Source organism: Cynocephalus volans, chromosome 17 (assembly GCF_027409185.1).
Source record: "Cynocephalus volans isolate mCynVol1 chromosome 17, mCynVol1.pri, whole genome shotgun sequence".
Lineage (NCBI taxonomy): Eukaryota > Metazoa > Chordata > Mammalia > Dermoptera > Cynocephalidae > Cynocephalus > Cynocephalus volans.
Window position 1 is genome coordinate 42,010,256 of NC_084476.1, and position 72,089 is coordinate 42,082,344.

General features: G+C 41.6%; 1 protein-coding gene and 1 pseudogene across 4 annotated transcripts; both read right to left on the reverse strand.

The window, feature by feature from the left end:
- Positions 1–910: 910 nt before the first annotated feature.
- On the reverse strand, positions 911–28,301 carry PHF24 (PHD finger protein 24). 4 transcript variants are annotated; one of them, XM_063082623.1, is made up of 9 exons: positions 28,195–28,301; positions 16,198–16,579; positions 15,335–15,520; positions 12,175–12,253; positions 11,662–11,867; positions 11,153–11,313; positions 10,751–10,843; positions 9,132–9,311; positions 911–978 (listed from the first exon to the last, which is right to left on the reverse strand). In XM_063082623.1, the coding sequence occupies exons 2-9, from the start codon at positions 16,573–16,575 to the stop codon at positions 951–953; spliced, it is 1,311 nt and encodes a 436-aa protein (XP_062938693.1). In that variant the 5' UTR covers positions 16,576–16,579; positions 28,195–28,301; the 3' UTR covers positions 911–950. The 4 variants fall into 4 exon arrangements, with proteins under 4 accessions (XP_062938693.1, XP_062938692.1, XP_062938694.1 ...); XM_063082622.1 differs by lacking the exon at positions 911–978 and having other exon boundaries at positions 5,938–9,311; XM_063082624.1 differs by lacking the exon at positions 911–978 and having other exon boundaries at positions 9,228–10,427.
- A 28,430-nt stretch (positions 28,302–56,731) lies between these two features.
- On the reverse strand, positions 56,732–57,255 carry LOC134365457 (large ribosomal subunit protein uL18m-like; annotated as a pseudogene).
- Between the last annotated feature and the right edge of the window lie 14,834 nt (positions 57,256–72,089).

Below are 72,089 nucleotides of genomic sequence, written 5' to 3' on the forward strand. Positions count from 1 at the left end.
TTCTTATTTGTCTTCCACCGAACCGTGAAGCAACCTCAACTTGACCTGATTTAGCTTTACCTTACCTTGACCCAGAGTTGACCTGACATGACCTAACTGAATCTCGACAGACCTTGCTAGACATGCAGTTTAAGTGACCTCTGACCTCTCCTTTGGCTCTCCCCAGGTGTACCACCTCCATGATTCTCTTTTCCAGTCCCCTTTCCATCCTCCATATAATCCCCTCATCCTAGCTCCCTCATGAGCAGCCCCTTCTCAGCAACACCCAGAGTCCCCATTCCAGCCCCCCTTTCATCCTAATCCCCCCCCCCGAGTTCCTGTATTTTAGCCCCCTTTACTAACCCCTCTTCTTGGCCCACTATGATCTCCTGTCTTCACATGATCTTCTGTCTTGTCCTAATCTTAATTCTTTCTCTACATCTGTTATTTTCCCTATGCCTGCTGCCCCCTTTAACCCTTCATCTCAGCTCCTCATGATCCCCTTTCTTAACACCCTCAGAATCTCTCATCTCAGTCTTCCCCACCCCCCGTTAAATCATTAAATCTCAGCCCTGGTGTCCCCGTTGCTCAGAGCAGGCGGGGTTGCGGAGGCGTAGCCAGCGGAAGCCGCCGCTCCAGCAGACACGGTGCCTGGCGCCCACGTCACTGTCTCCCAGGCCCATCTGTGCTTGAGGGAGTGGGGGTGGGAAGGGGGTAATCTGGGGGTGAAGAGGGGGAAGGGGGTTCTTGGGGGGTTTGATGACAAAGGAAGGACTTGGGCAGAAACTTTCACTTACCTTTTCTTTGCTGATTCCCACAGACAGGGTTTGAACACCCATGAGATCATGCAAACTGGATAGAGCTGGAAACTGAGGCTTGGAGTATTTAGTCCGCAGAGCAGAGCAGGAGAGGGTCCTGGGGTCCTGGGGTCAGGTCTGCATGTTCTTCACTACCTGCCTTCTTTCCAGTACTCACTGTAGGGCTCCCAGGTGTAAAGGGCTATGAGGTGTGGAGGAAGAAAGGGAATGGGTGAGAGGAGGATGGAGAAGAAGCGGGCTTAGGGGGATGAGGAGGGAGGAGAGATGGGGTGAGGGGGACAGGGAGAGGAGGGGGGACAGAGGGAGTAAGGAAGGGAGAGGAAATGAGACGAGGAGGGAATGGGAGGTGGGGTGGGGGCCGAGGAATAGAAGGGAGGGAAGATGGGGTGAGCAGCAAAAGAATGGGACAGAGAGATGGGGTGAGGAGAGATGAGGAAGGGAGGTGAGGTGGGGTGATCAGGGAGTGGAATAGTGTGATATGGAGGTGGCACAGGTGGCATGAGGGGGCCCAGGACCCGTGCTGGCTTCTCAGATCTGGGGGCTCTCACTCCCCCACCTCCGGACTCATGGGGGCCAGGGCTGTGGGTAGCTCTGCTTCTTCCTATTCCAGTTCTGTCTCTTTTGCATCCTCCAGCCCTGCCTGTGCCAAGACAGAGGCAGAGAGTTTAGTCACCAGCCCTTACCTGGCCCCTGCTAATGCTAAAGTGTAGGCTTGACCTTTGAGGGTGCCTTCAGGTGTTGGTGGTGGCACAGACTCTGTTGTCTGCCTGGCTTGCTATGCTACCCTCTGTCCTATTGCCCTGGGCATTAGGTGTGATTACAAGGAAACAGGGTGCACAGTGCGGTGCAGGGTGTGAGAATGTGGGCCCTGGAGTTGGACCGTTAACCTTGTGAGGTTACTTGGCACATTCATGCTCATTTCCTCCTTTTTAAATGGGGACAGACAACAGCAGGTCTTCACAGGGTGGTAGTGAGGGTTAATTAAGGTAAAACATGTAATGTACTCAGCTCTGAGCTGGGCATGTAGTTAATGCTCAAACAAGTTAACCATTACTCTGTGTGTTCACAGATACCAACTGTGTGAGTGCGCCTAAAATGTGTGGGTCTGATCGGGGGTTATGTGTACTGTGTCAGTAATGTGGTTCCTGAGCGAGAGCGTAGCTGTTTACTTACTTTTGTGTGGTACTGTGCCTGATTCTGTTATTGTCTGTGTGTATGTGATTTTGTGTCTGTGTACATGTGTGATTAAATGACTGTGTAGGCATGTATCCACATGACAGAGTGGATGAAATATGTGACACGCTGATGCCATGTCTGCCAGTGTATGCATGCATCTGTGATCTTGTCAGTTCCAAACACCCCCTCTTGCCCTCCCTTCCCATGGAGACGTACGTCATAACCCTAGGTGTCCCTTATTTCCTCACCCTGAGGGAACCGGAACCTGGGGGTGGAGGTGGGGGTGGGTGCCAGTGAGGAGGTGTTTAGATAAGAGCACACGCTCCCTCCCAGACCGTGTATGGGAGGGGAAGCCCCCTATCTTGCACACATACCAAAGGCTCCAGAGGAAGTGTCCCCCCACCAGCCTGTTCTCAGTTCTCTGTCTTGTCACCATGGCAGCAGTTGCCAGGGGCTCCCATGGTTGCTAAGATCAGGGTGTGGGAGGCTGCCAGGTTCTGTTGCCAGTAGAAACAGAGAACTCTGGGTGGGGGGAAAGATTACCCCAACAGCTGCCACCTGTCTGCAGCAACAAGACTGGCCCTTGGGCCTCTCCTCTCCCTAAATTGTACCTGAGATTTGTATGTGGTAGCACTAGAGTGGGGGTGGAGGCTTTAACAGGAAGCTGGAACTAGGATACTGGGATCCACTTTCTGAGGAGAAAGGGGGCTCCTCAGTCTGTCCATTAACATTTTTAAAGTTAGGAGGTCCTTAGAGAACAGTGACTACCTCATTCTGTCCACCATCCCTCATACCTCTCCCCTGGGCAGTATCCCTGATTGAGCTCTCCAGTGACTGGGTGCTTATTATCTGATGATTTCATCTGCTACATTGACCCATTACCTTGGATACAGGCTGACTCCTTCTTGTAGTCAGACTCTTAGCATCTCACCTGATACATGCTTCATGCTGACATTCGAGCCAAGACTTCGGTCCCACCCAGTCTCAGTTTTGGCCTCAGCCTGAGACACCGAACCTGATCCTAGTTGTGGATGAAAAAGTTCCCCAAATCTAGCCTCAGCCTAAGTTTTCCTCCTAGACATGGCTGAGCGCTAATTTTGACACCATATACTTGAACTCATCCTAAGATTTGGCTCTGATGCAATACACTGACTGAGCACTCTCTGGTACTCTCAGGTAGCTCCTGCATGTTCAGAACCTACTACACCGACCATCAAGGTTTAAAGGGGTTTCCTGCTTTGGGGAGAGAGGACAGTACTAGGCATGACCAGCAGAGGGCGTGCAACATCACGTTCTCAAGGCAAACTTCCAAAAAACCTCCTGTGAACTAAAGAAATGAAAGTTCCCGAGTTTTGATGCTAAAACTTTGGGGTCATGTGGGTCCTTAAAGTAATGATCTTCTCCCTCCGACTTAGCAAGACTTATGGCTGGGCATGCAGCAGAAGGTGCTTGACTGTTTACTGCCATCTCAGGTCTCAAAAGGACTTGATATCTGGTAAAGTATCCTGCCCCCAACTCAACAGTTCTGTCACATGCTTATACAGCTTCACTGCCTTCCCCGGTATCCAGTTATCTTGTGGTTCTAGCGAGCAGAAATTTGCGTTTCTGTAGTGTCCACCTTTCATCTTAGCTCTATCTTTGAGACCACATTGACCTCATCAGCCCCATTCTGCCAAACGTCACCATCTGCATCATTCAGGTCTGCTCCTCTCTCGGACTCGTGCCTTCCTTCATGGGTGCCTCCCCTGCCTTGTTCAATTCCAGCTGCTAAGACCACATCCTCCTGAATGTGTTTCAGTTTGTGGTGCCTGGCTCTGATTAGCTTCTTCTAATCAGAGAGTGCTGGTGCAGCGTATGGTATTACAAGCCAGCCTGTCTCCCTCCTTTGACTCTGAACCTCTTTCCACGTAACCTCAAATCTCATCAGTTTGCCTTTTGGCATACCTCATACTGTTCACCCACACCAAGTTAAGACCACAAACTTTTTCTCCCTGAGCTGCTAAATCACCTCTTGCCCATTTGTACCTGTTATGATTTTGAAAAGAGTATTATATTTATTTTTAAAAACAAAGACATTTGAAATTTAAAAAAATTAGCAACACTTTCTGAATTTTAGGGCGATCCTTGGGTTTGGAAATTTCTGAACTTGATGTTTACTTACAGGTGAGACAAAGGAGGACCGAAGGTCCCCAGCTTGCTTAGCTGTGACTTCAGCACTGTGGACAGAGGCCACTGGCGGTACAACAGCTATGCCTGGGACTGTGGGAGGATGGAAGATGATACACTCACAGCCTTCAGATACAGCAGAAACCCTTGCTGCTCACTCCATGCCCTTCAGTGTATAATGCTCTCTCCTCTTACCAGACTCACTGTGTTCTCACTTAACTACCAGCCCAGTGGGCAGGGAGGACAGGGACTGTTTTCTGGATTTTTACAGATGAGGAAACTGAGGTTCAGCAAGGTCAGACTCCAAGCAATCCCTGGAAAGGGTGGAGCAGGAGAGAGAATACTAATTACTCCATGTTTAGCAAATTTAGCGGCCACTGTTTTCCTTTGGGGAATGACTTTCCCTAGGGATAAAAAGTGAGTGCACTTGAGCCAGAGCAGGACAGGTTGGGTGGAGGTTTGTGTGAAACTGAGGCTCCAGCCAGCCCTTGGAGCAAGTGTCAGTTGATGGGAGGAATAGTCCTAGGAGGGTCTAAAGTTCCATCCAGGACTGCTGGACTGAGGGTGGGGAAAACTTGCTTATCATTAAGGTCCACATAGACCCAGCCTTTATGCCTCTTGTTCTGTTCCAATGCTTAGCTTCACTGAGTCTGAAGACAAGAAGGGGCTGGTGGGATGTCATTAAGCTGCTTCAGTCTGATGGACCCCCATAGGGAAACACCAGGGAGGAGAGGTATGGGAGTCCGGTGAAGGAGTGGGGTGAGTTGTGCAGTGGGTGTAAGAAATCTATGACATGGCTATAGGCCTGGTTACCTGTGTCTACTGCTGGGGGTGAAAAGGGGAGGCTCCCTTGAGGTGTACTTTGACAGGCAGTGCAATAAAGTGGCTAAGAACGTGGGGGCTGAAGGTACACCAATTGGTTCCCCCACTGCCTAGCTGGGTGACTGTGTAACCATGAGAAATTTAGCCTCTCTGTTCTTCACTTTTTTCACCTATAATACAAATCTCATAAGATTGTTTTGAAAATTAATTACTTTATGCAGACCACTTAGAACTGCCCACTGCATAGTAAGTGTTCAAAAATGTTAGTAATTATTTGTATTTGGGACCTGCTATGGTTTTGGAGGTAGAGTATCTGCCTCTGACCCACAGCCTAGATACGCCCTCACACCTACAGGTACTGGTCTGTTCTCACCAGGTAAAAGGGATGAATGGGGATTCCACAGTCCTCTAAATGCTTCTCCAGACCTAATTTTTCCCAACCCTATCATATCACATTAAAATAATTTCTAAAGATGGGGAGGAAACTCTCAGATCAGGGAGGGCCCACAAAACCAGGAGAACACAGCCAACTAGTTTCCCTACTTTGTAACTCAGAAGAAACTGAGAAAAATGTCTAAAGCCTGCCCTTGGTGGGTAATGGGGACAATACACAGCAGGCAGGCTCAGAGGCCAATTTACTACCTTTTCCTCAATTTCTTCAAAAGCTCTGGCTCTTTCCTTTAGTGCTCCTGTTTCCCCTTTGTATCTGTGGCGGATAATCTGTATCTGTATGTGTGGTGCCCGTACCCCCACCCATCACTTGATTCTTGGGAGGGTGAGGGGCTAGGAAAGCTGTAGAAGAGAGCCACAGTGCATTGCATTCTTCCTGGAGGCCACAGCTGCCCCTGTTTTATGATAGGAAACCACACAGAAATAGCAGTTTCCCCAAACAGAAACAGGAAGCCAAATTAACATCACAACCTCTTTATTATGATTTCCACTGTGCCCGGCCTCTGGGAGTCAGCTCCTTCTGGAGTGCCTCTGCAGGCTGAGCCACAGGCAGGAGCATGCAGCTGTAGCGATGGGAAGACAGGGCTTGGGGTGTTTCCCTCAGTTTATTGTCAGTAACCTTCCTCAGAAAAGCACATGGGAAGGGCATGAGGGAACAAAGGGCACTGGATCCTCCATTGTTACTCAAGTGCTCTCAGAGCTCCCCTCACAAGCCTGGGTCTGGCTGGGAGACAGATCATAGCCCATCCTCAATGGCTGGAGACTAAGCTTGAAGCCCTCAGTTTCACCATGGACACAGAAAGACCTTAGTACTCATGCATTGCTATTCTCATCTATGGTCATGCCAACCCAGTGCTATACAAACTGCAATGTGATTGGGCTTCTTAGCTACTGGCCCAGACCAGACCTGACCACTTCTCTGTGCTCTGGGGCACTGGGGCACGTGAATCAGAGGGAAAGGGCTTTTCCTTTGTGCTAGTTGGGTCTAACGGAAATTCTGTAACCTGTTCATTTTCTTTTCCATTCAAGGTTGCCAAAAACAGTGGCAGCAAAAAAGCAACAACAGAGAAAATGCCCAGCCCCACCCTACTACAGGGCCGAGCTGTCGAGAACTAGCAAGATACATTAATATCCCTCACTCAAGGAGATCTCTGTTGTCTGGGCTGCAGCCAGGGGCCCAGAGAGGTATCCTGGGCAAGTTCAAACAATGCGGCATGGAGAAAGTAGCAATTTTAGTTCACTGTAAAGGGGCGTGGGGGCGGGTAAGAAGGGACTACAGGTTCTGCTGTTAGGATGTCCTGAAGTTCTGGCATCAGGTTGTTCTGTATTTTAGTGCCAAGTATATATCTTCCTTTACTATGCTGGGTTGAAGAGGACGAGTTTGCAGGACTGCTAGAGCCTGCTACCAGTTCTCAGTTCCGCCTGGAGGTTCCTCTTGGCTCTGGGGTGGACGTGGCTGGCTTGGGGCTCTGCTAGACAGCTTCTGCAGAGCTTCCCTCTTGGTTTTAGGGCTTCCTGGCACCATTCTTACTGAAGCCATGATACCTGCAATGGCTGAGGTTGTGCTTTGGGCTAAGAGGCCTGGGCACAACCCTGGGGATCACTCCCAGGTCAGGTGCCCTCTTCACAGGCAGTTGGATTCTGTGCTTTCCATACTGGTGAGAGGAATTGGGGAGTCCCAAGACCTGGCCACTTAAACAAGACCAAGGTGACATCCCTGTAGGGAGCACCAGGGCCAGAAAAGCTGGGGTCTGCCCTGCCAGCCCCAGTCACTTGGGCTGAGGGCAGAAAGAGGCAATGTACTCATGGCTTTGGCTGTGGCTGTCCTCAAAGGAAGAAGAGCACTTGAGAGTGAGATCAGTACCTAGGGGTGAGGGAGCTGCTCCACTGCTGGGATACCACAGTGGCCACTGCTCATTGTTCTGTTGGGGAAGGCTGGCCTCAGGAGAGGAAGCCAAGGAGCAGATCTGCAGAGGTTACATGGCCATAGCCACTCCCTCAGCTGCCCCTCTGTCCCTGCAGCTCCTCCATGTCATCTAGCTTCCCCTTTAAATCTGAGCATGGGGAAGAGGACTGTTGGGTGAAAAGCACGCATAGGGCGAGTGGTCTTCAGAGGCGCATATAAGTAACCCAAACCTCCCTTTGTTGACAGGTAGTGTGGGGTGGGTGGTGCTTGGGAAAAGCACTGAATTTTTGGCAGTCAAGAAGAGAAGACTGAAACATCTTCTCATACACTTATTAGAGCCAGACACTAATTTTTGTACTTGGCAGAATTTTGGACAGCCGCAGTGATGGAAGGGCTTGAAAAGGAAAGAGAATGGGCCTCACTTGGTTTATAAAAGCTTGAACATCTCTATACATACTGCAGAGGGGTTCCAGGGTTTAGGACACGCAAAGGGAGATTCTGGATGGGGGCTTGGGGCGGGACTTCTGAAACTCTGGACTGGAACCTCCCCTTTGGTAAAAAGCTAGATGTCTATGGAGAGGAAGCCTGCTGTTCCTCTGTGCTTTTCTGCTTCCTAGGACTCTTGTGGACTAGGAAATCTATTCTTTGCTGGAGCACTGTCCCCTGGGCCCCCTGCAGCATGCCCCCACCAAGGAAGCTTGCTTTGCTGGAATAGGGAGAGGAGTGATCCCAAATGAGCCTGCTCCTGTTGTGGAAGAACTCTGGCGCCTACTTTGCCAGGCCTTGGGATACAGCAGGCCCAATCTGGCCCACAGTCTCTCACCACTCACACACAGAGAGCTAGAAGCAGCAGATCCAGAGCGGTAGGCATACCTTGATCTGTGAAGGATCAGGGAACAAGAAAATGTACTTCCAGTCCTTGATTAGGAGGCAGGAGAAAAACCTGTTCAGCTATCAAAGCCCAGAACTTGTCTCTACTCAAAATGCGCTGTGAGATTAAGCAGCCCAAGGCCACTGGCACAGAGGGTGATTCACCAGGAGAGTAAGCAAGAGCCCCTGTGCTTAATTTGCTTTAATCTTCTCAGTGCAAAACCCCAGGCCTGGCTGCTTCAGATGCAGTCCTTGGGCCTGAGTCATGTGCTTACTTTTTTTTTTTTTTTTTTTTTTTGACTAGACTGAGTAATGGCTCCTCCTACTTATCATTCCTGGGAATGAGGCTGAGGAGTATTTATAAAACGCTGTGGGTTTTGAAATGTTCAGGGCCATACATATGAACCCAGATTTGACTCCTGTCTGCTTCATTTTGGCTCTAAATAATCCAACCCCAGCAACTTATCACCTTGCTTTTAGGTCAGGCAGTTCCTACAGGAGGAGACCATACAGGGCTCTTACCAAGCCCCTGGTTGCAGCTCCCCACTTTCCTCTGAGCACTTCAACACTGAGTGTTATGCTCCTTCTTCTATAAGCACCCAACTTAGTACAAGTGTCCTGAGCAATGGAGACATGTTAGGTTCTGCATGACTGAGCTCAAACACATCTTGAATAACTCTTGGTAGTCATACCTGGCAAGAATCTGGACCCCAGGGCCAGGACTGACCCACAACATGCACTGACTTGAGAACTTGAAGAGAATGTAGGAAGGGAGTAGGGCCTTTGAGGCCTGGGTGGTGCCCTTGTGACAGCCTCCACTTGTCCCCAAAGTCTTCCCATGCTAGGCCCAGACCCTAGCCTAGTAGGTAAGGACATGTTGTGAGCAGTGGGCCACGTCTTACTGACAGGGAGAAGGGGAAATCTTCTGTGAGGCTTTACCAGACCTTTTGTTTGAGAGAGCTGAGATGCAAATTCCCCTCTTAAGCCCCAGTCTCCTATCCTCATTGCCAGGATGGCTGAAAGGAGTCTTGCTCAGGGCTTCTGTGGAGCTGCTTTCTTGAGCTGTGGAAGAGACTGGCTCTGTCCTCCACACGATGGCAGACTTTTGTAGGTCTGCAGTTGAGCTGAAGTGGAACAATGGAAAAGCATGAGTCCTTTCCTCTCCTCTTCCATCCAGACCTTGTCTCCTCATTGGTTTCTATGGTAGGTGATTTGAGTGAAGCATCTAACACAGAGAGCTGTGACTCTTGCCAGTGTATTTGTTCTATTTAGGCCCCTTGGGCATTGGGCTGTGAGCTACCATCTGAAAAACAGGGACCAGGAGGGCTCACTCTAGGTTATGACTGTTCTGCTAAAGACTTTTGGACCTAGGTGACTTGGCTGACAGGTGCCTACATTTCTGGGTCTCTGGGAGGGGCTTCTTTCCACTTTTCCAATTAGGATCCGATAGGCTAGTTGCCTTCTCCGTCACCAGGAATTGGAATTTAAATAGATAACAGGCTTAACTGCAGTGGTGGTTTTCAACTACTTTCCCACCCTAACACAGCCAGGGGACGTAGTATACAACTACTAGTAAAGTGGTTCACCACAGAGGGGATTATCAATGAGGCAGAGGGGGACTGTCAGCATTTCCAGGAAGGCATGTGAGTCTGATATGCCCCCTTATTAAGAATCACTTGGCCAGAGACTTATATACTGGAAATCAGAACTGGCCAATAGAAGGCATTCTTTGGGCATTAGAGACCCCCTCACCTACACCAGGGGCTTCACAAAGGGACTTTGGTCCTTTTTCTACCAAAAAGAACCAGGCTTCTGCAGGTGCGCGTGAGTGTGTGTGTGCATGTGTGTGCATGTATGCATATATACATCTGGTGGCAGGTCCAGTCTATGATGTGAGGGCAGGGGGATCCAGGAGTGTATGCTGCCCCAGCTCCCAGGGCATCTCCCCGTGGCAGTGCACTTACTACTGCCACTGTTAGGAGGGGGACCAATGATTTCATAGCCATAAAGCTTAGTGACAAATTAAGATTCTGGAAAAGCCCCATCCCCATGAGTCTCAGAGCCAGAGGTTGGTGAGGGAAAGGGAGAAAGGAAAGGAGGGAGAGGATGCCACTGTCCCCAAACTGAGCTTCTTTGCTTCATGCTATCCTGGGGGTTTCAGGTGAATGGCTGCACTGTTGGGGCGAGCAGCCAAGATGTAGATGACATTCTCTTGCAGGAAGGTGGGCCAGTCCACAAATCTGGAGTAGAAGCAAAGAACAGGTTTGTGAGGCTGGCTGCGGTACCTGAAGGCTCATCAGACCTGATTCCAGTGGCAGCCTGGCTTGGCTAGGAAAAACTCAGGGAAGCCTTGGCTCATGCCTGACATGGTTGCCAAGCCAACAGACAAGCTGGGTGGCCCTGAGGATATGGCAACATTTTAAAACGTGCATTCTTGAAACCTGGTTTCTGGGTTGGGTACTTGCTGTTTTGGGGTGGCAGTGTATGGTAATGCCCTCTTTTACTTGTGTGTGTGTGTTGGGGGTGGGGGATACAGACAGCCAGCTGAAGAGGTCCCTCTCACCTGGACTCTTGCTCTGTGGGCAGCAGGGCCTTGTCCTGACTCTTGCTGCTCCCACTGGCTGGGCTGCTGTCTATGGGACCCACATGGCTGATGCTGTTGAGTACAAGGACATGTGGTTAGGAATTGGATAGTGAAAGGCCTGGCGGTTTGCAAATGCTGGTGAACCCATGGCTCTTGATGTGCATGTCCAGGCTTTTATGACATGGGGCAACATGGAGTTGGGAGTGGCGGCTGCCCCATACTCTGGACAACAGGAATCACCATCCTCTGCCTAATGCACGGGAGGATACTCTCCTGACTATTGGCAGGAGAAGCAAGGAGAAACCTCCCACACCAAGGGCCACTGGCATGGAAAAAGGAGGAGAGGAGGCTGAGTGGGACAGGGCCTGGCAAGGAGCGGACCTGATACTACAGGAAGGAACCTCTGCAAGGCCTTTGCAGAACCAAGAGTGCTGGGCACGGCGGCACTCTGTCTCGCTGATGGTGTTCCCACTGCCCCGTGCCAGAAAGGTGGCTCGGGCTCGTTCCCGTTCCTTGACTGTCAGAAGCCTCAACAGAGAGTTCTGGGGAAGAAGAAACAAGTTAAGATCTTGGAGCTGAAAATATTTTGTAAACTGTCCAGCTATAGAGAATCCTACCTCCATTATCATCTTTGCCACCTCCCTTAGAAGTTACCCAGAGACTTTCTGGTAGAACCAACATTTTCAGTGTGGTGCAGTGCAAATCCATTTTCTTTGGGCATTTTCCCCAGCCTGGGCACTAGATCACCTGTCACTGGATGAAACCTGAGCCCGTTCCTAATACTGGCCCCTGCTCAGACAGTATCCAGTGCTTCCCCCAACGTGCCCTGCATGCTTCCCAGGCCTTGGTCACCCACTATCCCATGGACATTCACCCCAGCTGACCCTCACCTGGGGACGCAATTGCTGCAGAAGTAGGAGGGACTCATGGGACAAGAAGTCAGGCCACTCTATGTGGCCTCGATGTTCAGGGTCCAGAGCTGCAAACTGGCGGGCTGCCTGCTCCTCCTGCTCCTCGCTCAGGGCCCTGTCACTGTCCCCCCGCTTTGCTGCTTGGTGGCGGTAGCGCAGAAAGTCCTCCAGCGTCAGGGAGCAATCTGTGGGAGGCACCCCATGCTGGCCATGCTGACCCTTCCTCAGCCTTGGGGCACCTCCACTCACCTCCAGGGCACCCTCAGTGCCCCCGTGTTCACAGTGCTTGTTGAGTCTTTGCCTCCCATAGCCAGGGTAACTCAGGCTGTGACAGGGGGTGGGGGCCTCTGCTAGCCAACAACTCGGGAGTAAGAACTCACTTACCCCCTACCTCCCAAATCCCAAAATACTCCTTTCACGGTTCATCCTAGAAAGTATGAAGGAGAAATCTGCCCAGCCCATCTCCATCCTGGCAGCACTGTCCAGCCTTACCAGGGATGACTTTACACTGCTGAAAGGTCTCTGTGAGGCTGTACATTTCCTCCTCAGTAAGGAGCAAGTTGAGGTTGTCCTGAAAAAAAAGGAAGAGCTGAATCAGTTGCCATACAGGCCAGTAAGAAAGGCAGGCCAAGGATCAATAGGAACAGAAATAGTATTTCAACTAAAAGGCAATTCTCAGACCATCTAATCCCAACGTCTCATTCATCATCAAGATTGAAGACCCCCAAAAGGGAAAGGACTTGCTCAGAGTTGCCTTAACTTTGGGGCAGGATCTTCCCTAGAATTCAGATATACTTACTCCAGCCTTGAGTCCATTTTACTGGAAAAGTGGGTTTCAAATTATCCTCTGAGCTAACCCAGGGACTTTTTGGAATTGCCTTAGGAAACTGCTGCAGGGGAGAAGGGGGCTAGTGGGTGGGTAGGGTTGTGAGTCCCTACCTCCATCAACAGAGCAGTTCCATCTTTATCCACTTTATGTATTTGGCTTCTGTGTTAGGCTGTGCTCAAAGAGTACTCTAGTTTAAAAAAAAAGTTTAATTCTAGCTCTGTTCCTAGTGGGTTACCACTTTAAACAACTACAGAATGGTTCTGAAAGAGATGTCATCATACAAGATTCCCAACACCAAATGAGTTTTTCATGATGCCATGGAAGTTTTAGTTCTAAATGAGTAGTGATATCTTATTTTGTTAACATTAGAGATTCTTTCTAGTAGGTTAATTTTTTCCCTAAAATACCAGCAAAGAATGGGTGCAGATATTTCATGAGTATTCATTTGTGAATTTCATAAAGAAATCAAACCATTCTTTCACTAAATACCTACTGAGCATCTAGTATATGCTGGGCACCATAATGGTGTGTAATATTGTGACATGTTCAGTGTGGCTGAAGTGTACAGTACATATGAGTGTGTGTGGAGGAGGGTAGAGAGGAATGATTTAAGATAAGAGAGGAGAGGTAGGCAGAAGCCTAACTGTGAAGCACCGCAAACGTCCTTTATTGAGCCCCTCAAATTAGGCCTTTATTTTGAAGGCAAAAAAACTGAAGGGTTTTTATGTGGAAAGTGCCATGGTCAGATCTCTGAATGCCGTGTGGAAAATGGATTAGAGGGGCAAAGTCTGGAGGCATGGAGAGCAGTTAGGTGCTTGTTGTAATAGTACAGGTAAGAAAAGATAAGTGGCTAAACTAAGACATGAGAATGGACAAGGAGAGAGATGGGAGAGATACTAGAGGTAGCATCAACAGGACCTGTTCACTTACTGGATGTGAGGGACGAGGGAGAGAAATGAGCTGGGATTGGTAACCAGGGGGATGGTATTACTATTCACAGAGATACGGAATGGAAGAAGAACAGGTTTTGGGAGAAGTATGAGTCCATTTTGGGGCATGTTGAGAGTGAAGTACCTGTGAGACATTAAGAGGAATAAGTTCAAGACACAGGAAATTTAAGTCTGGACACACATATATGAGAATCATCAGTGTTTAGATGGGGCCTGTAGGATGAAGTCACCCAAAGAGAGAGCATATAGTGAGAAAGGAAGAGTGTTAACAACAGAACCCTGAGAAACACCAGCACTTAGGACTGAGACAAGAAACGAAGGGAACTGAGAAAGAATGGTCAGAGAAGAAGGCTGGAGGGGAATTAGTAGAGAAAGGCACAATGTGGGAGGTAATGTGAACAGTGGTTACACAAGTGTGGTGGGATTTTTATTGCTTTTTAATATTCTTTAGTCTCCATATCTTGTGTAATAATTCTCATAAAAAATACTCAGACCCTAAAAAATGAGGGAGGAATGAGGAAGTGCTAAATACTTCAGAGAGGTCAAGTAAGAGAGGCCTGAGAAAAGGTCACTGGACTTGACAATTGGGAGGTAAATGGTGACCTTAGGAAGAGTCAATTCAGCAGGACAATAGAAACAGAAGTTCGAATATAGGTAGTTGAGGAGCCACAAGGAGATGATGAAGTTCTTTTAAGAAGCCTGGCTATGAAGAGAAGGGAAGGAGATGGAGGAGCTCAGAAGAAGTCCTTGTGAAAGGCCAGGTGGAGAATGGAGGTGTCGGTGGTAGGACTATGACAAAAGAAAGCCAGGAAGCGGGCAGCGTATTCCTGGTGGTTAGGAGAGAGACACCTTCAACCCAGTCCCACATCAGCAGAGTTGCTGTAAATGAAAAGGCTGGCATCTGGAGGGGTGGAGGTCATGTGTACAGCAGAGTCTGCTGTGGCATGCTCCAGGGGGAAAGGTCTTTAAGTGGCTGAAATCACCGTTGTGTACTTCATTTTATGGAAAAGCCACAGAGAAAGAGTTATCTGGTAGAAAGTAGTACATCTCTGATTTCTTCTAGGCAGTAGGAAGAAAAGTGGGATCAGCAGATTCTCCTTGCTTTGAAATCAGTGAATAATAAAGATATCTGTAGGAAAATAGATCAATAAGGCAAGACTTGAACTCTATTCAGGTGTGGTAAGAAATGGATATAAAATTGACTTTCATGGAAACCTTATATCTGTCCTTCATTAAAAGTTGGAAGGCATTTATATATAATTTGCAATGTTCTGAATCAATAGAGCTTTGCTATTTAATTCCCAGAATGACCACTTCAGAGATGAACAATAAATTCTTCTAAGAGTCTGGTAGTAGGCTAAGTGAGGATTTCAGGACTAAGAAGTTTTCCTGTGATAGAATCTATCCCTATTGGAAGCAAGCAGGTTTTTCAGACGAGTAGAATGAATGACAACTATAGACTAGTCCAAGCAGAATTGCTTTTGTGTAATTAGGCCTCCTCATTCTATCCTGTCAATCCTCCATGTCAGTGGTTCTCAACTGGGGGTGATTTTGCTCCCTCCAGGACACATTTGGTAATGTCTGGAGACGTTTTTGGTTGTTACAACTCAGGTGTATGCTACTGGTATCTAGTAGAGGCCAGGGATGCTGCTAAACATCCTACAATGCACCCAGCCCCCATACAAAGAATTATCCAGCCCCAAATGTCAATACTGCTGAGGTTGAGAAACCCCATCCTAGCTCTAGGACCTTTGTGTGTACTATCAGAAAACTCTTTAGGTCACTGCCTAGAAACAAGTGTTCTTGGGCCTCCAGGCAAATTGCCAAGTCCTGTGCTATACAGCAGCCCACTGTCCCTGTAGTCCAGGCTCACACAGTAGTGGCAGCTCCAGCCTGTTTCTGTGTGGGCCATCTTAGTCACCGCTGCTGCACTGTCTCCTTGGATGTAGCCCATGCGGTGCAGGCAGCCATCATGGAAAACCCTGGTGCAGACCCTGCATGGGAAGAGGCTCTCAGCTGTCCAGACCTCACAGACATCACACATCTCATCGTTGACAACCTGGGGAAAGATGGCAGAAGTGAACACAACGTGTAAGGATGTGTAAGCACAAACAGAAAGATCCTATAGCCACTAAGCACAGAGCTACCTGAGTGGGGCTGAGTCCCTAGAGCAGCCCAGAGGAACGGCTCCAACTGAAGCCAGTGTTAAGGCAATAGAACTTTCTTTCTGGAGGACAAGAACCTAGGAGGCTCTTCCAGCTGCTCAGGCCTTTGTGACCATGTTTCTGAACAGGGATGCTATTGGTATTTTTGGAAAGAACAATCTGTTGTGAAAGATTGTCCCAGGATATTTAGCATCCCTGGTTTTCTTGGCACCAAACACCAGTAGCAACCCCCAGTCATTGTTACCTCCCCAAACTCCCCCATCCCAAATTTCCACATGGCTCATACAGGGGGTAGTATTATCTGTGGTTGAAAAACCATGGGTGGGAGCCTTGGCAGAAGACCTGCCATGCCGTCATTGCTTATCACCCCCTGCCCCAAGTCTTTCACGAAGACTAATCCAGGATGCAACTAACATTTTTATACTTGTAGAAGAAATTCAAAGATTGTTCTGGACTCAGCTCCATCTTTGTGTTTTTCAGTCTCATCTCAATCATACTCAGGCCTCCTTGTCCTGCTCCCTGAACCTCAGGAGGGCTAGACGTGAGGATCCTGCCCTAACCGGAAACTTACAGGCTCTCTGGGATCCAAGCAGATATCTGGAGACTTGTCATCATCCAGCTTCCGGGTGGGGCGGATGAAGGCCGGGGGTGTGAAATGACTGGTTCTATCAAACTCCTCAGGCTCCACTCCACGCCCATCTCGGAGCCGCTCCCAGGCTGCACGGTTGACACTGCTCTCTTCCTGCACCACTGGGGTGCCTGCCTCTGCTTCTTTCTCCTCCTGTACCTCCTGGACAGAGCCCTCTACAGTGCCACGGCGGGACCCTGGTAGCTCACCCGTGCGTCGGATGGAAGGCCTGTCCCGCAGCCCATCCTTGAAGGCAGACACAGCCAGACTCACCTTCTGCACCTGCTCCACTGTCTGCCGCTTGGACATCAACACTCCCATGGTTCTGTGGACAAAAAGCAGAGGGGCACAGACTTAGCCAATGGCTGAGCATGTTGGGCCAATTGGTTTCAGTCCTTCACCTAAGTGGCAATTAGTGGAAACTATTAAATAGTTTCTCTGTCTTCCAAAACTCAGTAGCATGGTGGGTAGAGAGAGAACATGTTAAGAAGTTAGAAGACCTTGGTTCTACATCTCACTGGTCCTGTAACTTTGGTTTTCCTATCTATGGAATGAGGGATATCTGCCCAGCCCACTTCACAGGCCTGCCGTAAGGATAACGTCCAGGGGTCCCAGGCCTCTGACACTTGGAAATAGTCAGAGACTTCAGAGCCCAAGTTTCTCCTTTATCTCATAAGGAGACTCAAGGCTGCAGCAACACATTTCAGCACTTGTGATTGAAGAAAAGCTCCTCCAATAAGTGCTGTGCACAATCCGTTCAGGGATACTCCTCATCAAATGCCTACCTCATCAATGCCTACCTCATCAATGCCTACCTCATCAGTGCCTACCTCATCAGTGCCTACCTCATCAGTGCCTACCTCATCAGTGCCTACCTCATCAGTGCCTACCTCATCAGTGCCTACCTCATCAATGCCTACTTCATCAATGCCTACCTCATCAATGCCTACCTCATCAATGCCTACCTCATCAAAAGCCAGAGTGAATGAAGTCCTATTTTTAGAGGACTCCTGAATTACTAGTCAGGAAACTCTTCCACCCCTACCCATGTGGTTAAGGCCACACACACTCCTTTGCCCCCTCTAATTAGTAGCTATGCCTCCTTGTGAGTGTTTATCTATCACAGACAGCTGGCCTATTATAAGCTCTAAGGTACTTCTCACATGTCACTCCACATTTTCTGCTTTGATTTTCTGAACTGTTCAAGAAAGATCCATGTCCTTTACAGGTTAAAAAGTAACATTATCTCTGCCCTTCTCTGCAGGACCCGAGTACAACATTGGAAAGAGAGGGCATGACATGGCACATTGCAAAGCTTGTTTGCTATTTCCTAGCTTGAGGAGCCTTAGTGGAAGTCAGCCAGGGAATGCTTGTTCTAAGTAAAGTAGAGCAGAGAGTCCATTTTAGCCTCAATCCATTCTAAGTAAGGCTTATTGAACAGCACTATATGCAAGGCACTATTTACTTATCATAGGAAATAGAAGATAGTAGAACAGAGTCTCACCATTGAAGCTGATTAATATCAGGGTTCAAAGAAGTCAGACAAAGTACTGAGAGTACCTAAATGAAGGTGAGACCACACTACTGGGGGTCAAAGTGGACCTTGAAGGACGGGTAGGAAGTTATCCTCAGTTTGTTTGGGGGAAAAGGTGACAGTGGGTAGGAAGATAGGTAGGGCAAATTATAAGGCTACTATAATAATCCAGGCAAGAGATAGAGGATTTAAACTGAAATGAGGACAGCAGGAATGATACTGACTGAGTGTATTTATTACTGTGAAAACAGAATAGGAAATTTAGGGATGAATTGATAACTGATTGGGTGAAGGATAAAGGGAGAGAAGGCAGTTTTAAATTGAGTAACTAGAAGAATTACAGAGTTACAGAAATTGGGAAATTAAGAGAGAGGGAAAATTAAATGGGATTTTGTACATGTTAAATTAAAGACATCCCTGGGACATTTCTGTTATCCCCTGCCTAAAACTTTTCAATGGCTTCCTACAGCTTTCAGGTTAAAGTCACCCAAATCAGTCTCTTCACCATGGCCTATGAGTCCCTGCACAGTCTAGCCGCCCTTCTTTACCCTGTGCTCCAACCACACTGTCCTTCTTTCAGTCTTTATTTGCCACGCTCCCTCTATTTTTGAAAACTTTGAACATTCCTTCCCACCTGATTAGTGCCTATTTGTCTATCAGAGCTCAGCTCAAGTAATACTTCCTTGGGGAAGTCACTGCTGACTCCAGTCCGGGTCAGTGTGCTCACATCACTATGCTCTTCTGCTTTGGAATACTTATCTTCATCATTATGTATTCAATAGGATGATTATCTGATCAATGCCAATTTCTTCCATTAGATTGCTTTACCCTAATACCTATCTCCATGGCCTGGCAATGTGTCTGGAACAGAACAGATGCTTAAGAAACATTTTCTGATTAATTAATTGTGGATAATTCTTGATACATATAACATCTGATGACAACCACATCTTTTTTCCAGAATCACTGCTCAGATGTGCCACAGTGGTACAAATTCCTACCCTGCCTCGGTGCTAGCCCTGCCATCTATTGTTACCAAGGAAACCCATATTCTTGAATTTATAAACTGAATGATAAAAAAGGAAAGACCCACCCCCCATTTGTAAGTTTGTTTGTAAAATTGAAGTATATGACTAAGGAATATTTACTTTGAATAAGCAACTGTCTTACATGGTGGTGGCAAAGGAGATTTATTGAGGAAAGATTTATTGAGCAAACTCAGGAAATCATTTAAGGTATTCATGCCTCTGTGGACAATTAATAACAAACAGTGATTAGAAGCAAAATCTTTTAATCCCAAAATAAGAAATGAATTTAAAATACTATAATTAAAAACCTATTTTTTTCCTCAATTGGAAACAAATATTGGACAATAGGGGAACGGTAAAATTATGGTACCATGGAAAACTAAAGAACATGAAAAACACCGAGGTAGAAGTATATTTGTTGATGTGGAAAGATGTTTAAAATATGTGAACATACTAATGAAAAAAATCAAGTTACAAAAATGTTCATATTATAATCTAATTTTTGTATGAAAGAATGTATATGTATATTTTTCATCTTTTTGCTCATCTGTATTTTCTAATTTTCCTACACTGCACATTAATTATATAATAAAAAAAATCCTACAGTTGGCAACATAGTGACTTGTTTTAGTTTTGGATCTGCTATTCTGGATCCAGAACATGTTGCTTTATTGCTCTGGGCTTCAGTTCTCTACCTGTTAATGAGTGTGTTTGGAACATATAGTCCTAAGCATTTAGAATAAGCATGCTATTTTTCATATTCTTTTAAAAGTCCATGTATCCTAATGAAGGCATCCAGCCAGGGCTGGGGTGGGGAGGAGAGTGTGTGTATGTTAAAATTTTTGCTGAGGCTTTGGACCTAGGGGGTTCTTGAAGAGGTTGGGCCTGGAGTCTGCAGACACTGCCCAGATGCCTCATGAGCAACAGCTGTGCTCTGTGATTAGGTGGGAAGGCAAGTCCCAACGTACAGTGAGAAGCACAGAGAATGCAAACTGACATACAACCCTTCACTGCATATTTTTACTCTGAGCAATTACATTTTCCAGAACCACTAGGTTTTCCTCAGAAATCTTAAGTGGTTTTTTTTCAAAGGTTTTGACTGTGACTCAGAGTAAGAAATATATTTTATGTGGTGACCCTGTACATGCATATGTTTATAGATCTGTAACTGAACCCAAAGTTTTGTGGAATAATCCTACTTTTACTACATGTGATGCTCCCTGATATTTTCTATCCTATTTCATTAAAAGAACCCTGATAGTGGCTCTCTAAAACAATTTCATGACCTACTAATGAATTTGAATCTGCAATTTGAAAAACCCAGCCTTAGGATCATTAAAAAAAATTATTTTATTAAATAGCTATATTTTTTTCTTTTGATTTAAAGACAGTCACCTCTAAAAGATGAGGGTATAAGAAAAGTTCTGCCCTTGACTGGTGTGGTGCAAGATGAACAGTTTACTCAACCTTGTCTTGGGAGTCTGTGTGGTTGGAAGGTCTAGCAGAGATGGACAGCTACTAATATACCTTTGACTAAAGAAAACCTACTCTATACAAGAGACTGATCCTCTGGTCTATGGGCATATGTAAAAGAATATTTATTGGGGCATTTTTTACAGTGATAGAAAGTTGAAACAATCTTAATAGGGAAATTACTGAATAACTTGTAATATAGTCATGCTATTAAAAAAAAGAAAAAAAATTGATTTAATTGTTAAACACAAAGACCACAACAATGATTCTCAAATGGTGAATTGGATACATTTGGGGGCAGGTGGGGGGTGGTATATATCAGGAACTCCAGAAGGAGGGGAGAAATGAGTGGGTTGAAATAGCATATCAATTATAATATATATTTATATTTGGAAAGCAAATATTAAAAGCCATCAATTTGTGATACAGACTACAAAACAGCAGAGCTTGACAGTATCCTCTTACTTCCTGGCAATATACAGAAGGTACTACCTCTCCAAATAGTTGGGAGCAGCCTCCTTCCAGAAGTTATATCAGAAGTCTTAGGGAACAGTCATAAAAGGGTACTTTAAGAAGTTCATAGAAAGACTTGTATTATCTTTTGATTCTATTTTTCCACAGACTTTTTGAAGTACCCTTATAAGACTTTTATGTTTATCAGAAAGAAGGCCTGGGTTGAAAAAAAAGGTTGAGAAACACTTATTTGGAGAACTGGAATAAACATACTAAATTCACTTATTCATTGGAGGAAAATCAATTGTATGCATTTGGTTCTTATTAGCTTTTTCATACTATGTAATAAGTGTTGTTGAACAAAGGCCGGCTGATTAGGAGAGTTACTCTATAAGTGAACTGACTCATTAACAGTCTATTAGCAAACTAACCACAGACGCCACCTGACACACTGTAGTCCTGCTACAACCCTGCAACCCATTATTCACTGTAAAAATATCAAGAATAGTTATTAAGCTATATCAATTGTTAATGATGTCATTGCAATGGTTTTGGAAGTTTATCCTTAAAGGAATCTCTACAATGACTGAAGCTGACATCCACTAGCAAAACAGACACTTTCTAGTACTGACCTCAGGCTCCTGGAACACTGCTTCTCCTTTTACCTGACATAGTTCAACTTTCTAGACCACTTTATGCCTGTAAGGGCAGAAAATGTAGAGCAGCACCATTAAAAGGAAACCATCAAAATCCAAACAAGACCCCAAGACATTCCGAATTGACATGTCTTTGATTGACAGTAAACTGTGAGGACAATAGAATTAAGCTTTAAGAGTGAGGCTAAAACCATTAATGCTTAATGGAGAGGATCAAATCTGTATACAAAAGACACCTTGATTAAAAGTGAGTGTGCTGAAATATCCATGATGTGCACTTGAAGGATTTGAGAAATTAACAAAATCAGCTCAAATTTCTAGAGAAACAAGTGATAGTGATTAGTGACAGTTAAAAAACAAATGTCTGATGAGAAAAACCTGGCCTCTCAAAGATCCTACAAATTATACCTAATGATTACTTCTTTGGCTGGTGGGTGGAACTGGGGTTTTCTACCTCCCTAACAAGGATGAAAAAAGGATAAAAAGATGATGTCCCAAGAATGATGTGACTGTCAGAGAATTTGTGGTATCTAGGGAAGACTTGGAAAAAACCTCAGGGGACAGGAGCAGGCCAAGAGTGGAATAGGTAGACTAGGGCCATTTGACTATATGAATCAGAGAAAATGAAAACAGCGACAACCATAAACTGTCTCGGGTAAGAGAAGGCTGTCTAGATGTGTTTGTCAGGCAGTAAACTATGTGGGCAGCTTGGAATGTGTGTGTGCAAGATACACCCATTCTCTGCTGAGCACCTGCTTATAATGCAGTGGGATTATTTATAAGGGCAAAGTGGTGGGAGTAAGAGGAGGAGGGGTTGCTCCACAGCAGGGCTGATAGAGAAATAAAGGAGAAGGAAGCCAGAGAACTTCTCTTCCCAAGCACTCTCTATGAAGATTCATAGCTGTGGAGAGCCTGAGAAGCAACCCTCCAAATAGGCAGGAGTTTCCTTATTTGACATGTTAAATATAAAGTATGTTTACTTGCTTTAATCCGACTCTTAGTATGAAAACGGCAGCTGTTTAAAAGGTTCAGAAGAAACTAAAAGTGATTGCCAGGAGGTTAATGAGGGCTTCCCTCTGCAGGAACAAGGCAAAGAAACTCTGAGGGAGGGAAAAAGGCGATAACAACCAGAAAGTGGGTTGAGGAGGTGAAAAAAGGAATCTCAGTTTTTTACTGAGAGAAAGAGGGAGAAAGTTCTAGACGGTTCTCACTGCCTTCCCCAGAGCATGTGTTCTATAAATCTTTGTTGAATAAATGTTGCACAGATGACTGGGCAACATAAAAAGTTTATTTAAGATCACGGTGTCAGTAACCTTTCTCTTCAACACAGTTGGCCAGAGAGACTGACCAGACCAAATCTTCAGAACTCCATTCTAGTAACTCTGCAGTCACCAGCTCATCACATCTACTCTACTTCCCCCAAGGTGGAGCCTGAATGGTGAGTCAGGGCTCGCAGGGAGGAGAACAGGTAACCATACAGTAACTATGGGTGATTTCTCTAACTTCAGAGGAGAGCTACGAAATTTTGGAATTTAGCTAGTTTCCACAACAACAATAAGAAAAGAGAGACCAACATTACCAAAGTCAATAGTCCCATGCATTTATATGGCCTGGCTCACAGGAGGGCAGCTGCCCTAAGGACACAAGTAAGAAGCTTAAAATGCATCTCCTTTGTCCTGGGTTTGACCTAGAGAAATTTAGCATCAGCAACATCTGCATATACAGGTGAAAAATTTCAAGGTGGTCAACAATTGGCTCCTGGAAGCACGTGCCTGAAGGATTGACTACCTGAAAGCTTTAGGGAAAGCCACATACCTAACATAGAAGGTGACTAGCCAGCCACAAGGGTATGGAGAACTAATGGATCCAGGGTCTGTAAAAAAACGAAGAATGACCAGCATAGACCCTGAGCTCACTGTGTACATAAGCATCAACCCTGAGAATTTTAAACAAAAACTATCAAAAAAAAGTCCCCTTACCCTTTACTGGTCTTTGAAGAAATCCCAGCCCCAAGTGGTCTGACTGTTCTCCAGTGGACTGGCTGTTGCTTTAGGCATCCAGTGCCTCATTATGGTGCTCTGGGAGCCTCTTCCTACTCAGTCATTCTGTTGCCTGGCAGTAGCCTACAGACTATTTTTAGTTTTCATGTTAGCAGACCCCTTCAGGGACTGGTACCTCCCTCTCTCCCTCCATTCAACCCTCTTTATCCAGGAAGACATAGTCACCCCAACTGCACAAGGCTTTTCTGGGGTTTCCGAGGAGCAGAAGGGTTAAAGACAGTAAAACTGTCTTCCTGGCCTCAGCTCAAGATTATGAGACTTGAGGGAGGTCCCACTGCTGTTTAATATTTACTGAAAGCTCACAAAGCTCTAATATACATGAGAACAAAATTATGGCATGATCTTTAGCCTCTGGGGGCCTGAGCTGAGTCTTCATTAAAAGCTACAGTGCTGACTTCCCACAGAAGCAGAGCAACAGCTAAGAGCAACAGCCCATCAGTGATGGGCTGGTGTGATTGCACTTAGCAAGCAGAACTTTTAAGAAAGATGGGGAGGCACTCCCTGTTCTCTTCTCTGGGCCCCTGAAGCACAGATTCAGTTTTCATTTAGTGCGGTTATTATACCTTAATTGTCACCATTTCCTTGTTTTTTGATTCTACAAACATTTGCTGAGTGTAGCCTACTCTGTGTCAGGCAAAAATCAGGCACTTAACTGTTGGCAGAATGAACAAATGGAACCTTCCTCAGCCTGTGAGAGTACAGTGAGTATGTGCAAGTGTAGGGGGTAAAAGTGTAGGATTGAAAAAAAAAGGTGTTGCTTGAGCTAAATTTGAATATGAGTGGGAGTTACCCCAGTGGATAAGAAAAAAAAAAAAAAAAAAAAAGGCATTCCAGGAAGAGGTAAAAGCACATGCCAAGGCATGGAGCTATATGGGGACTCCATCATGACTTAGATGGTATGAAGCCAGCCTGGGTGCTGGATAGAAATAGGTGAGGAAAACTGCCTTCACGTAAGAATTAGCACCAGCTCAAACAACTAGTCTGAGATAGAATGCTTAAAATATTTGTTTAGAAGGGAATATGTATTTGAATTTCAGGGAGGGAAAAAAAAAATCCCCAGAGAATTGGATAATTGGATATTCTGAGGCCAGGAAGAAGGGTAGCCCTGATAAGTACCAGCGCTGACCAATGAGTACATTGCTTGGCCTTAGGACCCAACAGGAAATTCTTCTCCACAACCTAAGAGCTGGTAAATGGTGACTGTCGTGAATCATTGGGGCTTTCCCTCTGGGAGACTCATAAGCCTCAAAAAATAAACAAACAAACAAAAAAAAGAGAGTGAGCCAGTTAGCCCACGTAATGCTGTTTTAATGAGAAAACCCCAGTAAGATAAAACACTTCTCAAAATCAAGTAGAGATCATATGTGTACAGGGCTTTGTAAACTGTAACAGAGCTACCTAAATATAAGGTTATGTCATTATTATCACAGGAAGGCAAAAGTGTGGCCAGTTCACTCAAAGCATATGGGGCAAAAGTAATTTTGGCAGAGCAATGCCAGTGGGGCTAGAATGTGGCTGCCAGAGGAGATGCAGAACAACAGTGAGTTTCAATGATGCCTGGGAAAAGGCATACTGATTCCTGCAGATATTCTGTAATTTCCCCTTATTTTTCCTACTCTTTATAGTAAATGATTAGAGAAATGCAGGCTGACTCTATGTGAACTCCTTCAAGGGCAAGGAACTCTAATATTTATCTAGCATAGAGCCTGGCAAGTAAGTAGCACTTAGTAAATGCATGTGGGTCTCTGAGGAGATTGCTGGAAAGGGGGAGAAGGGGAGAATGGAGAGGAATATTATAATAGGAAAAATAATCATGTCTCTGGCTGGACAATGATGGACTTGGTTTCTTGGTCCAAAGCTGGTAAGCAATTCCTGTCAGAACTTGGTCATTAAGATTGAGGGGTAGAGTGGATGATATTCTCATCAGAAATGCATCAATTGATTTGGGAAATGAAGATAGCAGAACCAAGCAGCGCTGCTGGAGAGAAGCATTTGGGATTGAAAGATAATAGACTGTGTAACAAAAAAAAAAAGAGAAGCTATTTGCATAAATATAATCCTCTTAGGAAAAGGTGTAGTGGAGAAAAATGCAAAGAATGTGGGAAATGGGCTGGGGAAGGTCTTACTATCCATGTTTGATGAAAAGGAAGCACTGTCAAAAATATGGCAAATGTTGGAAGGAGAAAACCATAAGAATGTGGTCAGAGAATATGTGGAAGATCAGAGGTTGAGAAATCCAGACACATGTGCATACACTCAAATGAAACTGGGCAAGCCATTCTCTGTTTTCCTTTGGAGAGAGCAATTTTGAGAAGGTTAAGGCCACCTGGTGACATCCTTCACAAACATTCTGGAATGATTTGATTTTTAGACTCATGTTCTGATTAGGGGAGAGTTAGACAGTATTCTTAAGATTTTTGAAATCATAATGTTTACCCAAAGGTGGACATTGAGGAGGTGGTGTCCAGGGTTTAAGATCTGGGGAGCACCTAGATCCACCTAGCGATTTTTCCAGGGTCATGAATGGGTGTGACACCAAGAGCCCTCAGTGAAAAGACCAGTTAAGGAACAAAACCCCAACAACAAATCTCTGAATCGGAGCAAAGATCATATATGCAGGCTTGGTCCTTCCGATTTTGTTTTTTAAAAATATACCCGTTTATTTTGGTCTGTTAAGCTGACGAGAGAATACTGAACTAAAAGGGGCTTATAAACAACTTTATAATCGGGAGGTGCTAATCACTATAAACCTTTGTCAGTACCATACCCATCCTTCAGGCAGCCATTGAGTTAAAAAAAAAAAAATTAACTGGTAAACTAGGTTTTTCTATTTTCTTACTAGCTTGGTCTCTTTTCTCACTATGTAATCCCAGAAGCCCAAGGAAGCTACTTCTATTAAAGGAGGATGTCACTAGGTTTGGCTGTGTGGAAGAAGGGAAGAATAGGGAGCCAGAAACTCTTCCAGAATGGCTCTATGATGAATCCCATTGCTTAGCCCTCTCACCACTCCATTTTTGGACAGAAACCAGTGTCTATCCTTGGACCCAGAGTTAAACCCTTGGGATCCAGCTGGAATGAAAACGGCGGGGGTGGGGGTGTAGAGACCAGGGGGGCATCACTATGTCAGGCACAGACCCTTGGCACTTGACAGACAATGGACTCCCAATAAGCCTTCTTTGGCTCAGCACCTTTCTTCTCCTCCTCATGCAGAGGCACTGTTGGGCAAAAGTGTCCTAAGTAGTATCTGTGAACTAGTGTTCACTGTTGCATGTGGTCAGAGGGCTACAAGGACAGTGTGGATCATGTTTTCTAAAAGTGATCCTGTCTCTCCTTCCTCTCTCCCAAGGATTCTGCAACAGGGAGGGTAGCCTTGGAACACTCCATCCTCTGAAGTCCTGTCAAAGACCACACCCAGAGGCCTCTCCCAGACCCAATCAGGTCCAGAGCCACCTCAAGACATCATTACAGTCAATGAAGGAAGCCACATCCTGAAATTTGGGGATTCAGTGAAAATCAGTTACTGCCGCAGTCTCACCTCCAGTGAAACTGTCCCAATCCACTTGTTTAACCATGACATTTACTGAGCATATACTATTGTAAACCTTTATGCTTGGCATCTTAATTAACTTATTAGCAAACCATTGATTTTTTCTTCTTCCTCTCCTTGATATTTTTTCCCAAATAAAATAAGAAAAACAGATTTCATAATTCCAAGCTTCATGATCTTGGGTAAATTGCTAAACCTCTCTGAGCCTCAAGTACCTAATACTTAAAAGGGGATAATTTCACAAGGCTATTGTATTGTATTATGTATGTTTAAACATCATATAATAGTGCCTAATATAGTGCCAGGCACATTGGTGCTCAATAATCCTATATATCATTTATGTCTTCTTTCAAAGGACTTTCCCCCTAGGACCTGCCAGAGCCAGTCATTCCACCTTACCTCACAGCTTCTTTCTGGGTGGTCAAGCCCAGGGCCCCAAGTTTCCTACCTTTGCTTCAGAGGCCTCACTGGTCCTCCCCTCCCTGGAGCCCTGAGCTCTTACAGCACTTCCTGCATCCATTAAAGTCCAGCTTGGAGCCAACTGGGCTGCCATGGAGAAGAGAAAATTCTTGTGGAGGAGAGGGGGTATGTACAGAGACTGCAGCCTTGCAGGGCCCCCACCTCTCTACCATGTTGAGGGGAGACAAGTGGGGTCACATTGAGCCCTACAGGGAGGTCAAGGCCAAAGTCCTTAGAGCTATGGGAAGTCACTCATGGATCCCATGGCAGGATCCCCTCTCCTCAGTCAGAGGTTCCTTCCGGGCAGTTCTAGGGCACAGTCTAAGGTCCTCCTTTATCTAGGGGTCCTCTGTGGGGTCCATCCCCACCACAGGCTCCCGAAGCTCCTCTATGTTCACAAATGGCCTTCCATTGAGCCATCTCCCAAGACCATCCTTGAGCTCGCTCCCTGGGGTGGTCCCCTACACACTGGGGCTCCCCTTGACAGCAAATGCAGTGAGAGCTCTGGGAGTCTCCATTCACACCGGGGGGGCCTTCCATGGCTGCGGCGCCCCACACGCCTCAGGGCCACTCCCAAGGGGTAGAGGCAGCAGTCACTCGGGGTTCATCCACTTACACAGGGGCCACGTTGGGGACGGCGCCCACATAAGCACCTCAGAGTCCCTGGAGGACAGTCCGCGGCCCGCAGACCGCCCCTTAGGGTGACGGCCCGGCCCCCGCCCCCGCTTACCGGGACCGTCGGGTGCGGGAGCGGGTCCGAGCTGGCGGACTCGACACCGTGGGCCCCGCGCTGCCCGCCGGCGTGCAGGGCCGAGCGCCGGGAGCAGGCGGCGCGGGCGGAGCGGCGGGCTGAGGCGGCGGCGGCAGCGGCGGCGCGCGCGGCCCGAGCACCCCCTCCCGCCCCGCGCGGCTGCGGCGCGTGCGCCCGCGCGAGGCGCCCTCGGCCGGCAGGTGGGCGCGCGCCCCGCCCCGCGCTCCTGCGCCTCGAGGCGCGGCCCGAGCGGCTCAGTCGCGGACCGGCGCGCGGGTTTGGGGCGCGGTAGGAGCGCCGGAGGGCGGCGGCCGGCTCTGACGAGTGGTCGGCCTGGGTGCCGGTGGGCGCCCCCCGCGAGCGCCCGGCAGTGCGGCGCGGGGACTGCGCCAGCCCGGCTGCCCGTGGCAAGGTCAGTGCCCGCCCGGAGGAGGCGACCCGGGAGGGGGTGCCGTGGGGGCTGCAGCCGCTCACCACTCCGGCCTGCGCCCGGGCGAAGGCGGGGTCCGGCTGGATGGTGCCACCAGCAGGTGCCTGGGGTAGAGAGAATGGGTCATCTAGCGGGCCTTACAAATTGACCACCCAGATCTGCGGGCTCAAGACCCTGGCATTGGGGCACTTACCTTCGCAGTAGCCCATTGACCTCAGGAGTGTCCAAAAACCTTCACAAAGTCCTTGTCTGGCCCAACCCGCCCTGTGCACTGTTTTCTTAGATTATTGGTCTTCCATCTTCAGCAGCAAAGCTATGCTATCATGTAACCCACTTTTTGCGGCAGCAGCCTCATCCCTGAAACTATCCAAACAGCCAGCTTGTCAGGAGGCCAGCAGTTCTCAGGGCTATAACGTGCATTACACCAAACTGTACGCTTGAAGTGGGCAAGAAAAAGATCAAGTCATAAGTCACCTACAAACTAATTATAAGGAAAAACCTGAAGATATGCAAATGATACGCAGAGAACCCTTTTATTAAATTAATTGCATTTATATTTCCAACATATCTTCATTTTCTTGTGAATTCAATTTATATATCTCAAATGTAATTCACGTCATCATTTTCTGAGCATCTAGTATTTGTTAGGCACTATGCTAGATGTTGTGGGGAATACAAAAAGGAACTCATTTTGTCCTTAACATGGAATGTATCAATAGGGGATAAGAGGCAAGTATAGTACTATATATTGCTATCACTCTAAAACACAAAATGTCAGTCACTATTCTAAACACCTTAAAGGTATTGTCATTGATTTTCACACAATCCTTTGAGGTCTGTTAGTTTGAATATTTTGCTGGTGATGAAACTGAGGCACAAAGAGGTTAAACGACTTGCCTAAGGTCACAAAGCTAATATGTGATGGTGGTAAGATTGAAATCCAGGTATTCTGACTTCAAACCCCAAGCTCCTAACCATTTGACTGTACTGCCATTGAGAAAGGGGAGGCTGCTAACCATTAATATATGGAGTTCTAAAATTAGTACTTACTTCTCAGGAGCCACTATCCTTTTTTTGCTTGTTGTGAAACTAACATTAAAGAGCAGATTGAGCTTTATGTCTGGGGGTCCCCTAACCTTCTTTAAAATTACATCATGCCAACAATTCACAGATAGGGTTCTCTGAACTGTTTTTAACAAGTGTTTTATTCCTAGGCTGTTTGACAGGCTTATATGGAAGAGGAGACTGTAATAATATCACCATAGAAATCTCTGTTGGTTAATTCCTTCCTTCATTCAAAAAAATGTGTATTGTGAATCTGTAGTATGCCAGACATTGTGCTGAGAACTGGAAGGAGTGCAAATAAGAGTTAGACACAGTATTTTCCCTCCAGGGACTATAATCTCAGAATAGACAAGCGTTGGCAGAGAACCATAATCATAATACAAAACAGAAAACGAGCTGTGCTCAATAGAGGAATGACATGAAGTGGAAGTTTTCTGGTAGGAGAGACAGATTACTTCAGGAAGGGAGGTGCTTGGGTTAAGGAAAATGTATACTGACCATTTAATTTATTGTTGGTATTAAAATATTACAAACAGTATAAAAATTTATCAAATTCATTTTTTTATTACATGCGAAGTTTTTCTCATGTTCAGAAGAGACAGATTTTTACTCTGTTTTAACAATTATTCAGAATATGGAGGGGTTAGTAAACGCAAACTTTTTGGAGATAGTTGACTTCATCTCCACATGTGGAGGACACAGAATATTGGCTTTTTTTTCCTTCAGCCTATAAACAGAAGTTTTCTTATCCTAAGAAACTTCTTCATTGACTCGTCCTATTTCAACTACTGCCTAATCCCTTTCCCAATTAAAAAAAAACTTTATTGTTTAGAACAGGTTTAGCATAACAGAAAAATTGCAAAGATAGTGCAGCATTCCCATAAACCCCAAATCCAGTTTTTCATGTTAACATATTAGCATGGCTCATTTGTTACAATTAATGAACCTGTATTGTAACCTTATTATTGACTAAAGTCCATACTTGATTAGATTTCCTAACCTTTTCTAATGTCCTTTTCCTGTTCCAGGACCCCATCCAGGACACCACATCACATTTAGTTGTCATGTTTCAAGGTTCCTCTTGGCTGTGACGTTTTCTCAGACTTTGTTTTTGATGACCTTGACAATTTTGAGAAGTACTGGCCAGACATTTTGTAAAATGCCCTTTTTGGGACTTATTTGTTATTTTTTGTCATGATTAGCTGGGGTTATGGATTTTTGCGAGGTGACCACAGAAGTTAACTGTGATTTTCATCACATCATATCAAGGCTACATACTGTCAGCATGACTTGATCACCTGGCTGAGGTAGTGTTTGTTAGGTTTCTCTACTGCAAAGTTATTCTTCCCTCTGTACTCTCCTTTTTCATACTGGGACTCTTTGAAAGGAAATCACTGTGCACAGCTCACACTTAAAGAGCAGAGGAATTAGACTTCACCTCCTTGAGGATGGAGTATCTTCATAAACTATTTAGAATTCTTCTACATGGGAATTTGTCTTTTCCACATTTAAAATTCACTTTTAAAAAGCGCAGTAAAATTTACTTTTTCGGTGTACAGTCCTATGAGTTTTGAAAAATGTGTTGAGTCATGTAACCACTCCAAAAATCAAGATGCAGACTAGTTCCATTACCCCCCAAATTCTTTCATCTGTTTCTTTGTACCCAACTGCTCCCAGCCCACAACCGTTGGAAGTAACTAAGCCATTTTTTTTCTATCGCTTTGCCTTTCCCAGCACTGTCTTATAAATGGAACTATACAGTATGCAGCCTTTGATTCTGGCATCTTTCATTTATCATAATACGTTTGAGATTCACCTGTGTTGTGTGTGTCAGAAGTTCATTTCACTTTAATGGGAGGTAGTATTCCATTGCGTGGATGAACCATAGGTTATCCATTCAGCAGTTGAAGGACATTGGGACTGTTTGCAGTTTTTGGTGATTATGAATAAAGTCACTAGAAACATTTACATACTGGTTTTTGTGTTATAAATTTTCATTTCACTTGGGTAAGTATGATTGCTGGTGGTATGGCAAGTGTATGTTTGACTTTATAAGGAACTTACAAAGTATTTTCCAAGGTGGGTATATCATTTTGTATTTCTGTCAGTAAAGAGTGAATATTCCAGTTGCTGTACATCCTCTCTAGCACGTGGGATTATCAATTTTTTGTATTGTTTTCTTTTTAGCTATTATAATAAGTATGTATTAGTATCACACTGATTTTCATTGGATTTTCGTAGTGACTAATAATGTTGAACTTCTTTGTCTGTGCTTATTTGCCATCCGTTTAACATTTTTGGTGAAGTGTCTGTTCAAATATTTTGCCCATTTTAAAAAATTGGGTTGTCTTCTTATCATTGAATTTTGAGAGTTCTTTAAATATTCTAGATACAAGTTCTTTTTTGGTTATGTGATTTACAAAGATTTTCTCCCAATTTGTAGCTTGTCCTTTCATTCTCTTGACAGTGTCTTTTGCAGAGTAAAGTTTTTAATTTGATGAAATCCAGTTTATCAATTTTGTCTTTTATGGGTTGTACTCTTGGTGCCATATCTAAGAACTCTTTGCTTAAACTGAGACCACAAAAAATTTTGCCATATGTTTGATAGGAAAAGAAGTTAATAGTTTTATTGTTTACACTTAGGTCTGTAATCCATATTGTTAATTTTTGCATAAGCGATGAGGTATGGATTGGTATTATTTTGTAGATGGATGTCCAATTGTTCTAGCACCCTTTGTTGAAAAGACTTTCTTCATTGAATTGCTTCCACACCTTTGTCAGAAATCAACTGGCCATTATCATGGGTGTTTGCATATGTCCAAATTCATCAAATTGTACAAATTAAATATGTGCAGTTCTTTGTATATCAGTTTTACCTCAATAAAGCTAAAAAATCAATTGGCCATTTTTGTGTGGGTTTATTTCTGGACCCTCTATTCTGTTCTATTGATTTATGTCCCTATCCTTTTATCCATGCTACATTGTCATATTCATTAGTGTAGCTTTTTAGTAAGTTTTAAAATCAGGTAGTGTGAGTCCTCCAACTTTGTTCTTTTTCAAAATGGTTCTGCCTTTCCATATAAATTTTAGAATCAGTTTGTTGATTTGTACAGAAAATCCTTTTGGCATTTTAATTGAAATTGCATTAAATCTTCAGATTAGTTTGGGGAAAACTGTCATCTTAACATTGATTCATACAATCCATGAACATGCTATATCTATTTATTTAGGTCTCCTCTGATTTTATTGATATTTTGTAGCTTTCACATATAGATTCTGCACATATTTTGTCATATTTATACCTCAGTGTTTCATGTTTTTTGCACAGTTTTTGTAATTTCAATTTCCAGTTGTTCATTGCTATCTTATAGACATACAACTAATTTTTGTATTGTCCTTGTATTCTGTGATCATGCTAAACTCACATATTAGTTATAGTTTGTTTGTTTTTTTTGTAAATTCCTTGGGATTTTTCATGTAGACAGTTGTATTGCCTGTGAATAGAGGCAGTTTTATTTATTACGTTCTAATCGCTATGCTTTTAATTTCTTTTTCTTTCTTTATTGCACTGGCTAGGATTTCCAGCATAATGCTGAATAGGAATGGTGAAAGCAGACATACAATGATAGGGGAAAAGCATTCAGTTTTTTAACATTAAGTATGATGTAAGCTGTAGGTTGTTTTTTTGTTTTTTTGTAGAATCTCTATCAGGTTAAGAGATCCTCTAGAATCTGAGGATGACTCCTAGCCAACAGCCAGTAAGAATCCAGGACCTTCAGTCTTACAGCCACATGGAAATGAATTCTGCCAGCAATCCAAGTGATCTTGGTAGTGGATTATTCCTCAGTTATATTAGTTTCCTATTGTAACAAATTACCACAAACTTGGTGGATTAAAAGAACACAAATTTATTATCTCAATTCTAGGGGTCAGTAGTCCAAAATGAGTCTTATGAGGATAAAATTAAGGTGTCATCAGGGCTGTATTCCTTCTGGAGACTCTGGGAAGGATCCATTCCTTGCCTTTTCCAGCTTCTAGAGGCCACCTATACTGTTTGGATTGTGGCCCCTTCCTCTGTCTTCAAAGCCAGAAATAACTGGTTGAATCTTTCTCACAATCACATCACTGTAACATTGTCACATCTCCTTCTCTGATTCTTCTGCCTATCTCTTTCTCTTATAAGGACCCTCGTGATTGCATTGAGCCCAACCAGACAATCCAGAATAATCTTCCCATCTTAAGTCCTTAACTTAATCCTGTCTGCAATGTCCGTCTTGCCATGTAAGAGGACATATTCACAGGTCCTGGGGATTAGGACACGGGCATCTTTGAGGGACCATTATTCTGCTTACCACACTAGTCAAACTCCCATATGAGAATACAGCCCAGCCAACACCTTGATGGCAGCTTAATAGACCCCAGACATAGCACCCAGTTAAGCCATACATGAATCCTTGACCCACAGAAAATGTGAAATAATAAACGTGTTGTCTTGAGCCACTATATATGTAGTAATTTGTTAAGCACCAATAGAAAACCAATACAATAGGCATATGGTTGTTCATAATGTTTCCTTGCTATCCTTCTAGAATCTGTAGGGTCTGTCCTACAGACCTTATTTCATTCACGTATGTCATTTATTTCATTCTACATATTGGTAATTTGTGTCTTTTTCTTTTTTCTTAGTCAGTCTGGCTACAGCTTTGCCAATTTTACTGATCTTTTCAAAGAGTCAGCTTTTGTTATCATCTCTGATTATTTCTATTACTTTTCTGCTTATAATTTTATTAAACTCTACTTTTACCTTTATTATTTTCTTCCTTATGCTTGCTTTAGTTTGCTCTTCTGTTTTTAGTTTAAGGTAGACGCTTACATTGTTGGTCCAAGACCTTTCTTCTTTTCTTTTCTTTTTTACCATTAAGATATAATTCAGGTATAATAAAATTCACTTTTTGAAAATGTACAATTCAGTGGTTTTCAACACATTCACAGTGTTGTATGATGATCACTACTTTCTAATTCCAGAAAATTCTTCTTTAGTTATAGAAGCATCCCCAAATTTTGATATGTTTAATTTTCACTCAATTAAAAATATTTTCTCATTTCTCCTGAGACATTCTCTGACACTTGGGTTACTTAACCAACTGAGCTAACCAGCCAGATCTCACATGGGTTATTTAGCAGTGTCTTGTTTAGTTTCCAAGTATTTTAGGATTTTCAGAAATAGCTTTCTGTCATTGCTTCCTATTTTATCTGATTGTGGTCGAAGAACATACTCTGTATAATTTCAATTATTTTAAATTCATTAAGGTTTATTTTATAGCCTAGAAATATGGTTTGTCTTGGTGATTCTTCCATGTCCATGTGCACTTGAAAATAATTTTGTTGGATGGAGTGCTCTATAAATACCAATTAGGTCAAATTGGTTGATGGTGTTGTTCAGGTCTTCTATATCCTTACCAATTTTTTATCTACTTGTTCTATTGATTACTGAGAGAGGAGAGTTTAAGTCATCAATTATACTTGTGGATTTGCCTTTTAGTAATACAAGTTTTTGCTTTATGTATTTTAAGCATCTGTTGTTAGGTGCACATATGTTGAGTATTGTGATGTTACCTTTGTGAATTAACCCTTTTATCATTACATAATGTGGCTCTTTATTCCTGGTACTAGTCCATATTCTGAAGTTTACCTTGTATGATATTAATATAGCCACTCCAGCTTTCTTTTGATTAGAGTTTCTATGGTACATATTTTCCCATGTTTTAACTATTTTAAAATTATTTTTTATTGTACATATTTATGGGGTACAGAGTAATACTTTGATACATGTATACAATGTGTAATGTTCAAACTGGGTTAATTAGCATGTCCATCATCACATTTATCATTTCTTTGTGTTGAGAACATTTGAACTCTCTTCTAGCCATTTGACATTATGCAATAAATTATTGTTTATTATAGATGCCTAGCACTACTATAGAACACTAGAACTTATTCTTCCTATCCAGCTGTAAGTTTGTATCCTTTAACCAACCTCTCCCTATCCCTCCACTCCTCTCTACCCTTCCCAGCCTTGAGTAACCATAATTTTACTCTCTACTTCTATGGGTTCAACTTTATTAGCTTCCACATATGAGTGAGAACATGCAGTATTTATCTTTCTGTGCCTGACTTATTTCACCTGACATAATGACTTCCAGGCTCATCCATGTTGCCATGAATGACAGGATTTCATTCTTTTTTATCATTGAGTAGTACCCCACTGTGTATATATACCACATTTTCTTTATCCATTTATCTGTTGATGGACACTTAGGTTGATTCATATCTTGGCTATTGTAAATAGTGCTGCAGTAAACATGGGGGTGAGATACCTATTTGGTATACTGATTTCCTTTCCTTTGGATAAATACTCGGTAATGGGATTGCTGGGCCATATGGTAGTTCTAAATTTAGTCTTTTTTTCTTTCTTTTTTTAGGCTAGTTAATATATTTCATTTTTTTGAGGAAGCAGCAGACTGTTTTCTATAATGGCTGTACTTAATTTACATTCCCACCAATAGTGTATAAGGGTTCCATTTTTTCTACATATTTTTTCAGCATTGTTATTTTTTGTCTTTCTGAAAATAGCCTTCCTACCATGTTTTAACTCTTAATCTATCTATATCTTATTATTTAAAAAATATTTTTTTCATATAGAATATAGTTAATTATATTTTTATCCAGTCTAACAATGTCTATTGTTTAATTTGTGTGTTTAGACTATTCACATTTAATATAATTATTGATATGTGGATTTAGGTCTCATCCTCTCTTTTGTGCATCTTATTCAGTCATTCAGCAATTGTTTTTAACACCTTTATTGAGAGGTTATTTATACAACACCATATAATTCACTTAGTGTACAATTCAATGATTTTTTAGTAAATTTACACAGTTGTGCAGCCATCACCACAATTCAGCTTTAGGATAGTTCTATCACTGAAGAAAGGTCATTCCTGTCCATTTGCAGTTACTCCCCATTCCAACTCTCAGGCAAACACAAATGTATTTTCTGTATACATTTGCCTTTTCTGGACATTTCATATGAATGTAATTTCATAATATATGGACTTTTGCATCTGGCTTTTTAAAACAGCATGTTTTTGAGGTTCATCCATGTTGTAGCATGTATCAGTTCTTTTGTCATCATTGTTGTCTAATAGTAGTTCATTATATGGATATACCACATTTTGTTTGTCTATCTGCTAGTAGAGGGACATCTGGATTACTTCTAGTTTTTGGCTATTATGATTAATGTTGCTATAAACATTTCCATACAGTCTGTGTATGAACATTTGTTTTCATTTCTTCTGGATAAATACCTAGGAGTGGAATTGCTGGGTCATATGATAAATTTATGTTTAACTTTTAGAGAAATTGCTAAACTGTTTTCTAAGTGGTTATTCCATTCCCACCAGTAATGTATGAGGATTCCAGTTTTTCCACATCCTCTCCAACACTTTCTGTTGTCTGTCTTTTTGATTATAGACATTATAGTGGGTGTGAAGTGGTATCTCATTGTATACTTGTGGTTTAAATTTCCATTTTCCTAATGGCCAAAGATTTTGAGAATTTTGAAGTTATTGGTTATATGTATATCTTCTTTGATAAAATGTTTAACCAGATCTTCTGCCCACTTTTAAATTGGGTTATTTGTCTTCTTATTAAGTTGTAAGAGTTCTTTATATATACTATATATAAGCCCTTTATTGGATATCTGACTTGCAGATATTTTCGCCCAGATTGTGGCTTGTCTCATCATTTTTAAAATGGTGTCTTTTGAATTATAGAACTTTAAAATTTTGATGAAGTTCACATTAGCAATATTTTTCTCTTACAGATTATATTTTTGGTGATGTTATATTATTATGATTATATTTCAAGCACTTTTTGCCTGACCCATGGTTATGAAGATTTTCTCCTATGTTTTCTTTATAGCTTTAGCTTGTACATTCAGGTCTATGATTCATATTGAGTTAACGTTTGTATATTGTATGAGGTAAGGTCATTAATTTATCTTTTTCATATGGATATCCAATCATTCCAGCACCATTTATTGAAAAGACTATTCATTTCTCATTGAATTGCCTTGGCTACTTTTGTCAAAATCAGTTGGCCATAAATGTAAGGATTTATTTTGTTTTTCTTTTTCTTTCTTTCTTTCTTTTTTTTTTTTTTTGGCAGCTGGCCAGTACGGGGACCTGAACCCTTGACCTCAGTGTTATAACACCATGCTCTAACGAACTGAGCAAACTGGACATCCCCTTTTGTTGTTGTTTTGGGTTTTTTTGCAACTGGCCAGTAAGGGGATCTGAACCCTTGACCTTGGTGTTACCAGCACGATACTCTCCCAAGTGAGCTAACTGGCCAACCCAAATGTAAGGATTTTTTTCTGGACTTTTTGTTTTGCTGGCTAGTATAGGGCTTGAACCCCAGATCTTGGTGTTATCAGCACCACCCTCTAACCAAGAGAGCTAACCAGCCACCTTCATTTCTGTTCTATTGGTCTGTATGGCTGTCATCATGCCCATGTCATGCTATCTTGGTTACTGTAGCTTTTGAAATCAGAAGTGTAAGTTAGTTCATCTTTTTCAAAATTCCTTTGTCTATTCTGGGTCTATTATTTGTCTACTCTGGGTCTTTTGCATTTCCATATAAAATTCGGTATCAACTTGTTAATTTCTCAAAAAAGATAGCTTTTGATAGGGATTGCATTGTTATAGACTGATTTTGAGAGAATTGCTATTTAATAATATTTAGTCTTCTAATCTATGAACATGAAATGCCTCTCCATTTATTTAGATCTTTCTCTCACCAGCATTTCATGGTTTCCTGTGTAAACCTCTTGTATTTCTTTTGTTACATTCCTAATAATTAATTTTTGGATTGCTCATCGCTGGAATTTAGAAATATAATTGATTTTTGTATATTTATCTTGAATCTGGTGACCTTACTGAACTTATTTATTAGTTATACTAGTTTGCTTGTTTTTGTGATTTCTTAGTTTTTACTACATATAAGATCATGTTATCTGAGAATAAAGACAGTTTTACTTGTTCCTTTCTAATATGGATGCCTTCTATTTCTTTTAGTTGCCTAGTTGTACTGGCTATAATCTCCAGGACAATGTTGAGAAAAAAGTGGAAAGAGCACTTTTATTCACTGCCTTTTTCCTGATTTTAGGGAGAAAGCATTCAGTTTTTCATTGTCTCTGTAAGTCTGATGTTAGCTATGGGTTTTTCATAGATGCCCTTTATCAGGTTGAGGAAATTTCCTTTTATTCCTAGTTTGTTAAAAACTTTTTTTTTCATGATAAAATGTAATTGATTTTCGTGTCCTTTTACCGATTCTTACCTCCTCCCCCCCACATCAACATCATATCTGTTCACTTGTCTTGATAAGTTCAAGGAATTGCGATTGTTGTGTCTTCTTCCCCCCACCCATTTGTTTGTGTATTTATTTATTTTTAGTTCCCACAAATAAGTGAGAACATGTGGTATTTCTCTTTCGGGGCCTGACTTATTTCACTTAACGTAATCTTTTCTAAGTCCATCCATGTTGTGGAGAATGGTAGTATTTCATTCTTTTCTACAGCAGAGTAGAATTCCATTGTGTAGATATACCACATTTTCTGTATCCACTCATCTGATGATGGACATTTGGGCTGGTTCAAACTCTTGGCTATTGTAAATAGTGCTGCAGTAAACATAGGAGTTCAGGTATCCCTTCGACATGATGATTTCCATTCCTCTGGGTATATTCCCAGCAGTGGAAAAGCTGGGTCATATAGTAGATCTATCAGTAATTGTTTGAGGAAACTCCATACCATTTTCCATAAAGGCTGCACCATTTTGCAGTCCCACCAACAGTGTAGGAGGGTTCTTTTTTCTCCACAACCTCGCCAGCATTTATCATTCTCAGTCTTTTGGATACTAGCCATCCTAACTGGGGTGAGATGGTATCTCAGTGTGATTTTGATTTGCAATTCCTGAATGCTGAGTGATGTTGAGCATTTTTTTTCATGTGTCTGTTGGCCATTCGTATATCTTCCTTTGAGAAATGTCTATTCAGCTCCTTTGCCCATTTTTTAATTGGGTTACTTGTTTTTTTGTTGTAAAGTTGTTTGAGTTCCTTGTGTATTCTGGATATTAATCCTTTGTCAGATGTATATTTTGTAAATATTTTCTCCCACTCTGTTAGTTGTCTTTTCACTCTGTTGATTGTTTCTTTTGCTGTGCAGAAGCTTTTTAGTTTGATATAATCCCATTTGTTTATTTTTCCTTTAGTTGCCTGTGCTTTTGGGGTCCTATTCATGAAGTCTGTAGCCACTCCTACTTCTGGGAGTGTTTCCCCTATGTTTTCTTTAAGGACTTTTATTGTTTCAGGGTGTATATTTAATTCTTTAATCCATTTTGAGTTGATTTTGGTATATGATGAGAGGTATGGGTCTAGTTTCATTCTCCTGCATATGGATATACAGTTTTCCCAGCACCATTTGCTGAAGAGGCAGTCTCTTCCCCAGTGCGTAGACTTAGTGCCTTTGCCAAAGATCAGATGGCTGTAGGTGTATGGGTTGATTTCTGGATTTTCTATTCTATTCCATTGATCCATGTGCCTGTTTTTATGCCAGTACCATGCTGTTTTGGTTATTATAGCTTTGTAGTATAGTTTAAAGTCAGGTCGTGCTGTGCCTCCAGCTTTATTTTTTTTGCTCAGAATTTCTTTGGCTATTCATGGTCTTTTGTTATTCCATATAAATGTCTGGATAGTTTTTTCGATTTCAGAGAAAAATGTCATTGGAATTTTGATGGGGATTGCATTGAATTTGTAGATGACTTTGGGTAGTATGGACATTTTCATGTTAATTCTTCCAATCCAAGAGCATGGGATATCTTTCCATATTCTTATGTCCTCTTTAATTTCTCTCAATAGTGCTTTGTAGTTCTCATTGTAGAGATTTTTCACATCCTTGGTTAACTTTATTCCTAAGTATTTTATTTTTTTGGTGGCTATTGCAAATGGGCTAGCTTTCTTGATTTCTTTTTCTTCATGTTCACTGTTGAAGTATAGAAATGCTATTATTTTTGTGTGTTGATTTTGTATCCTGCAACTTTGCTGAAATCATTTATCAACTCTAAGAGGTTTTTTGTAGAGGCTTTAGGCTGTTCAATATATAAGATCATGTCATCTGCAAACAGGGACAGTTTGATTTCATCTTTTCCAGTCTGGATGCCCTTTATTTCCTTCTCTTATCTGATTGCTTCCTGCATCTATTAAGGTGATCATGTATTTTTTGTCATTTATTCTATTAACATGGTATATTACATTAATTGATTTTTATATGTTAAACTAACATTGTAATCCTGGGATAGATTCCACTTGATCACGTTGTTTAATACTTTTTACATTTTGTTGCATTCAGTTTACTGTTGTTTGGTTGAGTATTTTTGTGTTTGTATTCATAAGGTAAATTGGTTTATGATTTTTTTCTTTTGATGTCTTTGTCCAGAATTTATATCATGATAATACTGCTTAACAGAATAGTTGGGAAGTGATTTTTTTTTCTCTGTTATTTTCTGAAGGAATTTGTGAAAGATTGGTATTATTTATTATTTAAGTTTTGGTGGAATTAATTGCTGAAGTTATCTAGGCCTGGTGCTTTATTTGTAGAGAGATTTTAAATTACCAATTCAATTTCTTTACTTGTTATGAGCCTATTTAGATTTTTCATTTATTCTTAAGTTAGTCTTTGTAATATTTGTCTTTCTAGGAATTTGTTTTATATAAGTTGTCCAAATTATTGGCATAAAGTTGTTCATTGTATTCCTCTATTGTCCTTTTAATTTCTCAGAGGTCGATAGTGAAGTTTCCTCTCTCATTTCTTTTTATGTAACTTGTGTCTTCTCTCTTTTTTTCTTGGTGAGTCTAGCTAAAGGTTTGTCAATTTTGTTATCTTTTCAAAGAACCAACTTTTTGTTTTATTGATTTGTTTTGTTGTTTTCTGTTTTCTATTTCATTGATTTCCTTTCTGTTCTTTGTTATTTCCTTCCTTCTTCTTGCTTTGGGTTTAGTTTGCTCATCTTTTCCTAGTTTCTTAAGTTTAAAGCTTAGATTATGGTTTAGGATCATTCTTTTCCAATACAGGTATTTACCTGTGCATTTTATCTTGCTTTCTTATCTTTCTGGAATGCTGTGATAGTGACCCATTTTAGCTGTTAGCATTGGGACTGCCTTCCTATGATTCAGGATTTGCCCATTTTATGAGTCTTGAAGGTTGCCAATGAGGTAACCAGCGTCTTGCTCTGGGCATCCAGTACCCAGTACAGCAGCATTGGCAATGTCAACTGCAGAATCCAGGGCTCACAGATGGCAGCAGCAACATCTTCTTTGGCCTGGTTCTTTGGAGTGATTACTATCACTTTGTTCCTGTCTGTTTTTTAATCCTAGATCTTCAGCCTTCCCAAGGATCCTCTGGGCTTTACAGTACCTGTCCAATAAAGACCTCTTCTAATTAAATCAGCCAAAGTTGTTTTCTGTTGATCGGTTGATAACCTGACTGGTACATGTACGCTGTTATACCTTGCCTCACAGTTTTGCTGTCTAAAACTTAAGTTCTTTTTAAAGTCAGGTCAGATATTTCCTCCATACCAGCTGGGTTAGTACCCCTCCTCTGGATTTACATAGTACTCTGTGCTTAGCTCTATCATCATTTCTACTATTTTGTAGTATCTTTATCTGTTGTGTTTCCTTCTCTATCATTAGACTATGAGTTTCATAGAGGCAGGGACTATGCTTTATTCCTCATGCCCAAGATTTAGTGGGTGCTCAAAGGTACAAACATAAATATTTGGTGGATGTTATTTTTATGTCCTTAAATTCTTTATTTGCCTAAAACTGAATTATTCTAAAGAGTAGTTAACTTATGAGTGTGGGACTCATTAGTTATGCAGATCAGCTGAGGCTGCAGAAGCCCATAGAAGCCCTTGGTCATTCCTGAGAGCCTGGTTGTTTAGTTTCTAGCTAATGAAATTTAGGTAATTTCTAGGATAAGTTGCCCAGTTCTAAGATATTAAAAATGTAATTTTCTCTGTTTGAGTATGTCTAATACATTTAGGAGAGGAGTTGATAAGTATGCTATTTTGTATGCAGTTATTCTTAACTTGTGCCAGAGCATGTGACTTATTAATGGGACTGTCTTAAAGTCCGCTAAAACCCAAGAAAAATCAGATGTTTCAAGCTTGAGAAAGGAGGGAAAAAATCACAGTATAGGTAAGCAAAATTTGGTCAAGGAAAGACTTTTTAACATGCTCTTTAAAAACTAGAATCATGTGTCACTCTTCTTTGTATTCCTCACAATAGCTCACACATAATAGATATGTTAATTTGCTGATTTTTTTTACTCTAAGTCCCCTCTACTCTAAAATATTTTGATTCTATAATTTTGGATAGCTTAGGAAATATTTGGACCAATAGAATATATACTTCCAGAGTAATCAGACACAGTGATTTTGGACCAAGAAGATTGCAGATTCAGATAGCCTTAAGAGAGGCTTATGTAGACTGAGTGAGAAAGCCAGAGATAATTTTTCTAAGTCTGGACTCTGTGTCTGCTCTTTAGACATGCAAAAGCCCAAATTGCAAACAGTTTTGAAATCCTTTGGTGATTGTTGGGAACACTCTTGTACATGTTTTTAATCTCTTTTAAGAGGTCCTGTGCTGTATGGGAATAGGCAGAACTAATTGAGGTGTTCTGCAAGCCCCTGGAAAACCACTGGCTGGTCCTCTGGGAGGATTCCTACTCACAATAAAAGCTGCAAGAATTGGAATGAAGTGTTAGAATCGGTGATCCACTACCTCAAGAGTAAGCTCCAGGGCATTACTACCTCTAAGTGAAGACAAGTAGATCTAGCTCCTGGGCAAAATTCTTATTCCGTAGCAGCCTTTGTGAGCAAGCAGTAAACAAAGACCTGGGAGAAAGGACTCTGAGCTGTTATGGAGTATGGCTATAGAGTAGGGGTACAGAAATGAAAAGTTTATAGTCTAGTGGGAGAGACAGGTAAATAGTAGATTTACTATGAAGTGACTTGTACAGGCCCCTTCCAAAGCCATAGGAAGGGCTTAGCAATATAATATTAGTAATATTTTCCCTTAAAGAGGCCCTCTCTCACACACACAGCAAAATTGCATAAGCCTCAGTGCTCATAAAACCTAGACCTACCTCTGTATTCAAGCACATCAACAATTACAGCATGTTGACAAATCAACCAATTTACAACTATTAAAAAGCAACGACAGCCAAGCTGGGGCCAATAAGCTCAGAGGAAGAGGAGGAGAGACCTAAGGAGTTCATGAAGGCAGGAGAAGCCACGATGACAGAAAGAAAGAATCGCTTCCACCATTTTGAGCCCCAGCCACTTCAAGGCTTCAAAGAGCAAGAGTGGCAAAAGCTGCAGCTGTGCCCTCCGTATGAAGTTACTTGGAGGTGGCAGGGGAGAAGAAGGCCTTGGTGGCCCTCAGGCCAGCAAGACCACTAACAGGGTTCCTGTGGACCCACATAGGAGCAAGGAGCCACAGACAACTGAAAAAAGGAGCCACTCAGAGGCCAATGAGTCATTGGGACCAGCACATGGCCCACCCCATGGGAAATGTTTGGAGTGCGGGTGGTGGGGGAGATGGACCCACCAGGGGAACACTGGGGCACAGCATGGGCAGATGATCTGCCCTCCAATTAGCACAGGACCACTCAGTGGAAATTGGTCAGGAATATAGAACTGCAGGGGGTGAAGTTTGCCAAAAAGACAGCCTAGACCAGTTTCCACACAGCTCAGGTGTACTGGACCTCATGAGACCTGAAAGTACAGACAAGGTCGACAATTAAAACCTGAGCTGCACAAAAAGCCTTCCCCAGGGAATCAGCAGTAAAGCAGAAATTTAGCTCAACCACAGAGCTGAAGTGCTGGTCCCCACAGGAAGTTCCCCCGTTTTAGAAGTAAGCAAAGGACAACAAATTAGTTCCAGTGCAGAGTTTAAGAGGTGGAAACTATGAATAATCCAACACAGAACTGAAAGAAAAAAAAAAAAACCCACAGATCAGAGACAGAGTCTGATATTAACTAGTAAAGGTCTAACATCACCAAAGAACACCTATAAAACCTAGAAGGATTGGAAGCCCCATGGTCTCCTAAGCCAGGGAGAGGGTGGGCCGTGGGCCTCAGCCATGCCCTGCCATTACCACACCCAGCCCAGCGACAACCACCAGGCCACCACAGGAAATGCCTGGGCTCCCAAACCAGGGTGATGGGCTACGGAGAGCCTCAGCCACATCTCCCCAACATCCATAAGCAGCCCAGTGATGACCGACAAGACACTGCAGGAACTGCCCTGGGCTCCTGAGCCAGGCCATGGGGGGCCGAGGAAGGCTGAGAACCTCAGCCACACCCCCTAGACATCTACAACCAGCCCAGCAATGACCACCAAGCCACTGCCAGAATCCCCCTGGTCTCTTCTGCTGGAATGAGGGGGGTGCCATGGGCCTCGACCAAGTCTCCCCTACTTTTTAGTCCTCCTACCCTATTTCCTTTTCCCTTCCTCTCTACCCCTCCCCACAACTGCTCTGCAACAACGTATTAGAAAGTAAAAAAATATATATTGATAAATAAAAAAAAAGCAATTACAGCATGTTGTGACAAAGTATCATATTCTTATAGTTCTGTAGAAGCAATAAAGAAAGACATCTTGCTCAATGTGGCATTTAAGTAGAGAGGATGCATCCCTGGGAGGGCAGGGATTTTTGTCTTTTTATTCATCATGTATTCCCTATAACATATCAAATAGTCAATACACACTTTGTTGAATGAATAGGAGTGAGTCAGTGTAGACAGCTGGGGAGAGGGTATGTGTGAAAGGACTAGCAGCACGATGAGGTAGGTGCCTGTGGAGGAGTGGTAGGTGATGTGACTGGAGAAGAGGAAGGCAGAAACCAAAGTATGGAGGTTTGTGTTTTACCATGCTCAGGTTTTGGACCATCCTATAGGCTGTAGTGAACCCACTGAAATCTTTGAGCTTAGGAGGAACATGATATAATTTGATTTTAAGAAAGATCATTCTGGAAGCTGTGTGGGGAATGGAACAGAGATTTGAGTTAGAAGACTACTGCAGTAGCCCAGTCAAGAAATGATTTGGAATCTGAACTAAGACAATGGCATTGTGGATAAGATAAAGGAACATATTGGATAAAAAATTTAGGAAGTAAAATGGCACATAAAAGTATGTATCGAACTGTGAACATTCTTGAACGTTGAATTCAGATGAAGACTTATGGATTAATTTGTTTACTCCTTCACCAAATATTTATTACTCAATAATAAATCCCTGTGTGTCAGGGATTGTGTTAGACATCAAGGATATAACAATGAGCTATTTAAATAATTTCCCTGCTTAGTGTCTGTGAAACATACAGACAAGTAACCTGGCAATTACAATTGTGATTAGTGGGGAAGTTTAAGGTGTTATAAGAACACAGAGGAGAAGTACCTTATACAGACCTGTACAGTTGATGAAGAGTTCAAACAAGATGAGTAGAAGTTAGACAAATGAAGAAGTACTGGTGTAGTAGGGGATGGAAAGGAAAGACTCTGGAGTGACTCCTGAAGGCCAGGGTGATATGAATGTGGACCTTGAAGCCATTAACAGAGATATGGATGGAGGGAGAAGGTCCAGGCACTGGTGGGAAGATGAGTTCAGTTATGCTGTGTTGGGTTTGAGATGCCTGTGGGACATCCAGATGGAGATGAAGGCTACATGGATTGGGAGTTCACGAGAGATATACATTTGGGAGCATCAGGGTAGTTCTTCAGGCCATGGACATAGTTGAGATCATCCAGGGAGAGTGGACAGAAAGAAGATGGAAAGAGACAAATTCTTTTAAGGGGCCAGAAAAAGAAGAAAAGTCTAGGGAAGAGACTGAAGGAGTGACTGGACAGGAAGAAGAAAGAACCAGGAGAGCATGAAACCAGGAGAACAGAACAAGGAGCCAGAGGAAGGCAGAAGGAGGAAAGTAAGAGATGACCAACTTAGGAACAGTTGCTGAGTCTCAGAGTGATGAGAATTAAAAAATATTTGTTGGGTTATGCAATATGGGTGTTGCTGGGGACTTGGCAAGAGCAATTTACAGTGGAGGAGTTGGTGGCAGAAACCAGACTGGATTGGTTGTAGGAGGTAATAGGAAATTCAGAGAGGTATCCTGCCAACATCTAGCAGCTCAATAAATGTCTGCATTAGAGGGAACTGGTGGGTACATTACGCTTAGCCAATGTTTTCCACATGCCTAATGGATTCTCATATGGAAAATGTCTCTCATTGAGTTTATAAATGACAATGAGGATTAATACTAAGTATCTTGGAGAGAGAGAGGAAAATGAAGCGTCTTTTCCTTATAATCTGCCTATTGAGGACCTTATTGTGTCCCTGGTTTTTCCTTTATTCTATATACATTTCCTTTAGATACCCTGGACAAAATGACTGCAAAGTGCAGGGAAAGGGGGACTTTCCATGCTTCTCCATGCTTCTAGGTGGGGATTCTAAAGAAAAAGAGGAGACAAATCCCCTAGAAGATAACTACATAGCCACAGATCTTTGTGTTCCTGGTGCCTTTACACAAGATTTACCGTTTATATCAAATCAGTTTGCACTGCCAGTGTGTAATAGCCAATATTAAATTTACGAGGGAGCTGAAGTTACCTATTCTAGCCCTTCAAAGGTATTGAATGTAACCAACATTTTTATTATCTGAAAAACAGATATTCATATTTATTCAATTGTTTTCAAGAACTTCAGCGAGTAGAGAAATTATGAATGGTAGTAAGATGACATCTGTGGATTTTAAAAGCATTTTAGCTTTAGATAATAGACACAAATTGACCACGAGAGAGGCCATATAATGTGGTGGTAAAGAGCATGGGTTCTGGAGGTGAGAGATCTGTATTCAGATCCCAAAACTGCATTTAGTAGATATGTGTCCTTGGAGATGGTTTCTTAATATCTGTGTCTCAGTATCCTCCTCAAGTGTAAAATGGTGATTAAATAAAATAATGCATATTAAGCTCCTAGCATAATGCTTGGCATAAAGTATGTACTTAAAACAGGTCAGTGATTATATTGCCCAAGACTACAAATCTGGAATTCAAATTTCACAAACACTGCTTATATATAATACCCTCTTTAAACCTATAGCCACATGGACATAGTAGGGTTGGTATATACTTTTACGTACTGTATATGATTACCTGTTAGTTTGGCTTTCTTTTCTGCCATTGGCTCCTTTTAATATTCCCATTACCTCAAATTTATTCATCAAATCAATTCTCAATTTTCTTTTCAGATATTTGAGCTCTCTTTCACTTACAAAAGACAGAAACCCAATTGAAACAAATCTGAGCAAAGGAAAACAAATTCGAGCTAAGGTTTGTGTAATCAGGATGTCAGGGGTGGAGCTGAGTGTAGGTTCTCAAAAAATATCATCTCTCAGGTCTGATTTTTCTCTCTGGGTGGCCTTTTTCACTCCTACTGCAGCTTGGCTTCTTGCATATGGCAAGAGGACAGTGGGAACATGGCTCGTGGGAAAATGGGAACAGTTTCAGAATTATATCATACCTGTTTAGCAGCCCCAGAGGAAAGAGAAAACATCTCTTTCCTTGCACCTGTGTATAAAACCTAAGAGAAGGTGGCTGATGAAAATGACTTGTGTCATGTGCCCATTACTGGGACAACCACTGTGGCCGGAGAGATGAGTATCTACAATTGGCTAGGTCTGGGTCTCATGCCCACCCTATGGCCAGGATGTGGAATACTATAATCGGCAACATAATGAGAAACACACGGAGTGGAGGGGGGTAGCTCTCCAAAGGAAAGAGTTGCCGTTAGTGGAAGAGAGGAAAGGAGCTGATGGGCAGATTAAGAAAAAACATGTCCACTCTATCCTTTCCACTGAACCACCAGGACCTTTTGATTTGTTTTATATCTCTCCCTTATCCACAAGAGAAAATTAATTACTAATTTCTGATTATTTTTCCTTCTAAATATTTCTCATCTTCCTGACCATTACAAATGCATCACCCTAATCTGGATCTTTGTGACCTCACACCTGTTTGTGTCAATAAATTCCAAGTTGGCCTCCCTGCCTTATTTCCGTAAGACTAATCCTCATGAATTCTGTAGCTAATGCAATTTCTTAAAATCACCAACTTCATCATCATTACCATAAAAATGATAATGTCAGCATTTAATTTTCATATTTTTATGTTACTTTTACATATTATCAAAGAATAACCTCATGTGGAAGAATAATTCTTGATATATAATGTATTGGCTTTTATTAGATTAATATAAAATTGTGCCTATAAACATGTAAAACAGCAAATTCACATCTTTGAATGGGTATGAAATCTTACTAGAGGAACAGTGTTGATCACTTAGAAAAAGACCTGTCTTATAGGCCAGAAATTGAAACTCTTGGTAAACGGCATAGAAGGAATCTGTTTCTATTGGTCTTGACCATGAACATGTCAAGATGTTAAGGAGGATGTCTTCTCAATGAGGCAGGCCAGGAACCACCTTGCATTTATAATAGCTCTAACACCAACAACTAACAAAATGCTTGTGCTAAGTTCTTGCTATGTGTTAGATATAGTTAAACATTTTACATAGATCATTTGTCTTCAAAATAATCCTGCAAGGTGTTGTGTTGGCTATGAAGATGCGCCTCTAATATCTCCTACTGCAGAATGTGATTGATTGGCAACCCTAGCTGCTGCACTCTGGATCTACTGCATTTGCACTAAGTCCACACTTCTCATGAATTGTTTTCAGCCATTGAGTGATTACAGCAGGGGTATTAAGGCGGGTCTATTCCTGTGAGATGTAGGACTCTTTTGAAAGACTTCTTTGGCTTGAGGACTTCTCATTGGCCTTGCTGATATTTTCCGAGAACATCATGGCAGTCTAAGACTCTTCCTAAGCAACCTTCCTTTCCTTCTCTCCTACACAGGGGTCAGACCTACATCATGTTCTGATAGATCTCCCAGCTTTCTCTAATTTCTTCCTCATTTTCCCTTACAGGAATTTAACCTGCCCCAATCACAAATCTCTTGTGTATCTAATTTCATCTTGACATTTGCTTCTTAGATGATCCAGCCAACACACATGGTCCAAGAAAGCAGGTGATGAGGTGAGGTTCTGAGTTTGGTTCACCCATTGTCTGGTGGGCAAACATTACTCCCTTGGGTGGTATGTGAGACATGGATAGTCCTTGGCACACAGTCATGGTGCAGTTGCTAAAGGAGGTGACCTGGGAAAATTTCCTGATTGAAAGGATTGCCTTTGCTGGTGCAATGATTCAGTCATTTGGAAGATATGGGGGAACAATGCATACAAGGACAGAGAGTTGCTGGCTATTACTAAGCTGAATTGATGCTCTGCAGAAAGACAATGGGAATCAGAGTCCTTAGTCTACATATGAGAACCCTCATACAAGTATATTGCAGTGAAGAGAGGACACAGATGAGCACAAACAGATGATATCATAGTCAGAACGACACAGCTCCAGAGACATTAAATAATCAAGGCAGGTCTATTATGCTAAGATCAGTGTCCTGGTTGGGAAAACCTGGGACCCTGATTTATGGGATAGAGACATCTAGATGGATGCTTCTGAGGGTACTGGTTCTGAAGTCCCCTCTGAACGCTAAGAACTGCACTTGCTGAAGTGGCCTGCTCTTCTCTAGTAGAGCTGGCACTTGTGTATTGTTAGATGTTGTGAAGTTCCTTCTCCCTTAAGGCAACCGGTGGCCCCCCCAGAAGCCCTACCTCTTCTCCTGGCTGTTAGGTCAATAACTTAAGGTTAAATACCAGCACAATCTGGCTGGAAAGGGCTGGACCTGAAAAGATAGAAACTATACACTGAAGGAACTAAAAGAACTAGCTAGTATGTATTCGCAAAAACAAGATGGTATACCTGGGATTATATTCTGAGGGTGCTTTATCAAGGGGGCCAGATATGGAACTGGATAAACAAGAATTCATTGACTTGTGCATAATTTTTTAGGACATAGGATTTAACACCCTAGCAAGAATCCTGGGGGATGGGGTGGTTCTTAGAGACTTGAAGTAAGTGATGGCTAATGTAGAGTGAAGTAGAAATGCTTGAGCTATCCTGGCATATGGTAGAAGTAATAAAGAGGCTGAGGAAGGTAGGCAAGTAAGAATGGCTAAATCATGTGATACCATAAAACATACCAGTTGATTATGTTCCACGGCAGAGCACAGAAGACACACGATTCACTCAGGCCATCAGGAAAGTACTGGTGAGAGGGGTACTGGCATCACAGTGGTGGCTCTCCTCCACAGTTCAGACTGATAGTAGGAGAGGCAGTCATGGAGCTGAGCCATTTATATTCATGGGGATGATGAGTTTCAATGTAATAAATGCCACAGTAATTGTAATGACCTTCAAGGCATGAGAAACAGCCAAGAGGCTTGAGCTGTGGGAGTTGTGGAGATGGTAATAGAGCATGATATCTCTAGGAGAAAAATAGATAGCAACATCATGGCTCATATATACTATGATGATTTCCCCAAAGGCATCTGTGGCTGTTTAGTTGGGCGATTGTACACTGGGGAAGGGAAAATACACAGACATTTTGAGGACTATTGGACACACAGTCTGAGTTGACATTGATACTTGGAGACCTAAAACATCATCATAATTCTAATAGAATGAGGGAGGCCTACGGGAATCAGGTAATAAATAGTTCTGGCTAAAGTCTGGCTCAGAGTAGGCCTGCTGGTTTTGTGCATGTACCCAGTGGTCACTTCCCCTGTTCCTGAAATGCACTGATATACTTGGATGTTAGAGACCCTTACATTGGGTTCTTAGGCTGTGGGTTAAAAGATATAGTGAGGAAGGCCAAGTAGAAACCTTTGAAACTGTTCTCTCACTTCCCCTTCTCTCCCAGCCAAGATAGTAAGTCCGAAACAATATCACATCCCTGGATGGGTCATATGGAATGACTGAAGACTACTGCAGGCTTAAACAAAGCAGTAGCTTCAATTATAGCTACTGTGCCAGATATTGTTTAAGTGCTAGAGCAGATCAAGAAATTTTCATGTACATGGTATATGGCCTAGTGATCTGACAAAAGCATTCTCTTCAATTCAAATCAGGAAAGAATATCAGAAACAGTTTGTATTCACATGGGATGGCTAACAATGTTCATTTACAGTGTGCCCACAGGACTATGTTAACTTTCTTGCCCTCTGTCATAATAGCATACTTTTAAAAGTTCATGGAAAGATTAGTATTATATATTTTTTAATTTAACTTTTTAATTTTAACATTTAATTTAAACATTGTACATATTTGTGGGGCACACAGTGTTGTTTCAATACATGCATATACTGTATAATAATTATCTTAGGGTAGATAGCATACTTTTGTACCCATTGAACACCACTTCTCCTCTGTACACCCCTGCCCTCAACCCCTGTTCCACTCCTCCAGGCTTCTGGTAATCATTATTCTACTCACTACTATAAGAGCCACTTTTTTTTTTTTTTTTTTTTAGATTCTACATATAAGTGAGATCCCGCAGTATTTGTTTTTTTGTGCCTGGCTTACTTCACTTAACATGGTTTCCAGTTCCATCCATGTTGCTGCAAATGATAGGACTTCATTTTTTTAAACAGCTGAATAGTATTCCATTGTATATACATACCACAGTTTTCTTTATCCATTCATCTGTTGATGGCCATTTAAGTTGATTCCATCTCTTGGCCATTATGAATAGTGTTGTAATAAACATAGGAGTGCAGGTGTCTTTTTGATATGTTTATTTCATTTCTTTGGGGTATATACCTAGGAGTGGAATAGCTGGGTTGTAAGGTAGATCTAATTTTAGTTCTCTGAGGAACTCCATACTGTTCCAATTGGTACAATGGCTGTACCAATTTACATTCCCACCAACAATGTTGGAGAGTTCCCTTTTCTCCACATGCTCATCAGCATTTGTTATTTTCTGTCTTCTTGATAGTAGCCATTTTAACTGGTGTAAGGTGATATCTCACTGTGGTTTTAATTTACATTTCCCTGATGAGTGGTGATGTTGAGCATTTTTTCATGCATCTGTTGGCCACTTGTATGTCTTCTTTTGAAAAATGTCTGTTTGGGTCCTTCGCCCATTTTTTAATTGGGTTATTTGGGTTTTTGCTGTTGAGTGGTTTGAGTTCCTTATGTATTCTGGATATTAGCCTCTTGTCTGATGTGTAGTTTGCAAACACTTTCTTCCATTCTGTAGGTTGTCTCTTCACTTTGTTGATAGTGTCTCTTTCTGTGCAGAAGATTTTGTTTGATGTAGTCCCATTTGTCTATTTTTGCTTTAGTTGCCTGTGCCTTGGGGGTCTTGTCCAAAAAAGTGCTTCCCATTATCATTTTGTGTAGCATTTCCCCTGTTTTCTTCTAGTAGTTTCATAGTTTCAGGTCTTAAATTTATGTCTCTAATCCATTTTGGTTGATTTTTATGTATGGTGAAAGATGAGGGTCTAGTTTCAACCTTCTGCATGTAGATATCCAGTTTTGCCAGCACCATTTATTGAAGAGGCTGTTTTTCCCCACTGCGTATTACTGGCACCTTTCTTGAAAATCAGTTGGTTGTCAGTGTGTAGGTTTATTTCTGAGCTTTCAATTCTGTTCCATTGGTTTGTCTGTTTTTATGCCAGCACCATGCTGTTTTGGTTACTATAGCTTTACAGTATATTTTGAAGTCAGGAAGTGTGATGCCTCCAACTTTGCTCTTTTTGTCCAAGATTGCTTTAGGTATACAGGGTCTTTTGTGAGTCCATATACATTTTAAGATTGCTTTTTTCTATTTCTATAAAGAATATCATTGGTATTTTGATAGGGATTTCAATGAATGTTTAGATTGCTTTGGGTAATATGGACTTTTTTTTTTTTTTTTGTCTTTTTCGTGACCGGCACTCAGCCAGTGAGTGCACCGGCCATTCCTATATAGGATCCAAACCCATGGCGGGAGTGTCGCTGCGCTCCCAGCGCTGCACTCTCCCGAGTGCGCCATGGGCTCGGCCCTAATATGGACATTTTGATGATGTTAATTCTCCCAACCCCAAACATGGGATATCTTTCCTTTATTTGAATCCTCTTTAATTTTTTCACCAATGTTTAATAGTTTTCATTGTACAGGTCTTTCACTTCCTTGGTTAAATTTACTTTTTTTTTTCTTTTGGTAGCTAATGTGAATGGGATTACTTTTTTGATCTCTTCTTCAGCTATTTTTTATTGGCATACATGAATACTATTGATTTTTGTGTGTTGATGTTTATCCCACCACTATACTGAATTCATTTATTAGGTCTAGTAATTTTTTGATGGAGTCTTTAGGATTTTCTATGTATATGATTATGTCATCTGCAAATAAGGATAGTTTTACTTCCTCCTTTTTGATTTGGATGTCCTTTATTGCTTTCTCTTGCCTTATGGCACTAGCTAGAACTTCCAGTACTATGTTGAACAAGAGTGGAGAAGGTGGGCATCCTTGTCTTGTTCCATATCTTACGAGAAAAGTTTCCAATTTTTGTCCATTCAGTATGATATTAACTGTAGATCTGTCAAATATATGCTTTATTATACCTCATTTGTTGAGTGTTTTTTATCATAAAGGGTGTTGGATTTTATCAAATGCTTTTTTGGTGTCTATTTAAATGATCATATGGTTTTTTCCTTCATTCTGCTGTTGTGATGTATCACATTTATTGATTTGCATATATTGCATGTGTTGAACCATCCTTGCATCCCTGGATGAACCCAACTTTATCTTGGTGAATGATCTTACTAATGTGTTGTGGGATACTGTTTTTACTAGTATTTTGTTGAGGATTTTTGCATCTGTGTTCATTAGAGATATTGGTCTGTAGTTTGCTTTTTGTGTTGTATCTTTTTTCAGTTTTGTTAGGAGGGTAATGCTGCCTCAAAGAATGAGTTTGGACATATTCCCTCCTCTTCAAGTTTTTGGAAGAGCTTGAGAAGAATTGGTATTAGTACTTCTTAAATGTTTGGTAGAATTTGGCAGTGAAGCCATCTGGTTCTGGGTTTTCTTTATTGGGAGACTTTTAATTACTGCTTCAATCTCGTAACTTGTTATTCTTCTGTTTAGGCTTTCTAGTTCTTCATGATTCAACCTTGGTAAGTTGTATGTATCTAGGAATTTATTCATTTCTTCTAGGTTTTCCAGTTTGTTTGCATATAGTTTGTTTGTTCATAGTAGTCTCTTATGATCATTCATATTTCTGTGGTATCAGTTGTAATGTCCCCCTTTTCATTTCTAATTTTATTTGAGTCTTTTCTCTTTTTTCCTTAATTAGTCTAGCTAAAGGTTTACCAATTTTATTTATCTTTTCAAAAAACCAACCAACTCTTTGTTTCATCAATCTTTTGTACTTAAAAAAAAACTCTAATTCATTTATTTCTGCTCTGCTCTTTGTTATTTCTCCCCTTCTACTGATTTTGGGTTTGGTTCATTCTTGTTTTTCTACTTCCTTGAGGTGTAATGCTAGGTTGTTTATTTGAAGTCTTTCTCTTTTTTTGATATAGGCATTTATTGCTATAAATTTGCCTTTTGGAACTGCTTCTGCTCTATCCCATAGGTTCTGATATGTTGTGTTTACATTTTCATTTCTCTACAGGAATTTTTCAATTTGCTTTTTGATTTCTTCTTTGACCTATCCATTGTTTAGGAGTATGTTGTTTAATTTCCATGTATTTGTACAGTTTCTAGTGTACCTTTTGTTGTTGATTTCTAGTTTTATCCCATTGTGGTTGGACAAGATAGTTGATATGATTTTAATTTTTAAAAATTTGTTGAGACTTGTTTTGTGACCTAATATATGGTCTATTCTACAGAATGTTCCATGAGAAGAACATACTGCTGATAAGAATGTGTATCATGCAGGCGTTGGATGAAATATTCTGTATATGTCCATTAGATCCAATTGGCCTAGAGTAGTAATTAATTCTGATGTTTCTTGGTTAATTTTCTGTCTGAATGATCTGTCCTTTGTTGAAAGTGGGATATTAAAGTCCTCAACAATTATTGTGTTGGAATCTCTCTCTCCCATTATGTCTAATAGTAATTGCTTTATACATCTGGTGCTCTGGTGTTGGGTATGTATATATTTAGAATTGTTATATCCTCTTGTTGAATTGATCCCTTTATCATTACATAATGACCTTCTTTTTTAAAAATTATTATTATTTTTTACTTTCCTTGGCTTGAAGTCTGTTTTATCTGATATAAGTATAGCTACTCCTTCTATTTTTTGGTTCCATTTGCATGATACATCTTTTTCCATCACTTCACTTTCAGTTGATGTGTGTCTTTTTATATGAAGTGAGTATCTTGTAGGCAGCATATTGTTTGTTCTCGTTTTAAAATCAATTCAGCCACTCTGTGTCTTTTAATTGAGGAAATTAATCCATTTACATTATTATTATTTTTTTTAGCAAACAACTATCATTTATTGAGATCACTATGATCCAGACATGGTAACAAGGGCTTTACATAAACCTCATATGTGCACTTTTGCCACAGTGAGCTCAAAGGCAGAGAAAATTTCATATAACCAGAAAATAAGATTTCATAATATGCCTTTATTTTGTCCTTCAAAAGTTAATTATAATTGGTGACTGCTTTTCTTAGATACTTCTCTCATGTTCAAGAGAGGGAAAGAATTTAGTCCTTAATTTAAAAAAGACCAAACAAACCCAAGGGGGAGGGAGATGACCTTAACTACAAATAATATTCCACTGTTCATTATTGCCATAAAACTCCAAGCTGGTTGTTCTTCCAGATGCTCTCTTTTGATGGCTGACAGTTTTATATTTACAAGTTTGAAACAATGCTGCTATTTTATTCATAGATTCTCCGAGGTTCCTGTAGACCACACCACCTTCCATCATGGCACTCTGTAGTCGTTTCATCAAGTCTGAGGCTGCCTCCCAAGGGGTTGGCTGATAGACCATGAAGTTGATTCCTGCCTCTAAGCATCGCTCTGCTAGCACTCATCCTATACTTTCACAAGCCACCACATTTTTGGTGCTGTGAAGGTGCTTTCTAAGAGCCCATTCATGAGTGGATGACAAAACCAGAACCTGGCCATTCCGATGCTCAACAAGTGCTTCTACATGATGCTGAGTCCTTATAACTCGCAACCTGTGCCAGAACTCACGTCCCCCAACCCCGCTCTTTCCTGGCCACAGCTAACAGCTCCAGATTCCAGGGGTTCTGGTTGGTGAACTCTGGGGCAACAGCTTCAATTTCCACAGGGCCCACTTCAGGTTTCACTGCCAGCGTGGAACCGGTTGAGAGGGCTGTGGACCCACACTCAGGGCTCCTGCAGACCGACAACAACTCCCAAAATCACGACCGAAGTGCCATAGCTAAAAAGATCTCAGGCAAAGCCTTGGAAAAGCCTCCCCTCCTTTTCCTCACCGGTGTCTCAGAGGCTCACTGGCCATAGCCATACTGACTCGTGGAAAAATCAATACTCCATTTACATTTAGACTTATGATTTATATAGAGAGACTTGTTAATGACATTTTGTTACCTTTTTTCTGGTTGTTTTATAGATCATTTTTTGCAGATCTTACTGTCTTCTTTTGTGGTTGAGTAGTTTTCTTTAGCAGTATATATATTTTTTATTTTTATAAATATTATATATAATATATATTGATATAATTGATATTATAAACATATAATTAACATATAAATTATATATATATATTGGCCAGTACAGGAATCGAACCCTGGACCTTGGTGTTATCAGCATCATGCTCTAACCAACTCAGCTAACTGGCCAGCCTCTCTAGCAGTATATTTTGATTTCTTGCTGTTTTTTTAAAAAAATTATGTCTCTTATAAGTTTTTGTGTTATAGTTACCATGAGGCTTAGAAGAACATGTTATAACAGATTATTTTAAACTAATAACAACATAACTTGGATAGCTAAAAAAAAAAGAGTAAAAACAAAGCCAACTACATGCTTTGACCTCATTCCCCCCAGTTTTTGATTTTGGCTTTTTCTTCTTTTTTAATAGGTTATGAATATTCATGGCATACAAAGCTGGACATTTTATTGTCTCAAGTTACATCTTTTTTTTTTTTTTTTTTGACCAGTAAGGGGGTTGCAACCCTCTGCATGGTGTGGTCCGCACTGAGCGCACCGGCCATCCCTATATAGGATCCGAACCCGTGGCCTTGGCGCTACCAGCACCGCACTCTCCCGAGTGAGCCACGGGGCCAGCCCTCAAGTTTAATATTGCCTATCTCTTATATGGTTGTTGTATTTGTTACTGTCTTGTTAGGTTTGTCCTTTAGTCTTCATACTAAGGATATAAGTGGTTTGTTCACTACCCTTACAACATTGGAGTATTCTGAAATTGTGTACTTACTTTAACAGTGAGTTATGTATGTTAGAATGTTTTCTTGCTGCTCCTTAGCCTCATTTTCTTTCAGATTGAAGAACTTCCTTTAGCATTACTTGTAAGGCAGGTCTAGTACTGATGAATTCCCTCAGCTCTTGTTTGTCTGGGAAAGACTTTATATTGCATTTGTATTTGAAGGTTAGTTTTGCTGGATACAGAATTCTTAACTGACAATCCTTTTCTTTCAGCACTTTGAATATATCATCCTATTCTTTTCTGGCCTGTAGGGTTTCTACTGAGAAATCCACTGAGACATATTGGGGCACCATTGAATGTCATGTGTGTTTTTTTTTAAAATTTTTATTCTCATGTTGCTTTCAGTATTCTTTGTCTTTGGTTTTTAATAATTTGATTATGATGTGCCTTGGGGTGTTCCTCTTTGGATTGAATTTGATTGTTGACCTCTGAGCTTCGTGTACCTGGGTGTTGTCAACTTCTTTTGTTCCTGGGAATTTTTTCAGTCATTATTTCCTTGAATATGCTTTCTAGGTCTCTTCCTTTTTTGTTTCCTTTGGGTATGACAATTACATGGAGGTTATTTCACTTGAGGGAGTCCCATAATTTCTGCATTTCTTTTTCATTTTTTCCTTATTCTTTTTTTTTGCTCCTCTGATTGGGTAATTTTATTTATATGTTCTGTCTTTGAGCTCACTGATTCTTTCCTCTGATCAAGTCTGCTGTTTGAGCTTTCTATTGAGTTTTTCAGTTCAGATAATGTAGTCTTTATTTCTAGAGTTTCTATTTGGTTTTTTAAAAATTTTCTATTTCTTCTTCAAGTTTCTCCTTCTGCTCCTGAATTGTTTTCCAGATATCATTTACTTTTCTATCTATTTTCTTGTGACTCCCTGAACATCCTTAAGAAGGTTATTCTGGATTCTCTGTTAGACATTTCATAAATCCACTGTTCTTGTGGGTTCATTGATAGTGCTTTTTTGTTTCCTTTGGTTCCTCTCTGTTCTTTATGAATCCTTGTGTCTTTACATTGATTCCTGGGTATTTGAGGAGATGGCTACCTCTTACAGGTTTATAGATGTTCTTTGGTAGTGTTAGACCTTTACTGGTTAACATCAGAACTTTGTCTTTGGTCTGTTCCCGCCCACCCCCCATTCTGTGGGGAATTAATAGCTACCTCCATTACTTAAACTTTGCACTGGAACTAATTTGCTGTCCTGTGATTAATTCCCAAATTAGGGGAAACTTCCTATGGGGACTGGAACTTGAGCTCTGTGACTGAATTCGATTGCTGATTTGCTGCTGTTTCTCAAACTGTGGAAAGCTTTTTTCTGTGGATTGGATTTTAATTGTCAGCTTTTTAGTTACTTCTGAGTCTTGTGGGGTCACTACAGACACAACTGGGCTGTGTGGAAATTCTGTCCAAGGACTGAGTCTTTTCTGAAAATTGTACCTCCTGCAGTTCTGTTGCCCTTATCAGTCTCCACTGTGTGGTGCCCATGCTAATCAGAAGGCAGATAAGCTGCCTATGCTGTGCCCCAATGCTCCCTGATGAGTTAGCCTCCACTTCCCCCCACCCCCAAGCCCTGGCACTCCACGTGTTTCCCATGGGGCAATTGTGCACAAGTCCCCAGAGAAGACTCACTGACCTCTGGGTGGCTCCCTTCTAGTATCAGCTGCAGCCCCTCATTCCTATGTGGGTCCAGGGGAAGGTTGCTAGTGGTTTTGCTGGCCTGGGAGATGGAATAGTGCACTCTGAAGCACCTTCTCCTCTGCAGACTCCATGTAGCTTTACTCAAAGGGTGCTGCTGCAGCTTCGCCATCTCCTGGTATGCTCCGTGTGCCGCAGCTGCTTCTTGCCTTGTACCATGTCGGCCCCAAAAGCCACCAAGGCTTGGAATGGCTTGAGCGTTCCCTCCTTCCTCTTGCTGTGGCCTTTCACACCTTCATGAACTCCCCAAGTCTCTCCTCTTCTCTCCTCATGCTTCAGCAATCTCAGGATGGCAGTTTTTGCATCTTAAAAGTTGTAAATTGACATGTTGTGGGGGGAATGACACCGGAGTTCATCTATTCTTCCGTCTTGATCTCGTATTATCTTTTAATTCCATTTTTCCATGAACTTTTGAAATATCCTTATGTAGTTTGATAAGGTCCAGACCACCTGCACATCCCACAGAACCATCACACTGATGCCATCATTTCATCAATGACACGGTGATGTGCTCCAGAGGGTGGGAGATAAAGATTCAGGAAACTGCCACTTCAGTGAAGTTTTTAAGCGTCAATGGTTAGAATTATGTTGGGATAGCTCTCCAAAGTAAAAAAAAAAATTGCCCATCTTACATACCCTACCATAAAGATGGAAGCATAGTGCCTCCTCTTTGGGACCTGGAAACAATACATTCTACACCTAGAAACATTGCTCTGATGCATATATCAGGTGACATGGAAGGCTGCCAGCTCTGAGTGGGACCTGGAGAAGAAAAGGACTCTGGTAGGTTTAGGCTGTGGTGTAAGCAGTCCTGCCAATAGGATCTGGAGAACACTATGGTGTTGTAAATGTCCATGGTAGGAAATGATGCAGTATGGAGCTTATGTTATGCTCCCATGGGGAAATCACAATGCAGGCCCCTGGAATTCTGGCTACTGCTGCTTTTGAATGTTCAGCAGTAGAGACCAATGCCAAACCTTTGATGTGGCACTATTCCTGGATGAGACTCACCAGCCACTTAGTGGCAAGTCAACTTACATTAGGCCTCTCCCATAGTGGAAGGGTGCTATGGTATGAATGTTTGCATCTCCTCCAAATTTGTTGAAATCCTAACCCCCAAGGTGATGGTATTAATAGGCAGGGCCTTTGGGAGGTGATCCATTTTGGATCATGAGGGTAGAGTCCTAATGAATGGATTAATGCCCTTATAAATAAGGCCCAAGGGAGTTGTTAGCCTCTTCCACTATGTGAGTTTACTGTGAGAAGATGTCCATATGTGAAGAGGTCCCTCACCAGACATTGAATCTGCTGGTGCCTTGATCTTGGACTTGCCAGCCTCTAGAACTGTGAGAAATAAATTTGTTGTTTATAAGCTTCCAAGTTCATGGTACTTTGTTATAGCAGCCCAAATGGACTAAGACAAAGGGTCAGTGGTTCACTCTCAGAGGGATAGATGACTTATTCTGGGTATGGGTTTGCCTTTCCTAACTGTAGTGCCTTAGCTAGCATCACTGTTCAAGGGATTAGGGAATGCCTGATCCACAAGCATGGAATGCCACACAGCACAGCATCCAAACATGGGACCCATTTCACAGTAAAGGAAATATGGAGTAGACCTGTGATCATATTGTCTACTGGTCATATCACATGCAGCACCATCCAGGGGCAGCTGGTCTCAGAAAATTCTAGAATAGCCTTTTAAAGGCACAAAGTATCAGCTTGGTCTCAACACTCTGAAAGGATGAGGTACCATCCTTCAGGATGCAATATATATACATACTATAAATATATATATATATATACACACACACACACACACACACTATATATATATATATATATATATACACACATACAGAGACCTTTATATGGTGCTAAGTTCCCAGGTCCTCAGTAGGAAGACTACATGGGTCTTGGAACCAACGGTGCAAGCAGGAATAAACCCATCTACCATTATTCCCAATGACTCACTGGGGGATTGTGTACTTCCCATTCTTGCAACTCTTGAGCTCTGCAGACTTGGACGTCCTGGCCCCCAAAGAGGGTATCATCTTGCCGTGGGACACAGCACGGATCCCACTGAACTATAAGCTATACCTGCCACCAAGGCATTTTGGGCTACTTGTGTCCAGGGACTAGTCTGAGAGAAGAGGAGTCACCACACTGGCAGAGGTAACTGACCTTGATCATCGGGAGGAAGTAAGGCTGCGTTTACAAAATGGGAACAGAGAGGCAATATGTGTGGAATCCAAGTGGTACAGTTGGGCATCTCCTGGTATTCTCTTGCTCCCTTCAATAGACATATCCAACAAGTCCAGCTTCAGAAGAATGTGATTACCAACAGTATGATTACCAGACCCTTCAGGAATGAAGGCTGGGTCACACTACAGGTAATCCACCAAGACCTTCCAAGGTAACAGATAATATCACGGGGAATTTAGAATGGAGATGGGAGAGTATGAGTACCAGTTGCAGGCATGTGATCAACAGCAGTGATGTTCCACTAAGCTGGACTTTCCAAGTTCATCTTTTGGAAATGTGATCTGTGGGAACCATAGAGGAGCAGCTCCCCAATTCTTGTGGAGAAGATTTGTGTGACCATGAAGAATGTGCCACTTAGATCTCCTACTGTAGGGAGTACAACTGACTGATGTCCCCAGCTGCTGTGTTCTAAATACACCACTGCATTTGCTCTGAGGCCATACTTCCTATGGTCCGCTTCCAACCTGTGAGGGCACATAGCAGGGATATTATGGCAGGCCATTCTTGTGAGACACAGGGCTCCTGTGATAGATGACTTTGGCCTGAGGATTCTCCATGGCAGTCTAAGCTCTTCCTATCGTACCTTCCTTCTTTCTTTCTCTCCTCAGGGATCAGGTGTGCATTACTGTCTGATAGCTCTCTCAGCATCTTCCTGCTTCCTCTCCATTGTCTTTCACAGGCATTTCTTCCAATTTCTTGCACGTCTAATCTGATCTTGGTGTCCACTTCTTGGAGGACCTACATTAACACAGTTAGGTATAAATTTGCCCATTTTATAGATGAGGAAACTATGCTTCATAGAAGTTAAATAACTTGCATAAAGTTATATTGCCAGGAAGTGTCAAAGCCATGATTTAAATCCAAGATTTCCTGGCTTTGAAGCCTATATGCCTAGATTTTATATTCCTGTTTTCCTTCTTCTGCAGTTTCTGTTTGTTTTATTCTCTCCTAGTCTCCTGGAAAGGTTTTTGAATATTCTAGTCTGTCTTTGTCCTGCAAAAGGTAGGAGGGATTTTTTACAATACTTGTAACAGAGTGTGAAAGGAAAAACTTTGTAGTTATGTGGTTAATGTTGGTTTTTGAAGTAAGACAGTCCCTAGTTGCTATGGTTTGAATACCTGTCCCCTCTGAACTCATGTTGAAACTTAATCCCCAATGTTACAGTACTAAGAGGCAGGGTCTTTAAGAGGGGATTGGGTCATGAGGGCTCTGCTCTTAATAATAGATTAATCCACTCATGAATTAATGGATTACTGTGTTAACAGATTAATGGGTTATCATGGGAGTGGGTCTGTTATAAAAGCCAGTTTGGCATGCCCTAGTCCCCATGTGATGCACTGCACTGCCTCAGGACTCTACAGAGTCTTCACCAGCAAGAAGGCCTTCACCTGTTATAGTCCCTTGACCTTGGACTTCTCAGCCTTCAGAGCTGTAAGAAATAAATTTCTTTTCTTTATGAATTACCCAGTCTCAGGTATTCAATTATAGCAACAGAAAACAAACTAAGATACCAGGGAGAAGGAGAAACTCATGAGACAGAGTTGGGGCTGCTGCTGAGCTTCCCTTCCCAGCCTGGAGGGTCTCCCTGGAGAGTTAACCCTTGAAAGTTTAGAGTTTCATCTTATAAGGGAAACCACATGCCATTATACTCATTACCTTAGCAGAATATGTCCCTCCTTCACCAAAATCTTCTATGATTTTGCAAGGTTTCCTCTTCTTAATTAAACAAAACACAAAACTTCTAAGGTTAACACTGGAATGACAATCAAAGGCTACCTGGACTTTGTGGCTCAGGCACTGTGCCTATGGAATTCATTACCTTTTCTTGATCAGTTTCCCTCACCACATTGGTCTCAAGGAGACACTGCTCTTTTAATATTCTTATTCTCATGTGGACACAGGACTTTTGTTAAATTCTGTTTATAAAACTGGAATATCTGAATGGGGCATTAGTAAAGGATAGCAAAGGAAACCAACCTAAAGAGAACTATGAATCTATTTTAGGCAATATGACTTGCAAGTCAGAGTTTTATTCTCAGTCTTTGGGAGCCTTTCCATCTTTGGGCAGGATCACCCAGGTTCTTCCCTTCCTGGCCCCAAGTTGGCCTCTATTAGGTGAAAATTACGTTTTTTCATCAAGTGAGGCCAGATAGCTTTCTGCCTTAGGGCCTGCTTTTGTTGTTGTTTCCCATTTCTTTTCTGAGGACCCCTGTTTACAATGAATGTTTGACACAAGAACAGCTTCACTCTAATGCTGAAACTCTATCCCTTACCAGTAGAAATGAAGCTTCCAGAGTGCATCTGTATCATAATTTAGCCTCTTCTCCTCCACTTTGTCTTCATCAATCTTCATCTTCATCAATTCTTACAGATCATTCTCTACAGATCATTTCCATATTCTCATCAACATGCAAATATGCTGTGAGATACCATCTTTAAAAAAAAATCCACAACAACCAAATGTGCTCCCTTTATTCTACAACCCCTTTCAGGTTTTGGCTCTTTTCTTTGTTCTCCATTCTAGTCATACTCTTTTCTGTGCTAGCTGTCTCTACTGCCTCTCTTCTCATTCTCTCTTGAACCCACCACCTCAATTAGAATTATATTCCTACCATTCCACTGAGATTGCTCCTATGAAGGTCCCCAGTGGCTTTCAGGTTATGAAATCCAGCATTCAATTCTCAATCCACATCTTACATGTCCTCTAGGCAATATTAACATAGTTGATCTCTCCCTCTTACCTGAAAAATTGATCTTCACTTGGTTTGGAGACAAAACATTCCTCTGGTTTTCTGCCTATGTCATGAACTGCTCCTTCTCATATTTCTTATCTCTAAATGTTGTCTCAGGACTCAGACCTTCCCTTTGTCTGTATTCACGCCCTGTTAGAGGTTGGCAAACTACTTCTGTAAACGGCCATATGGTTTCTGTTGCATCTATTCAAGAAGCTCAAGACAGTACGTAAATGAAAGTTGAACTGATCATTGCCATGATTGCTACATTTATTCAATGCCTATTATGTGTCTTACATTGCTAAAAAATAATTTGTCAACCTGGTATCTCACCATAGTTACCTGAGCATTACTGGTGCTCCAATGGAGGAAGAGTTCCCTTCCTGTGTAGGGGAGGACAGGGAGTTCTATTCTGAAAGGTCCATATACTTCTCTAGGCGCTTGTGCCCAATTTTCTTTGAAATTCAGGGATTTGGAAAGGCTCAAGGTTCAGGCAGACCTCTTTTTCCCCTATTAATGTCAGCATTTAGCCTTTGCTGATCATCTGGGAGTAAACAGTGTGTGAGGGGGACAGCAGGAGGGGTGCTCAGCAGCTGGGGGGAATGCGGGACTGCTTCACAGTAGGATCTGAGAACAGAGAGAGGTTATTTATTGAGAGGGAGTGATTAAACTCCCAAAGTGAATTTTGAGAGACAGCTGCACAGAGAATAGAGACAGTGATTAGAACTAATTACTGTTGTTGTGGATGTTTTGCATTTCTACAGCACTCTGTATTTACAAAGTATTTTGTAATCACTTATTAACTCTTCCCCACCAAAGCCTTGTTTCATGGGCAAAATTACTACATACTTTTGTATTGGTCTTCTGGGAAGAATCTGAGTTGTTGTGGCCACATACTAGGATCAGGAGTCAAAATCCTCATTGCAGCTCTTTTACTCACGGTGACTTTGAGAATCCAAATAATGAAATCTTGAACATTGTCTTACTTGTTAAGGGACGCCCCAACCCCTACTGACCTTAACATATGCATTCTGCTTCTGTACAAGTCGCTTGCTAAAATAAATGGGGGAATAAACAGAGTAGCATGGCCAACACCATTTTAGGCAGCTCTGCCATTTTAGCCTGAAAAGTCCCTATGGGGAATCCAGGGTGGGGAGGGGCTACAGGGCTACCCACAAAATTAGCTTATGTATCGCTGGCTTGCTTGCATTGGCTAGATTGTGTCAGGTGTGAAAAATTCCCGCCTAGCTAAAAATAAAAGCTGCGAGAGGTTTCAACTCGGGGCTGCGCACTTCGATTGGCCTGCATAGCCCTGGCTGCCAGAAATAAACTCTTTTCCTTTTCCTATTACGGTTCTCGTGGGCAAATTTCTTTTACCCGTCGGACGTTGGCCATAACAACTCTGTAATTTTACTATGAAGAATAACTTATGGAGATGGTTCAGTGCTTTGCTAAATTAAACAAGATATACACGTAGGCATCTAATAACAACACTAACCTTTCTAAACTTCAGTGTCCTCCAGATTCTAAAAAATAAAATTAATAATAGGGTCTGTATCACAGAATCTTTACATGCCAAGTGCTTAGCATAGTGCCCAGCATATTTACTTAACAAATGTTAGCCATTATTAATACCATGACAAAATCTGTGTAATATATTTATTCTTATTGTCTGCACATGATTGTTTTAGTGTTCCTGACTTTGGATAAAGATGTGTGCAGATGACAGATGTTTGGTCACTTATTCAGCAGTATCTGAGTGACTACCATTTATCAGGCATTGTTTTTGGAGCTAGGGATACACTGATGAAGAAAAAAGGAGTTCCTGCTCTCATGAAGCTTATATTTTGAGGTGGGGTTGGAGACTCATGTTATAATGGTGGGGGGGCTTATATTCTAGTGGGAGTTAGGCTGGGACAGAGAGGAGAGAAGCAGTGATTAAGGCATATTTAGAAAATGTGTGGAGAAATCTTTTCTGAATTTTTATATAAAAATAGTATTTTGGTATAGTGATGGGTAAGTATATAAGCTATTTTATATAAAATTATTTAAGTATATATTTTAAAATATACTTATAAATTATAAAATATTTGAAGAAAAATTATATATAACAATATACTATATATTACATACAACACTATTATTTTATAATATATTATATATATAATAATGGTATTATATGTAATGTATAATATACACATATTATATATACTACTACCATACTGAAATTTGGAAAAATAGAAAAATTATCCGCAATTTCATCACTAATATTATTCTTTCTAAATTGCCCTAGCATATTTTTGTACATAGTTTACTCAGCAGAAATTTACTGAGCATCTATTTTGTGCCAGGCACCTACTCGATGTGAAATTCAACAGTGGTTAGGTTAGGCTACGAGATTATGAGTACAATTAACTAAAAGGTAATTATGACACTCTTTTCCCTGTCATCCCCTACAGAAGGATCCTAGAGACATACAGCTACTGGGAGACTGTTGAAAGGGGGAACAGATCAAAGTCCAACCCCCTTTTCCATGCTTGAACCTCTTACAACATCTCTGAAGGTCTTTCTGCTCCAGCATGGGAAAAATGGGCTCAGTTTCCAGACATTTCGGCAAGACTTGGGGTTGCAGATGGCTCAGAGGGATGGCAGCAGTGGGAGAGAATATCACATAAAGGCATTCTGAACTCCCTTAGCCCAAGGTCTGCTTTGAAGGGATGAGACAGAGGAGCAGTATATCGGCCATGCTGAAAAATGCAGGTAGAGATAGTAGACTGAAGCTGGATTAAATCCCTGGGACATGCCAGGCACCTGAAGACCAGAGATAAGGTTCTGGAGGTAGAGAGGAGCCCCAGGTTCTCTCTGTTGTCTTCCTACACTCAAGTAACTTGGAGGGAAATAGATGCCCCTATCCTACAACATAAAGACTTACACTTTTCTTCCTTTTGGTATTGGCTTACGGGTCAAGATGGAAGCCAGAGTCCCTTCCTAGATAAACCTTGAAACAAGTTAATTTTGCATTCCACAGGCTGAGGGTTTGGCCTCTTGCCCTCTTTTCCAGTTTCTACCAATGACTTCCCTGGCTGAGTTCTTGCCTAGATATGTCTCAAACTGGAATGCAGTTTTCCAATTTATTCCTCACTCTTCAGACACTGAAACAAGTTTATGAACCATTTTTAAATTTTAAAGATTACAATTAGAGTTATGAAATTGAAAAAGATGTCAAAAAGGTCATCTGGGCCAGTTCTTCTCCATGTCCCTGACCCTGTCTAGAAGCTCATTAGTTCCTTTGTCCTGCTTTAAACATCAGTTCCCTGATGGCAACATTCCAGAAAATAACAGTCATACAATTACTAGAAATCTTCATACATACTAGGAATAAATGTCCCTGATCTTTATAAAAATGCGTTTGGGGCCCTTTTGCTTCTTTCTAGCCCCTTTCCTGACATATCCCTTGATTGTTCTCTGGGGGTGAGCACTAGCTACAAAACCCTCCAACTCTCTCTATTCAGTATTCCAGGTGCCTCCTTTAGTGAGGAGGCTTCTGTACTCTGCTCTGATGTAGGAAATCCTGTAAGAGATGGTAAATCATTTCAGGAGAAAACTCCTAAATGTGTGTCTGATCTGAGGTTCCTTCTGTTTTATCAAAGGGAAATTCAACTATGTCATCAGCTGACATGAAGAGACCCAAGGCATAAGTCTACAGCAGCACTTAAGTACATTGAGAAACCTGAACAAACAAATGGCTCCTATGAATGCTGAGTACTTAAACTTCAGGCTTGGATTAAGCCCCAGACATTTTAGGAGATGACCAACAATTTTTCTTCTGTATTTTACGTGGAAATGCTAATTTCACTTGCAGAAGAGAAGAACCAAAATAGTATTCTTTATGACTATAACAGTAGAAATGTAGGAGTATGAAATTCATAATGTTATAGACAAATTAAGCATTAAATGCAAATATAACAGCAGAGTGGGCTGGGTATCCAGCTCTAAGCTGAAATTCTCTGAAAGGGTTACTTACAACGACTAGCTACTTCAGCTGACTAAAGGGCCCCAGTATTAAGAAGAAAGGGAGTAAAAAGAGGGAGTAAAAAGAGAGCATGAAGAGGGAAGAGGAGGCTGTATCAGGTTTGAGACATCTCTTCAGTTCTTCCCAGGAGGCTGTTCACAGATTTGAGTACTTACAGTGAATTCTCCAACTGTTGCATGTGCACTTGAGAGGTAATTTAATAGTTGTTACTTGGGGGTGATAATACAGACTGCTGCTTATGGTGACTATGACAGCTTGAAGACATTTGATAACCTGCAAATCTGATTGCTTCTGTCCTCTACTCAAAATTCTTCAATGGATCCCAGTGCCAATAGCATAAATTACCCATCATTCATTGGTTTGCTCATCTCGATCCTTTATTCCTTCCACAAATATTTATTAAGTAACAGACCCTGTGCTAAGTACTGGAGATATAGCAGTAAAGAAAACAGACAAGGGAGTCCCACCCCTTTTGGAGTTTGTATCTTCTGGTGGAGACACACAATAAACAAATAATTTAAATGGAGATATTTTGACAATAAATCATTGTAGATCTTTCTCACAGACATCCTAACACAAATAATATTTTCAAAATACAATCATATTCTCCTGTGGCCATTCCAGCAATATGGCCCCCACCTAAAAAAGGAACATATGATAGAGGAGAAACTCCCTCTAGAGAAGAAGGTGAAATAGAAAGAACTTTTCATTCAGAGTAGGAGAATGGAGGTGGGAGGACGCAATAGAAACATTCAGATAGGGAGAAGGGTGACCTGAGATTCTTTGAGCTTGGTGGCAGGGTACAAGCTTAGGAGAAACTCTATGTTTGACATGGAAGTGGGGAAGGAAGAGTGGGTGATAGCACAGCATAGCAAAGGCAAGCGTCTAGGTGGAACTCCCGAAATAATTCTGGTTTCCCAGTGGTCTATATATAGAATGCAGAGATTCATAGTTCCTGTGTGACCCCAGATTACTGAGAGGACAGCAAGACCAAAGGACTTTGTGCCACTGAGATGATGGCAGTAATGAAGACTGGTGGCCTCAGAGTTCTGGTGATAGTGTTTGTCCATGCCAAGTGGATTCCGGGTTGGAAGCTGACAGACAGGGATGGATTAGAGATAAATAGGATGAGACAGCTCAATTGGCATCAAGCAGAAAAAGACAGACTGTCACACGTGAAAAGATCAAGGGACAAAGGAGAAAATAAAAAGAAAGCAGGCCTGATAAGAAGAGCTCATTAGAGGCTTTTTTTTTTTTTTGGTAGCAAAGCAGAACCATAAAGTTTGCTGATTGATTGTTTTAAGACCTAAGTTTCAGGATCTTACACCTCTGCTTAAAATCCTTCAATAGTTTTCACTGCATTTTAAATGACTCCTAAATCCTTGACAGGGCTTAAAAGCCTCCATGGTATGTGGCCAACACCTTCTTGCACCACTTCATTCTAGTCTCACTAGTCATAATAATAAAAAGCTAATATTCTTTGAACAATTACTTTCCTCACAACCACACTAGGAGGTAGGTATAAGTGAGTTATCCAAGATCCAGAGAGGTAATATAATTTTCCCAAGGTCACACAGCAAGTGGGGAACAGAGCTGGGATTCAAACCCAGGCCATCTGACTTTCGAACCTAGGCTCTTCACCACCACTCTGTACTTCCTGTGTCAGTGCTTCACCGCGCAAGCTCTTTCCCACTTCAGTGTCTTTGTACATGGTATTCTCTCTGTTTAGCATGCTCTTCCCCATCCTTAACTCACTTTTTAGGCCTCAGCCTAAATGTCACTTCCTCTGCAAAGCTCTCCCTGACAGCCATATCCTCAAGGTTAGGCTATCTCCCAGTGTTATACACTGTCATCATACCCTACTTTTTCATAAGTAGCACTTACTGATAAGTTTATATTTGTGTGATAATATAGTGCTGGTGGGAGGTTGGGTTAAAGTGTTTATACTCTAACACCCCAAAAAAGTAGTTTTAAAAAAATTGATTTACCAAGAAGAAATAGAAAACTTGAACAGACCAATAACAAGTACTGAGATTGAAATAGTAATAAAAAATCTCCCAACAAAGAAAAGCCCAGGTCCAGATGGCTTTACTGCTAAATTCTACCAAACTTTTAAAGAGCTAATACCAATACTTCGTAAACTATTTCAAAAAATTGAAGTGGGTGGAATTCTTCCAAACTCATTCTACAAGGCCAGCATTACCCTGATACCAAAACCAGGCAAGGACAAACAAACAAATCAACAATATCTCTGATGAACATGGATGCAAAAAATCCTCAATAAAATACTAGCAAACCGAATCCAACGGCACATCAAATAGATTATACGATATGATCAAGTGGGATTTATCCTATGGATGCAAGGATGGTTCAATGTATGCAAATCAATAAATGTAATATATCACATCAACAAAATGCAGGACAAAAACCATATAACCATCTTAATAGATGCGCAAAAAGCATTTTATAAAATTTAACATTGTTTCATGATAAAAAGTCTCAACAAATCAGACCTCCCTGGCCACCCTATTTAAAATTACAAATTTTGTTTATACTCTTGACTCAATCCATGTTTATTTTTCTCCACTGCATTTATCACACTATATACTTTCCTTATTTCTTTGTTTACTTTCTCTCTCCCTCCACTAGAATGAAAGCTCCCTGAGGTCATGGATTTCTTTGTTGTTGTTTCTGCAGTGACTAGAATCATGTATTTAACATAAACAAAGGCATCCAGTTAAAATTTGTTAAATCAATGAATGAATTGAGTGTGGCAGTGACAGTGAAGACAAAAGCCTAAGATTGAACCTAAAATATCCTTAAAACAAGAAGTGTGCATTCCACAATTAAAAACATTTGTTTCTGGGGTATGGTATTAGTTACATAAGTTATAAGAGAAAGAAAACTTACAGAAGGGGAAAATTCTAATGAAGAAGGGAATAGAACTAGACAGATAAGAAAAAGGAAGAGGAAAAATCCTAAATGAAGGAAATCCAAAAAGAGGATTAAACTGATGAAAAAAAGGACAAATGTAAAGAGAGAGAGTGCAGTGTGTAAAAGATCACCTTTTTGAAACACTAGCCTTTTACCAATAAACT

What these genes read in the sequence shown, in the direction of transcription:
- PHF24 (XM_063082622.1), bottom strand. Translation starts at nt 16,575, where the DNA reads ATGGGAGTGTTGATGTCCAAGCGGCAGACAGTGGAGCAGGTGCAGAAG. An exon ending in GCAGTGTAAAGTCATCCCTG is followed by an intron (nt 11,868 to 12,174) that starts GTAAGGCTGGAC and finishes TGCCTCCCACAG; the next exon opens with ATTGCTCCCTGACGCTGGAG. An exon ending in GTTCCTTCCTGTAGTATCAG is followed by an intron (nt 10,844 to 11,152) that starts GTCCGCTCCTTG and finishes TGTACTCAACAG; the next exon opens with CATCAGCCATGTGGGTCCCA.